This window comes from Solanum stenotomum, chromosome 2 (genome assembly GCF_019186545.1).
Source record: "Solanum stenotomum isolate F172 chromosome 2, ASM1918654v1, whole genome shotgun sequence".
Classification (NCBI taxonomy): domain Eukaryota; kingdom Viridiplantae; phylum Streptophyta; class Magnoliopsida; order Solanales; family Solanaceae; genus Solanum; species Solanum stenotomum.
In genome coordinates this window covers 49,761,770-49,822,897 of record NC_064283.1, presented here as the reverse complement: position 1 = coordinate 49,822,897, position 61,128 = coordinate 49,761,770, and the positions used below count along the sequence as shown (strand labels likewise).

Sequence of the window (61,128 nt, the reverse complement as noted above, 5' to 3'; positions counted from 1 at the left end):
GGAGATCAATTCCAAAGTCTATTTCCCTTTCGGGAGGAACTCCAGGAAGATCTTCTGGGAACACTTCTGGAAACTCACTGACTACAGGAACTGACTCAAGAGTCGGGGATTTGGAACTAGAATCCTTAACCCGAACTAGATGATAGAGATAACCCTTAGAGATCATCTTTCTGGCCTTAAGGTAAGAAATGAATCGGCCCATAGGCGCTAAGCTACTACCCTTCCATTCTAGAATTGGTTAGTCTGGAAACTGAAAACGAACAATCCTAGTTCTACAATCAACTGAGGCATAACATGAATGTAACCAATCCATGCCTAGAATGACATCGAAGTCTACCATTTCTAACTCTACAAGATCTGCTGAGGTGACTTTCTGAGAGACTGTGATAGGGTAATTTCTGTATACCCATCTAGCTATAACTGGGTCACCGACTGGAGTAGAGACTGAGAAAGGTTCTGAGAGAATTTCTGGGCTAACACTGAATTGGACTGCTATGTAAGGAGTTACAAAAGACAAAGTAGCCCCTGGATCTAACAATGCATAAACATCAAGATCAAAGACTCGTAACGTACCTGTGACTACATCAAGAGAATCTTCCTGATCTTGACGAGCCTGAAGAGCATAAAGCCTATTTTGGCGCTGTCCGCCACCAGTACCAGAAGAGTTACCCTGCTGAGTCGGGCGACCTGTTGGTGCTGCTGAAGTTGTAGACTGAGCTCTACTATTATTTCCTCCTTGACCTTGTCTCGAAGGACAATCCTTCAATCTATGACCAAACTGACCACACCCAAAGCATCCTTCCTTACCTGCAAGGCACTCGCCCGGATGGTTCTTACTACACTTCGGGCAAGTTGGGTAGGTTTTGGTGCCTGAAACACTACCTTGAGACTTAGAGCCTGACGCCCTACCTTTCTGATCATTACGAAACCTGGGGGATGGAACACTAGCTGATGAAGGGGCTGAAGTCGAAGACTTCTGTTGAAAATGCGAGCGATTTCCACCACCCGAGTTCTGGTGGGAATACTCGTAGTTACCTGTTCTTGCTTTCTTAGTCTCCTTAGCCTGTTCCCTAAGCTTATCACCCTCAACCTGTTGAGCATGAGTCATAAGCCTAGAGATGTTCTGTCTCCCAACAACATAGCATTTCGGCACTCTGTTTTCACTAAGTCTGACACTCCATACAGAAACTTATTCATCTGTGCCCTGGAATCAGCAACCATGTGAGGAGCATACCTGGAGAGTTGGTTAAACTTGAGCCCATACTCTTGGACAGTCATGTTACCCTGCCTCAAGTTCATAAATTCCTGGGCCCTTGCTTCCCTCAACTCTATGGGGAAAAACCTGTCTAGAAAGGTTTCGCTGAAACATTCCCAAGTAATAGGAGCGGCATCTATACCCCTGTTCTCCTTCCACTGAGTATACCAGATATGAGCTACATCCTTAAGTTGGTAAGATGCTAACTCAACCCGATCATTCCCAGTGACCTGCATCACCTCAAAGATCTTCTTGATCTCATCTAAGAAATTCTGGGGATCTTCACCAGTCTGCGATCCTAAGAACTCTGGAGGATTCATCCTAACAAAGTCACGAACCCTAGCTGCTGCTGATCCACCATTTGCATTCACAGGAGCTTGAACTCGCTGATTGTTCTGGTTAGCGACACTCTTAGACAACATCTGAATGGCATTCCTGAATTCAGCATTCGACACTTCTTGATCTGGAACTGGAGGAGCTGTGTTTGCATTCCTAGCATTCGCATTCCTGACATAAGCTCTATGAGGAGGCATGATAACTGAAACGTAAAATGTCGAGTTAGAATGGAATTAGATCATACCTTACGCATGATAAGAGTAACAAGAAAATGAAAATTTCCTAAACACTTTGTAGCCTCCCTCTCATTAGATGTGGTGCGCACTACACACCCATGAGAAGGACTCTACCTAGTGCGGCTTTTCAGACATCCTAAGACACTTAAACCTAAGGCTCTGATACCAAGTTTGTCACGCCCCGAGCTACCCCCGAGACGCGGACACGGGACCTAGGACCACAAGTGATCCCAAGCTAACCCTGCTGGCATGATCATGAGCATACTAAAGATAATAAACTGATGCGGAAGCTAAATCATAAAATAAATCTGAAAAGATGGGGAATACCATTATACTATAACTGAATATATCAAATCTGAGAGTTTAATACAAAAGAAATATCAAACTCAAGATACTAAGCTGAATCTAACTATGTCTGAAATAAGCCTCTAAACTGACTAGAAATGCTGGGACAGGCCCCAGCTAAGTCTAGCAAAACTGAAACTAAAGACTAAAATACTGAAAAAGAAACTCATGACTATTGTCCCCGAAGAATGAGGACTCACCAACTGATTCTGCTGAACTAATGATCGGGAATCAATCTAAGCGTGATCTGGATACTGAGAACCTGAACCTACATCACGAGAAGATGTAGCGCACGTATGCGTCAGTACTTGAAAGGTACTGAGCATGCAGGATAGAGTCAAGCTGAAAGAACATATAACTGAACAAAGCAATAAAGCAATGAAATAATCTAACCATGATATAGATACTGAATACTGAGCTAACTGAATGCAATGACCAATTTATAACATGCTGACTGAATACTGAATGAACTGTAAATGTGGTCAATGCAATAGAGTCTGATTGAACTGTGGGAGCTACTAATAACCGACATTAAACCACATGAGCTAAATGTGGAGTCCGATGTATACGCCCCATCGAGAGGACCCAATATACCCTGCCAGAGGTATAGAGGCATGCTGGCGTGATCACTAAACTGATGTTGCCCACAGAGGGGACTTACACCTACGTGGCTCGTAGTTCTGGGACTATATGGGTACGCTGAAACCCTAGTCCAACTCGGTATTATGCTACTCCCAATGAATTAAGTAGTTAACTGGTTATGACTGAATTTCTGTAAATACTGGATAGCTCGAACTGAACATGCAAACTGAGAATGCAACAATTAATCTGATAATGATGCATTCATAAACTGAGGCATGTATAACTGAATACTGAAATATCTGACCTAGCATGTGTAATTCAAGAACTAAAGAAATACATAGCTAGGGTTCTGAAATTCATGCGATAAACTGAGCAATAACATGATAATCTGATTTGGAACATTTAAATAACTAACTAATGATGATCTGTTCAAATTCTAGAAACCCTAGGTCTGTTCATAATCATGGAATCAAGAATCTGACTGAATTCTAGGGACCTAATGGGCGAAAGGAACCCACTAGTGAAATCCCACATACCTGGTGACGAATTCCACGGAGAAATCTTTCGATTTCGGGGCAAGAACTGAAGAAACCTCGCTGCATTCTTGAACTAGGGTTCTTGACCTTTTTCTCCTCTCTTGCTTCTAATTTTCTAAGTTTTGATTAATGAATTGACTTGGATAAGTTCTAGTTATGTTTCTAGGCTTAAACAGATTAAAACCTCATGAATTAACTGCTGTCGGAGTGACCTATGGATTGGACCTACGGGCCGTAGGTCAATCTATGGTCCGTAGATTGCGTCCGTAAGTCAGGCCTGCTCGACAGGCCTTCACTAAAACGAGCATATCTTTTTACTTGGAGGTTCGAATTTAGCAAACTTGGTGGCATTGGAAAGATAATTCAATTATCTATCTAACCATAGGTCATGGGACACATAATTAATTTTGTACTAAAAGTTATGACCATCTGAAGTTTACCCATCAGAATTTTTAGCTAACTGACTGCTAACCTTCGATTTACGGTCAGACCTACGGACCGTGGATCTAATGATGGTCCGTGCTGGTCAACCGTAGTTCGGGACTGAAGTTGGGCTTTTGGGGCATCGATCCACGGACACGAACTACGGTCCGTGACCTGACCTACGGACCGTAAGTCTGGCCGTGGGTCAACACTTAGCCAAATTTTCTGACTGAGTTCTGGGGAAGTTTTCTGTCACGAACCATGGACCTGCAGGACGGACCGTGAGTCCATCTACGGTCCGTTGATGGTGTCCGTGAGTGCCACCTGTAACACCAGAAATCTGAAATCCCTATTTTCGGCTACGGGGTGTTACACACAACCATAAACAAGACCTTACTAACTTGACTTCATGGACACCCTAAGACACTTGAACTGTGTGCTCTGATACCAAAGTTTGTCACGACCCGAGCCTACACACTGGACGTGGCCGGCACTCGAGAACCATTTTTGGTCCCCAAGCGAGACCTCATCCTGGCTGACTACAAGAGGAAAACTGATTCAAGCATACAAAGTTTAAAACTGAATAAAATTCATGAACTCAACTTTTGCAAATCTTTAACTCAAATGAACAACTCCGTATAAAATCATATATTCAACTCGCCATAAAATAGGCAACTTAAGTCTTTAAAACATTTAACAAAATAAATGAACAGACTTTTGAAACTCTATTGTCTATCTATGAAGCCTCTAAATGAAAAAGATGGAAGTCGGGATAAGACCCACGACCTCCTAACAACTTATATAATTGAAAGTAAAAGTGGAACCCTCCGAAAGAAAGGAGGCTCACCATAGCTAACTCAAACTCCATGAAAATACCTAGATCTGCATCATGAAAAGATGCAGGCCAAATAGCTCACTACGTGGAATGTACCAGCATGTAAGGAGAATTCTAAAGCATAACATAAGCTTGAACTTGATAAAAAGGAAACATACTTACCTCTTTTCAAACTTACTCAACTCAAGGAATACTCAAGGATATTCAAAACTACTCAAACTTACTCAACTCATAAGTACTCAAGGATAAAGCAATAGTAAACGATGCAATATATATGGAAATCTGTAAAACTGTAGATAGCAACTCAATGTATTGAAAATACAATAATACTCAGTGTGTATATAAAAATACAATATAACTCTGTGGGAGTTTCTCTAACTGGCAACCATCACTATGAGCTATGTGATGATACAGCATCTCCCCCACGCTGCCAGAACTGTCCTATACTTTGCCAAGGTATAAGAACTCTTAACTAAGTGGATCCACTAGTCTATGCTAAAAAACACTAAGGAATCATCTAAAAAGTATGACCCTTTCTACCCACGTCGTCTACATGGTTTATGGAGACGTGAGTTATCTGAACTCAAACTCGTCCCCATATCGGTGCTCGATACTACTCCCAAAATACTCCGCTTATATGTTTAAAAACATAACTCTTTTCTGTGGTTTGAGATTATTACTCAAAATATTTCTCTAAAAAGAGATGTTACTCAAACTGCTCAAAACTCTTTTGGAAATCTTAGTTTCCTCCTCTTCTAAGTGTGAAAACATTTACTCTTGAGAATACTTAGTTCCCATATATCATTTTAAGAAATGAACTTTACTCTTACTCTTCACTTAACTCAAAGCGTAAGTCTTAAAACAAAATTAAAACGTTTGTAAAAGACTTCTCAAAATATGGTTAATGTCGAATTATGGACGTGGACAACTGATGAGTCCACAATTTGGACTCATTTATGGCTATATTTTGATAGAATTAGTGTCCTCAAATGCATATTTTGTCTCAATATCTGATGAAAATCCTTAAGTTTCAGGTATTTGTAGTTTGAGGCAAAGCATGGACACTACTTGGTAAGAAGGAACAAGGCGACTGAAAAGAACTAAGAAATGAAGGCCTGAAGATCGCTGAGCCCAGTTGGAGAATCGCTGATATGCCTGGAGATCGCCTTTTGTTCTAATGTGCTGAGCCATGAAGGAAAAGTTCAAGTTGGCTATGAACTGAAATAGTTGGCGCGTCACCGAGCAGTTAAGTGAAGCAGTACCATATTGCCCAATGACTCAAAACGCAAAGAGGTTGAAGGCTAAAATAGGTAGGCGACGAAATCGACCAAACGGCGGATCGCCGAGTGTATCGGCGATCCCGACTAACTTCGCAGAAGGGTCATCTCCATCACAAATTTTCAAACACTATATATATTTGTTTAAATTTCTAGCTTAGTATCATATCACTATTATTATTCAAAATTTTTACAGTTTTAGAGAGTTTAAGTTTTAGAGGGGTTTGGAGCCTTTGTTCTAAGACCTTGAAGATTCAAAGGGTTTCAACTCCAAGAAATTTGACGTGGGTCTTGAAGATTCTTCACTCTTGACATGTTTTAAGACTTAATCTTTTATACCCAATTGATGGAAACTGATATTGGTATAAATTTTTATCTCTTTTACATGTCTAGCTAGAACTCCAATTCTTGGGGTGTGATTTTGTGAATATGGGTTAGATTATCTGTTGGGTCTTGCTTGTTGATGGTTTATTTCTTGTTTAGATGTGATTTTGTTTAGTAGTTGTGTATGAACTTAATGCAATTGTAGTTGCAAATACGATTTCATCTTAGTGTTTTTGGCTTGTTCGAGAGAAAGGTCATAAAACTAAAACTACAAAATTGATAGCCGGTGGTATTAGGTCGATATGGGTTTAGCTCGAGAGAATGAATCCTAGTCCTTCTCCCACACATTCAGATCGAGAGAGTTAATGGGCTAAGGCGGAGGTTGTGCTTAATGTGGCAACTCGGTGTTCGAGAGAAACCGAGTTGATTCGGGGTAGGTTTCTCGAGAGAGAATTTACCCCAACCATAGTCTAGCCTAGTCACAAACACTCAACAATTTACTATCAAAAGCATGTACTCGATAATTTAGTATATCCCGTATTCCTATCACATCCCAAGAATCCCGTCTCTCTATGTCATTTTCATATATTTTTTATGTTTTTAGTTATTAATTAATACAACCCCCCCCATTGATAATTGACGCTTGCGTCACCCCTTTAGATTTAGTATGTTTATATTCGATAACGTTTATAGTTATGACTAATTAGAACTTAATTTTATTTTTTTATTAATTCTCAAGACCACTCCCTTGGGACTCTACCCTAACCCTTGGTTGGGTTACTTTACTATTGTATGATCGTAGACACTTGAATTGGAAGTTGTGTCTTGATTACGGAAACATCAAAATGGCACCGCTGCCGGGGAGTGGTGTTATTTGAGAATTTTTAGTTTAGTAAAAATTTTATTGTTCTAAGTCATAGTTTACTTACTTAATCTTTGGTTTTCTTTTGTTTGTTTGTGAAAATATTTCAGGAAGTATGAGTGTGAATGGCAGTAATTGCAGCCAGGTGGGCCACCAAGACAATATCGGAAATCTCAACGATGTCCAAGAGCCCAACATTAATGACCCCCATCTCATGGGAGGTATTGGGGCCATCCGTTTACCTCCAGCTGAAGGAAATGCAGTGTTCCATATAACGAGTACTATGTTGCAACTAAAGGGACTTTTCAGTGGATTGGCTCATGAGGATCCTCACGAGCATCTTTGAAACTTCGTGGATATGTGCGGACCATTCTCTTTCAAAAACATCTCTCAGGAGTCAGTCTAGTTAAGGTTATTCCCTTTCTCATTGATCGAAGAAGCGTGCAAGTGGCTGGCAGAGTTGCCACGCGAATCTATCACTTCGTGGGAGGAGTTGGTCACTGCATTTAATGTGCGATCTTTCTCTCCCTCGAAGATGATGACTCTTCGGGATAGTATGCAAAGCTTTAAGTGTTTGGATGGCGAGCCAATTCATAAGACTTGGTTGCGATTCAAAAAGTTGGTGCTCCAATGTCAGACTTATGGTCTGCCTGACAATGTTTTACTGCAGTACTTTTACCGAAGCCTGGACTCGGTAAACAAAGGTGTCGCTGATTAACTTTCACCTGGAGGCCTGATGCAGCAACCGTATGCAGTAGCAGCCCAACTTTTAGATGGCATGACGACCATAAATAAAGCATGGTACACCCGTAAAGATTAAGTCTACCCTCTCACATTCAACCTCTCTAAGGACTAGATGGAGAAAGATCATGAGAGACACCAAAATATGGCCAAGATCATGACACAATGACATTTTATCCAAAAATGTCATGAGGGCCGATGCCCATGGTGTCAATGTCGTTGGGGTTGGGTGTGTAAATCCTGAGGAAACGAAGTTTGAAGCCTTGTATAATGAGAAGGTAAACTTTCTAGCAAACCAAGGCGGTGATTATCGTTAAAACTACCCAAGGTTGGGTTAGAGAGGATGGTTAGAAAGATCACGACAGAGAATGGAGGGACCAAAATCATAACTGGAAGGATGGGGAGAAGGACAAATATGTGTCTCCCCATGAGCGCCAAAAGCTAAAGGATTCAGAAGGTGGTAGGTCTGAGGATATGCTCTTTCGTATCCTCAACAAAGTTGAATGGTCAAAAAAATTTTTGAAAGAAATGAAAGAAGATGTGTCCACCCTTAGCCAGACTCTTTACCTCTCATTCAGTGTCGATTAAAGTAGTTTGAGACCTAAATGGGTCATATATCATCTCATCTCAATCCGAGACAGTAGGGGGGGTTTGCGTAGTGACACTATGGCTAACCCCAAGAATGAGGTTTTAAGGTGGACTTGCGTCGTGCTGCGACGTTAACTAAGGTACTGTTTAGGAGGCAACCCAAAACCCTTTATCGCTTTTTATTTGTGTGTTGGTAAAATAATAGTGTGTTGTTTGTACAGGTTGAAGTGTGGAAAGTGTTCAAAAAAGTGTAGGGTGGCTAGAAACAAGTCCAATCAGCGAGTCGCCGAAGTGGTCGGCAAACCCGACCTAATCTGCCGTTTGACTCAAGACATCTTCAAATTAGAGTCTGTAAAACTTGGTGAGCCTAGGAAAATTATTAGTGAATCGCCGACCATGTCGGCGATCCCGACGAAGACTATTGTTTGGATTCCCACAGCAACTTGAGGCCCTATAAAATTTGGCAAGGCAATTGACAACCCAGCGTGTCGCCAAGTGGCTCGGCGAGCACTACTAATGTCGTAGAGTGGGTGAGAACTGGATGGTTTTGCAGGACATGTTTAAAAGTTGAAAACTCATTCACTTTCCCTCACTTTTTATCTGCCCAAACTCACACCTGCACTTTAGTTTCTATATTTCTTGCATTGTTAGAATATTATTAGTGTTGATTTGTGCTTGGAGCTGGATTACAATGCTGCCTAGCATTTCAATTTTCTCGTAGTCAACACCAAAGGTTGGTTTTCTATGCCCCCAGTTCATCTTAGCAAAAATTGTGCTTATTTGCAATTGATCTTATTGAGTTGTTATGTGCTGGGCCTCTCCGATAAGCTTAGATTGTTTACATGCATGATTTGATCTGATAATCTTGCTCGAGTAGTTGTAACTGTTAAATTCCCATAATTGTATGCCTTAAACTGGATTGAAATTCAAAGGGTTGTGTTTGGTTACTATGGGTCCTACCTTAATTGTACTAGTGCATACTTTGATTTTGTTTTTGCGGGTTACGGGGTTAAATTCGAGAGGTTGGATTGAAAATAGACACGTTGAGCCGTTTGGCGAGCTGGGTCAAGCTCACCGAACCACTCGGCATTTCGTTTAATGTCCCCATTTCGCCCTTAAATTTTATGCTCTATGTATTGATGGGTTCTGTAACTTTCGACGAGAAGTTGAAGGTCGCCAAAGACCTTCGGCAGCTCGCTGAAAGTCTCTTTTTATCCTTGTCAACTCCCCTGGATCTCTGTGCACTGTAGCTTTCAGCGGACTAACCCTAGATCGCTGAATGATATCGGCGATTCACCGAAAGAGTCGGTGATGCTTACCAACAACTGATCTCCGATGCTTTTGTCAAATGTTTCTCTAACTTCTCTTCGAGATTTTGCAGATATGACTAAATCTAAAGCTGCTGAAAGAATAACGTCAGCTCAAGAGAAGTCCAAACGTATTGCAATAAATGAGGATGCAGTTACGTGGAAAGGAAAATCTTCCAAACTACCAACAACTACTGGGAAAGGCAAGGGCAAGAGACCCACTTCTGCTAGAAAAACCATTACCCTGGGCCCTAATATTCCTTCATGGGCCAGGGGATTTTGTAGAGCGGTGTATGTCTTTCTGGCAGACTCACACTCAACAGCCCTTGGTAAATTTGGTACTGTTGTTCCCACTGAGGTGACTTCGGGCACTGATGCCCAGGCTCAAGGTGAGGCATCGGGCACTGATGCCCAGACAGACGGAGCAACTGCGTATACATGATCCCATTTTTACCTCCCTTTCTGTCTTTCTTTAAATTACATTCGGGATATGTTGTTATTTGCATTTGAGGAAAAATTAATTTTTATTTGTGGTGGGATGAGGCCCACTTTTGTGTGTGCTATTCGTGAATCGTGTTTTGTTTATGTATTTGGGTTTTTGTGCTTAAATTGTGTAGGTTTGAGCTTGTGACTCCTTTTGCTTTAAATTGCAAATGATTTTGACCCTTCCAAAAAAATTTCGCCACCTCTTGTATGTCTTGAATATGGTTGTTCTCTTACAAATTTGAGTATCAGTTTTGATCAATATCGATGACTCCAATAGTGCTCATAATTGAACAAACATGAATGTGCGGCTACGATGAGACCAAGTGAAGTTACATAGACAATATGTGAACTCTTTGTATCTCGTTGTGACTAGCCAATTATTAAATCGAGTCTCTTGTAATGGTTGTTGCACACTAGCGAAATTGTGAAGTCTTGTTTGACTTTAGTGTCGATGCCTTGTGTGATAAGCTATTATGAACCATGCATGATAACACCAAGAGTTTACCCTATTGGTTCGGTCGACTAAGTAAGGCTATCTCTTGATATGATCTTACGCAACTTCGAAGAGTGTGAGACAATTTGACATATATCTCTTTTATGGCCTACATTGTGAGTGTGTGAACCTCTTTTGAACACCCCTTGAGTCTTACCTTTCTTTGGATGAAACTTGATGAAAACAAGACCTCTCTTAATCCACTACCTATAATCCTCTTGATTTGTGGTTGATTGAATAGCCAACTTAGGCTGGGGGTGTGGTGAAAAGATAAGGGCAAGTCAAGAAGTGCTAGAAAGTTCTCTTACCCATGGTGTTGAGAAAAATGGAATCCCTCCATACAAAAAAAAAAGAGAAGAAAAGAATGAAAAAGAAAAAAAAAGTTATGCAATAAAGTTATAAAAATGCAAAAAGGAATGGGGTTCCAAACAATCCATGAAGAGTGAATAATGGGATGACTTATGAGTACTAAAGAAAATGATGAAGGAAGAGGAAAGGAAGTGTCGTGAGTACCACATTTCATGAGGCCAAAAGTCACTGAGCCTAAATGACCATACCTTTGCACTCAGCCCCATTACAAGCCTTGAAAAGACCTTTTTGATCTTGAGTGAGCTGAAACAATTGTTGATTGGAAAATACGGGCAAACTTATAGGTGAAAGCATGCATTGTGTTTTTCTTTGTGAGAGTGAGCATTGCATTTGATTTCGAAACTTTAAATGATTAAACCATTGTGTGAATATGGAATCATTCTTTGTATGAGGGCATTTGAACACTTTGGTTGAGCTTGAACTTGCATTTGAAGCAAGTATTGTGAGCTTGAGATTCTTTGATTATGGTGAGTCACAACTTGAATCTTTGAGTGCACAATTGATCTTTGCATGAGTAAAGTGAGTCTTGTTGTGTGTATCCATGATTGATTCTTGTGTAGCACTGTTTGAGACATCCTTTTTGAACAGCCGAACTCGAGTTTGCTTAAGGACAAACAAAAGTTTAAGTTAGGGGTGTTGATGAGTCCATAATTTGGACTCATTTAGGGTTATATTTTGATAGAATTAGTGTCCTCAAATGCATATTTTGTCTCAATATCTGATGAAAATCCTTAAGTTTCAATTATTTGGAGTTTGAGGCAAAGTATGGACACTATTGGCAAGAAGGAACAAGGCGGCTAAAAAGAACGAAGAAATGAAGGCCTGAAGATCACTGAGCCTAGTTGGTGAGTCACCAATCTGCCTGGAGATCGCCTTTTTTCCAATGTGTTGAGCCCCGAAGGAAAAGTTCAAGTTGGCAATGAAATAGAATAGTCGGTACATCACCGAGCAGTTCCGTGAAGCAGTACCATATTGCCCAACAACTCAAAATGCGAAGAGGTTGAAGGCTAAAACAGGAAGGCGATGAAATCGACCAAACGGTGGATCGCCGAGTGTATCGGCGATCCCGACTAACTTCGCCGAAGGGTCCTCTGCAGCACAAATTTTCAAACACTATAAACACTTGTTTAAATTTCTAGCTTAGTATCATATCACTATTATTATTCGAACTTTTTACAGTTTTTAGAGAGTTCAAGTTTTAGAGGGTTTTGGAAACTTTGTTCTAAGACCTTGAGTATTCAAAGGGTTTCAACTCCAAGAAATTGGATGTGGGTTTCAAAGATTCTTCACTATTGAAGTGGTTTAAGACTTAATCCTTCATATCCAGTTGATGGAAACTAATATTGGTATAAATTTTTATCTCTTTTACGTGTCTAGCTAGAACCCCAATTCTTGGGGTGTGATTTTGTGAATATGGGTTAGATTATTTGTTGGGTCTTGCTTGTTGATGGTTTATTTATTGTTTAGAGGTGATTTCGTTTAGTAGTTGTGTATGAACTTAATGGAATTGTAGTTGCAAATACGATTTCATCTTAGTGTTTTTGGCTTGCTCGAGAGAGAGGTCGTAAAACTAAGACTACTAAATTGATAGCCGGTGGAATTGGGTCGACATGGATTCAGCTAGAGAGAGTGAATCCTAGTCCGTCTCCCACACATTCAGCTCGACAGAGTGAATGGGCTAAGGTGGAGGATGTGCTTCATGCGGCAACTCGGTGTTCGAGAGAAAACGAGTTGATTCAAGGTAAGTTGCTCGAGAGAGAATTTACCCCCACTATAGTCTAACCTAGTCACAAATACTCAACAATTTACTATCAAAAGCATGTACCCGATAATTAGTCTATCCCATATTTCTATCACATCCCAAGAATCCCGTCTCTTTATCTCGTTTTTCGTATATTTTTGTTGTTTTTAGTTGTTAATTAATACAAACCCTCCCCCATTGATAATTGACGCTTGCGTCACCCCTGTAGATTTACTATGTTTATATTCGATAATGTTAATAGCTATGACTAATTAGAACGTAATTTTATTTTTCTATTAATTCTCAAAACCACTCCCTTGGGACTCGACCTCAACCCTTCATTGGGTTACTTTACTATTGTATGATCGTAGACACTTGAATTGGAAGTTATGTCTTGATTACGCAAACATCAACGATGCAGTGCTAGGTTTTCAATAACCATAGATAGAACTCAATACTTGGGACTCAAGAACTTCAATGATACTACTCATTTCAAGAATGCTCAACTTAGAGGGTTCATGAGGAATTATGAGCATGAACTACTCAATTCAAGGACTCAAAGATACTTCTCATCTCAAGACTGTTCGACTTAGAGGGTTCATGCGGAATTATGGGCATGATAAACTCAACTCAAGGGCCTCTTGGGTAGCATGTAATAGTCTCATGATCAGAAATATAATCTCAAGTGGGATTAGAAACTCAATACTCAAGACTTAGAATTTGAAGATACTACTCCTCTCAAAGGTACTCAACTGATGGAGTTCATGCGGAAGTTATGGGCATGAACGACTCGACTCAAGAGTCAAAATATCAATATGGAACTCATGTATACAACTCTTCTCATTCTCATACTCAATTACTCAAAACTTAACACAAATCGATGATGGATGTCAAAGGACTCACAATTGAACTCAAGGGGTTCCTTGAACTCTACTATAACTCTCTCCTAAATGTGAATTATGAATTCAAGAGTTATGGTTCATGATATGAAAGATCCTTTAATGATAAAGTAGGCTCATGAATACATTCCTCTTACTCTCATACTCACTTGTTCGAGTCTTGAAACAAGTTACTAGAAGTTGTAGAAGACTCCTAAAAAAGGACTCAGAGGGACTTTCTCAAAATGTTCAAATGAACTCTCAAGACTTAACTCTTAACTCGACCTTGAAATTGAATTGTGGATTGAAGGTTTATGATTCATGTTATGAATGATTTCTAGGTGTTTAGAAGTCATTTAGAGTAGTTAGAATCAATGGGAAGTGTTAGTACACTTTAGAAGGACTTAAACGGGCTAAACGATGAAAAACGGGTTGGGGCGGATGGACCTGACGCACTGTTGGCGCGCTGCGTCAGCCCCATAGTTCAGAGAGACATTTCTTGTGCACTGCTGACGTGCTGCCCCAGCCTCTCTGGCGCTACGGCGGCGCGTCGCACCAGCATCGCCCCGGCAAAACTGACGAACTTTTCCTCTTGTTTTTTGATCCTGAATCGCTTTTAATCGATTTATTTTCTCAAGTTTTCCTTAGATTAAATTGCCCAACTTAAGTACACACTAATCCACTCAAAACAATCAATTTAATCTCAAGAAATCATCAAAACCTCCACAACAAGATTTAGAATGAACTTCAAAAACACCTATCAAGAACTTAAATCCTTCAACTTTTGAGAATGAAATTTCGCTGAAAATAACATGTTTGGTGTGTGGGTGAACAAAACCAACACTATGGAAGCTGACATACCTCTTAGGGATTGGACCCATGGCAAAAATCTGCAATAAAACACAAAACTCTCGACGAACGCTTTAATTCTCTCCTCTTTTCTCCTCTTTTCTCTTATTTTCTCTTCTTGAACTCTCAACTAAAACCCTAGGGGTAAATTAGGATTATAAAACTGAACCTAATAGGATTAGACCCTTAAAATCTTACTAAAAACGAACTAAATCTGATTGGGTAAGGAAAAGACCAAAATACCCCTCTAAAATTCGGTTTTGACTTTTCTTATCTAGACAGCCCAACTTCGAATGGACATATCTCCCTCATACGAACTCGAAACTGAGAAAACTCGGTGGCGTTAAAAAGATAATTCAAAGATATTTCCTATGGTATCTGGTAGCACACCTGAATCATCCTGATCTAGGAATTATGGTCGTTTGAAGTCGACCCAAAACTCATACTTAGCTTAACTTTGTCAAACTTTCCAAATTTGATTATTTCCAAAAACGGCTTCTTTCCAATTCTAAGTCTTTCTAGTTCTTTCAAAAAATGAGGTGTTACAATAGCGGAAGACTTAAATAACATGAAACAATTTCAAAAGATAAACTCATGCAAAAAACTTAGAATGTCTTAAAAGAAACATTCAACTAGCCAAAATGACAACTCAAGTCTCAGCATCAATACTGAAAATTGGAAAAGACTCAAGAACTAACAATAACTAACTGTCTATGAAGCCTCTAACAACTGAGATGGACATTAGGACAAGACCCACGACTTCCTAATGAACTAAGTGATAAAACAATAAAAAAGGATCCTCCAGAAGCAAGGAGGCTCACCAACAACTCTAAAACTCAACTGGATCGACAATGCAATGGATGTTGATCCTAGTTACCTCAATCTGCATCATAAAAAGATGCAGGTCAACTGTCATCAGTACATTGAATGTACGAGCATGCAAGGGGAATACTAAAACAAGACATAAGCTTGAAAGGAACTAAAGGAACATACCTGGTCTCAACTCAACTCATTTCAATATAAAGCAATAATATAAATGCAATATAAAGAAAACCTTTTAAAACATGGAACAACTCTGTGTATTTAGAAATACAATGGAAACCAGTTTGTATGCAAGGATATATTTTAAACTTTGTTTGTATGTGAAAATACAAGTAATCTCTGTGTAAATAAGAATACAAAATATAAATGTGGGAGTTTCTCTAACCGATAATCATCACTTAAGAGTTATGTGATGATACAACATTTTGCCTCATGCTGCTAGGGCCTTCCTATACCTTGCCGGGGGTAGAGAACCTAACTACTAAGTGGATCCACAAGTCTATGCTAAAAATCACTAAGGAATCATCTAAAAAGTATGACCCTTTTCTACCCACGCTAGCTACATGGTTTGTGGAGGCTGTGAGTTCTCTGAACTCTCCCCCATATTGGTGTTCAATACTACTCCCAAAATATAACTAGCTCATATGTTTAAAAACATAATTTTCCCTGTGATTTGAGATAATTTCTCAAAATCTAGCCCAAAGGCTCTCTTGGAAATCGGTGTTTCCTCTCTTGATTAAATGTGAAAACATTTACTCTTTACTGAAAATTAGCTCAAAGGCTCTTTTGGAAATCGGTGTTTCCTTTCTTGATTAAATGTGAAAACATTTACTCTTTAAGAATACATGGTCCCCATATACTCTTTTGAAGAAATAAACTTCACTTTTTACTCTTTACTCAACTCAAAACTCAAGTCTTAAAACAAGTTTAAAGCATTTGCAAAAGATGTTTGAAAGGACTCTAAAAACTCTCTAGACTTGGCTCTTAACTTTCCTTGAATTTGAAATTTATGGATTCAAGGTTGTGATTTGTGATAAGAAAAATCTTGTGATGTTCAGGAGTGTTTTTAGATAGCTAAACATGAGAAACGAGCAAGAAATCACTATTTGGAAGCAAGTCCGCTACGCAGAGATGTATTTTAATATTTGGTCGCAAAATAAATTTTGATGCAGAAGGGTCTACGACCTCTCCGTGACGCGGAGAGAAAATTCCAATCCTGAGGAATAGGTTTGCGACGCGGACCTAGTACCCAGATTTGCCCGACTTTTTCCTTCTTCATTTTCTAACCCCAATTCGCCTAAGTTCAATTCTTTTTCTCAATTCCTCTTTAGATTCAGATACCCAGTACATGTACACAAGAATCTATTCATAAATGACCCTAAAATCGACACAATTTCCTCAAGAACTCAACAATCCCAACTTAATTCAAGAACAAAAAGCCAATATTCAAGAACATAATTCAAAATCATCAACTTTCAACTTTCTAGAACGACTTTCGTTGAACCAAACATAATTGGCGTGTGGGTGAACAAACCCAATGCTATGAAAGTCTCACATACCTCTTTAGGGATCAACCCTTGGTGAAACGACTTCAATTTCGCAAGAAATCTCCAAGAACGCCTTGACTTTTCTCCTCGTTTCTCCTCTCTTCTCTCAAGGCCCTAGCATAATTCTTAATTGCGTAAACTGAAATAACTCAGTTTAGACCCAAAATAAATTCCTAAAAACGAAATAATTTAATTGGGTAATGAAAAGACAAAAATACCCCTCTAAAATCCGGTTGACTTTCCTTATCCAGACAGCCCGACTTCAAACGAGCATATCTCCTACATACGAACTCGAAAACTAGTAAACTCGGTGGCGTTGGAAAGATAATTCAAAGACCTTTCATTTTATATGTTGTAGCCCACCTAACACATTATGTACTAGGAGTTATGGTCGTTTGAAGTTGACCCAAAACACATACTTAACATAACTTACCAAATTTCAGATTTTCATTCTTTCAAAAAATTGTTCTTTCTAATTTTTAGCTCTTTCAAATAACGGGGTGTTACAAGAAATGCCTTTTTTCTTACTAAAGCATAAGAGAACCTTTCAAATTTCTTTTTCCATCTTCATTTCCCATTAATTCTTAGTACATACCCAACAACTTTTTGGCCTTGTCATCTGTTTATGCCATCTATATATATTGTTCGAAAAGAAGGGGAGTAATATCAATAAGGAAACCATAGATTTCTAACCTAGAAATTCAATCATAATAACAAACTCAACTTTCCAACACAGATATAACAACTCTCCTTTCTTTATAAAGAATGTTGATCAACTATACAATTTTTTTTATTAAACTAATAAGGGGCTACACGTGAGATTATCTTCGTCCAATGCTTCCTACATATACCCCAAAAGAAATCCTAAAGAGGGATCAAGCCCATACATACTTCTCTATATACATACAAATCAGATTTTATTATGTATATATCTATTGTCAGTACCCAATATCCTTCCACAAGTTTCATTCTCTACTTCCTTCACATCTGGAAATTGCCTCACGAATATATGATTGTCGATCTTGAATGTTATCTTCTAGATTGTTTCGTGTATAAGGGGCTTTTGATCTGGCAATTACCTCGAGAATTTATGATTGCCGATCTTGAATATTATCTTCTGGATTAGTTTGTGTAGAATAGACATTGAATCACTTTTCTTCTTCCTTTTGTTGGCCACTTTGGATGAATTCTGTAGAAAAGTATGGTTCAACAACATGTCTGCAGTCCAACGCATGATGAGATTTTTCACAAGACATTTTTCAAGAAAATCTTGAACCTCATTTGACAACTTCGAATTCTGAAACTTTGGTTCCTCAAACTTGATTTTGTTCAACATATCATCAACATCTGCATCTTCCCACAACGATGTCCCCGAAATCAACTCATAGACAGGTTTACCCTCATCTTCTCCAACATTGGTGGCAGGTTTACCCACCGACCACCATATATATATATATATATATATATATGGGGGTGGGGTGTAGCAATCAGTTTGATGATTAACCCAGGTGTGCAAAGTTGATCCAAACACAACCAACATAAACAAAAAAGCTAACAACATGAAGAAATATAGCTAATGAAAAAGAAAAAAAAAGACCTAAACTTAAAACCACAATATTCATTGACCAAGTTATTTAAGCAGAGATTTGATTTGCAAAAAATATTTCACTCAATTAACCTCACAGAGCTTGAAATTTGCAGATTAAACTCACAAAGCTTGAAATTTGAAGATTAACCTCTATTTTTAAGTAGAATGGCAAGCAAATCTTCTGGATTTGTAGTACTCTACTTCGAAAAAATTCGCTTGGAGAGAAGCATGAGGTTCGCTTGGGAGCTTTGAGATAAGCTTGGAGTCAGCCGTGAAACTTCTTCCACCGATTGGAGCTTTGAGATGGAAATCCAATTGTTTTCACCTTAGCTTTGGAGATGAAAACAACAGTGAAACTTCTTCCACTGCATGTGAGTTTTGGAGAGAAGCTTCTAGCTTAGTGGGTTAGACTGAAACAAAATGAATTTTTAATTGGTCTTATGATTACTTTCCAATTTCTAAAGTTTTATATAAGTTTTTAATTGGTTTTATAATCCAAATAATTATAAGTAAGTGTAATAGAATCCAACCATCTAAAAGATAATTGGTCTAATCATTCTTAAATCTCCAATTATTTCCCAAGGTAATAAAATGCCTAGCTAAATCCCCAAAAATAATTTTTGAGACAACCTGAAATTTTCATACAAATTAAAAAAGGAATTTTAAATTTTCCTATTGGTCCACGTACCTAGATATTTACCTAGAGATATTGTTCTTACGGATATGTTTCCCTAGGTAATATCGCAGGAACTCATTTTGTGCAAAATGACACTAATTTTAACTGCAAAATTTGTTGGCAATATATGTTTCGCAGATAATATATATATTTTAATATTGAAGAATTTAAGATTTTTGCAAGAAAATCCGCAAGTATTACTTGCGACATTGTACCCCAGGTAATATCCCCATGTAATTTGCACTTTTTTAGTGGTGGCAGCCAAGAGCCCATATATCAACTTGTGGGCTACTCAATGTTAATCACGGATTCAGGTGCCATATACCATTTTGTTTCCCTGATAACTCCTTGTTTTTTGGTTCATGCCCTGTTCCAATGTCACGGAAAGCCCAAAATCAGCTATCTTGGAAGTTTTGTCCATGCCCACAAGGAGAATATTGCCAAGCTTGATGTCGCAGTGAATAATTCCATTGTTGTGAATGCAACTGAGCCCTAAAAGAACATTCCTCATGTGTTTCTTAACTTCAACTTCCCGCAGTGAATTGCAATTCCGAAGACGATCGGCAAGGCTTCCTCTGGAAGCATACTCGAGCAATAAGTTGTAAAGATTGACGTTATCTTCAAAAGAGACATTAGCTCCGAAACAGTGAATAATGTAAGGAAAATGTTTGAACATTCGGAGGATTTCGACGATTGAGAATCACTGTAGTTGCAAGATTTGACAACGATGAGAGATGGAAGAGTAACACCATGAAATAGTGCGTTGGAGGTAAAAGCAAACGAAACAATACCGAATCCACTTTGTCCAAGAGTTGTGCCTCTCTTCCACAATAATTCCGCCATTGGAAATTAAGAATTGAATGTGCAGTATGTTTGTAGTATATTATAACAATACATTAGAGAGTAGTTTATAGATGATATATGTTATCCTATTCCCCTTCCTATACCAAAATGAAAATCCTCAGAAAAAACGATTACATCTATATTTCCCTTACCAAATTAAAACCAAATTTCTATTTTAATTTGGTTTAAAGGTTTGTTTCCTATTTTTTCCTTCTACACTATTCTTCTCCTGTGTTTCCCTATTCCTTTAGGATTAATTTAATTCAATTTCGTTTTTATTTTCCTAAATAAAATTTAAATTTATTTTTTATTAAAAAAATCCATTTATGGGTATTTTTTATTCTTCTCACACATGAATTATTTTTTCACTTCTTTGATTCAACAAATAATTTGAATTTCGATTATCTCCCCTAAAAATTAATTTGTTTATCATTATTTGAGGTTCTTATTCTTATTTCATTTTAGTGTGAAAATATAAGAAACAAAAAGAAAGAATTGTAAATGGAAAAAAAATTAAGACTAATTTTTTGAGTTTATATTGTAAATCAAATTTGATACTACCTCTCACAACTCTCTAATTGTAGTTACTCCTAGTAACAAATTTATTATCCATTTTCAGTCAACTTAATGAACCCAAACTTCTTAATTCCTTCATAAACAAGGCAGAGTCATTGTGAATAGTTTTTAATCTCTAAGAAACTTAACCAGACATGCAATAATGTTTAAAATAAACTATGATGAAATAAAATATGCCAATTTTTTCAGGCAATTGAAGAGAGAAGAAATTCAAAAAAAAAAAAAAGACTATTAAAATTCTTATAAAAACAAAGCAATTAGCAGATACATAAGTGAAAGGAATGACAGATTCTTCAATGGCTTTCTTCGAATCGCCACCATTTCATCATCAAATGTGACTCTACCTGGATCCATTGAATTTTCCATTCTTGCTGGTTCCGTTCCAAACTCCAATGGAAAAATCTCTGTACATTTTATATGTGTGTGAAAAAGCATATCAAAATTCTTCAATTTAGTAGAGTGGCCAAAGTGATCGGCTTAATTATCCAGAACGTCACTCAACTAGTAGAAATTCTCTTATCGGATAGGCCAGGGACACCCAAGCGCTATCTGACTATTGAGATATAGAATGGTCAAGTTGTTAGGTTGTTAACTTTCTGTTATTAGGTTGTTAACTTTTTGTTAGGTTGTTAACTTTCTGTTATTCATTCTGTTAAAGGCATGTGATTCCTGTGTGAGTTAGAGATAGAATAATTGATGAGAAATTCCTTTATATAGGTTCAATTCTATTCTGTAAAATATCAGTTGATTGAAATGAAAACTTGTCATTGGTAACAATGTGAATTTGTTCTAGAAAGCTCTCAATTCAATTCGAGTAGTTGGATTACAAAAGTTTTCACTGACCAATGTAATGAAAGTGCTATTGCAACCTTCTGCTTCATCAGCTCTTTTTACCTCACTGGAAGATAGAAATTATGCTGAAATCTTAATGCTGGCAAACTTCTAATTTACTTGAAACACATTACATCGGTTAGAAAATCATGTTTTATAACACAAATTTCAAATTGATTCGAGGTGGGAAAAGCCTGTTTCTAGACAGATCATAGAAAGATAATTTTGAAATATAAATGACATAATGCAAACTTTGAAATTGAAAGAGTAGCAGATGGATAATCATACAATAGAATCTACAACAGAGTTTGAAATTGGACTAGCACACTTGACATATTAACATTTGCACGTGAGATCATGTTCGTCACAAGCTGCCTACATACCCCAAAACTAATTCTAAAGAGGGATCAAGCCCACACGTACTTTTTTATAAATCAATTTTTATTTATGGATCTATCTATTGTCACAGTTACACACCAATTCATGCCCTATTCAAAAGTCATTGGAGAGCCCAAAATCAGCAATCTTGGCAGTTACGTCGAATATTGTCAGGTTTGATGTCGCAGTTAATAATTCCATTGTTGTGAATGCAACTGATCCCTAAAAGAACATTCTTTGTGTGTTTTTCAACTTCAAACGCTGGCAGTGAATTAAAGTTCCGAAGATGATTGGCAAGGCTTCCTCCGGATGCATACTCCAACAATAATTTGCAAAGGTCAATTTCATCTTCGAAGGAGAGATTACCTCCAAAACAGCTAATAACGCAAGGAGAGTGTTTGAACATACCGAGAAATTCCTCCTCCTCTTTCAACGATTGAGAAGCACTATAGTCCCAAAAAGCAAAGGTGACATAAATTTGGACATTGATTCATCATTACTACATTCGTACTTCAAATCGATCGCATAAAATTGGACATATAAATTTAAAGAAAACCTAGATAAATCGATCAGCTAGCAAGACCTATATGTTTAAATGAATGTAGATTTGGTTTAGACACAGAAAAAAATTTCATTTAGAGGGGACTGTATGAACTTTTGTAACAAGTGATAAAGCTTATAATAACAGTTTCTTTGTCAAAATTAGCAATTGAACACTAAAGTTGGACAAATAGAATTTACATAAACTATAAGAAACATCAAACAGAAGACAATGAAGCAGGCACAAAACTCCTGATAGTGTTTTAAAAACTGAAACTAGCTAGTTAGTTTTGTCCAATTCTTCAGAGCAGCATATCTTGTAAATGCGCATTAGACTACCAAGATTGTTGGTCCAACAATAATGTACTCTTACTTGCCCTAATTGCATCCGATATATCCTTCAAAGGCTCATGATCTGACAAGGCTTGTAAGGTCTGCAACAAAGCTGGATTCTTCTTGTTTCACAAAGTGTCTCAGATTCTTCTTGTGGTGTCTGGTTTAACTCAAACAATGTATCACCCATATCTAACATTTCAGGCACGTTATTTTCTGGCATAACAAATTCTTGAACTTTGGAAAGAGGCAACACAGTTTGCCCCCAACAGACCATTCTCTTCACCAGCAGCCTCTTGAGTGATCTGCACCGGATGTTGACTAGATTCTACTATTGCTCGTTCAGAAATATCAAAAGGATGGATCAGCAGTTCATTGTTCAGATTCATCAATGCATCGACACCTATATATTCAGCCAAAGTATCATATATTTCAGGCATAGTTATATTTGACTTCACATTTGCAAAGTCAGAAATCATAAGTTGTTGAATATGAGAAAAAGTATTTAGCTCCAACTGACCATTCTCTTCTCCGGGGGCCTCTTGAATTTGCACCTGATTGTTCCTGATAGCAGAGTTCCCACAACCAGATAGTAGTCCAACAAAGCTTGCAATACGGTCCTCATTAACACCAAAAGGACAATCTTGCTGCAGGTGTGCTGGTTCCTTAGGCAGATTATTTTCTGGCATTGTGTTCTCAAATTCCAAAACACCACTCCCTACACCAGCAGCCTCTTGAATTTGCACCTCAACATCATCAACTTCCATCGCTGGATTTTCAACGACATTGATAGGATGATTGATCATTCCATAGTCCTCATTCCACATACGCGTTATTTCAGGATCATCGTTTTCTAATAGCTCGTTGATTTTATCTTCACCTGACGAAGCCTCTTGAATTTGCACTATTGGTTCAACAATATTGATAGGAGTGACCGCCTTATATTCCTGATCCATCCGCGGCACAATAGAATTTACCCCTGAAATCACCTCTGTATCCACCTTTTGTTCATCAGAAAAATCCATAACAGTTGTACTCACATTACTACTTCGAGAACAATTAGCAGAATTTTTTTCGGCCTTCGTTTTTATAGCACAAATACAATAATCTCTAAAATTAGAGTTTTTGAACTTTCTAAGAATAGCTTCACAAAAAGCATATTCCTTCATGAGCCACTTGCCATCATCAGGACAACATATCTTAGTATCATAATAGAGACTCTTCTTGCGTCCCATATTCAAAGGCTTGCTCTGTTTACTCCGAACCCATTTCCCCTTATCTTGTTGTTTCCAAGTCCCTAGATTTTTACCCACAACTCTGCAAAATCTATCGTTAGTTTTATTTTTCTTATGCCTCAGCGAAATAAAGTATCGAAAAATATTAGTATCCCCATCGTCTTCTCCTCCGCAATGATGCCCATAGCCATAAGTTACCCATGGTTCTTGTTTGTAAACATCACACTCCATCATTGGAGCCAAAAATTCTTCTTTGGAAAGAGTTGACTTTTTAAGCTCTTTGCCTATGAGCTTTTCCCATATTTGAACCACTTCTCTTTGAGAAAGTATGTTTTTAGGAGGCCTAAGGTAAAGTGTTTTATTGAGTGTCCTTGGATCATCTATGGCCTTGATGGTATATGTTGCGATATCATCTTCGTCAACATAAATTGCTGAAAAATTAAACAAAAACATGTAGTTACTAATACACATTATCAGATTTTTAATATTACACATATACTTTGGCCTGAAAACTAGAAAATTGTAAGAGAGAATTGAGTTTTAAGTTATATATATACAATTGGTACATATAAGAAATATTTACATCATCAGATTACATTTTTGTAGCAGGTAGCTTATCTTATTTTCAATAATACCCGTCCGACATTTTAAGAAGAGTTACATGTAGATTGAGGTGGATCCATGATATATTTAGTGAGTTCAACTTTTAAGATTCTTAGTAATATTATATATGTAAGTAAAAGTTATGGGTTCCAATGAACTTGTGGCCAAAAGGCTACATCAACGGTCCAACCTTGTTGTGGATATTCTTCAGATGACCTGATAATGTAAGAAATCATTTACATTATAATGATATATATAACTTAAATTCGAGAGAATTACCTTTCTGGTTTCCATCTCCAAGCAAGACAACAGAGTTTGTTGAAGGAAGGATATGACCGATTTGACAAAGGCCACCAAGAAAGTAACCAGCAAAGCAATTAGCAGAGACATAAGTGAAAGGAATGCCAGCTTCTTCAATTGCTTTCCTCACCACCATTTTATCATCAAATGTAACTATACCTGGCTCCATTGCATTTTCCATTCTTGCTGGATCCGTTCCAAACTCAGATGGAAAAAATCTCTGTACATTTTATAAGTTTATGTGATATTGCATACCAAAAATTCTTCGATTTAATAGAACAACCAGAGTGATCAACTTAATTATCCAAAACGTCACTCAACTAGTAACTAAAAACTATGTAAAAAACTCACTTTGCTTCGTTTTGTAATAGAATGGTCACTTCTCCCAACTTTAGGAAAATCAAAAGTTATCCAAATAATTGATTCAAGCAAGTAAAAGGGCAGCCCGGTGCACTAAAGCTCTCGCTATGCGAAGGGTCCAGGGAAGGGCCCGACCAGTGGCAGAGCCAGAATTTTCATCAAGGAGTTCGAAAAAAGGCCAATCTAATGGAAGACTTACAATCATAAGACATTTTATCTGTAAATGTATTTTAAAATTGTTTTACTCTTTTTAGATAGGAGATTCAACTGCCCGGCCACAAGGACCTATTGTATTTGTACGCAGTCTTACCTTGCATTTTTGTCGGAGGTTGTTTCCGAGTCATAATATAAAAACCAAAATTGCATAAAAAGTGTAAGACTACGTTGTTGGAATTTGGTAGAATCTTTTTACTTTTTTCTTTTTAGTCTAAAAATATTCTATAGTATTTTATTTCCTTTTAAGTCTAGGGCTTACATTAATTGCAAAATATTTAGTTTAGTATCTAGAAGTAAAATAATGAGTATATTTTATTCTCCTTAATTACTTATAAATAGTGATGTACTCTACTATTTGAATCAATGCAAGAATCAATACAAAGAGTTATCATTCATTCTCTCTTTAATTTTTCTTTCTAGTTTCTTCCATTCCATAACCATTTTTTTTAACTAAAAACATAATATTATTATATGAAAAACTAATATAAAAGAAAATACTAAAATTGTTGAGAGAATAAATCTCCCCATAAACTAAAATCTCTAAATGATTACATTGTGGATTCTATTGTGTTCTGCTATGAGAATAGGGATCTTCAATTTATAGATCTCCAAACTTTTCCTCTAAGGAAAGAATAAATCAAATATGGAAGAAAATTAAATTTCCTTTTAGAAAAAGTTCAAGCATTTATGGTAATACTTTTGACTTTTCTTTAAAGGAAAAATTAAACTTCACATAAGGAAAGAAAATCAGGGCAAAACCCTAACATATGTACCTTGATATTTCCAGCTTCTTTGATGGTACTCCACAAGCTTGAGTTGAAGCAAGATATGATGGCTACGAATATGGACACCGGTGATGGCACATATTGTTAGAATATGCACAACGGAAGCTATATTAAGGATCACAAATCTTACATATAGACTAAACAATATAACATAACCGAGTTTAGAAGAATACTAACCTGTTGAATCTTTCACAAAAGTCGTCCAGATGCCAAGGATCCAGAGCTACGATCTTCTCCTATTCCCTGATTGACTATTACTACCAAGATACTTGTGTGGGCAAGTATTATTTGTTTTTCAAAAGGATAATCTCTTTCAAGCCATATCCAGCCTATTTATCTAGTTTTCCAACTCAAGAATGAATAGGAAAAACGTCCAAATAAATCTCAAGCTTAATTAGCAATCAAGAGGATCATGAGAATAAATTGATATAAAAACGTTTTCATCCATTAAAGGCCAAACGTTTTTGTAATAAGAACAAAAACGTTTTCATCCATTAAAGGCCAAACGTTTTTGTAATAAGAACAAAAACGTTTTCATCCATTTAAGGCCAAACGTTTTTGTCACTAACTCAATCTTTAATTCTCAAATAATTCATCCTTTAAAGAAGATCAACAATAAAATTAATTTGTCCTTCTTTTCAAACTTGGTCAATTAATCAGGCATAGTAGGGACCGTAGATATATTTAATAGAGGCTTCCAACTACGATAATAATTCTCAAATGAACGAATTAACCATATCGCAATAAATTACAAAGTATTCCACTAAAATTCTGTAATTGCACTCCTCGATTTAATTTCGAAATCTACCACTACATCTTATTTAACCCCCCGTGTTAGAATTACCGACACCAATCAATTAAATCAAAATTATCTGAAAATTTAATTCATTGACTAAATTAATCCTTTATTATATTTACTTAACTTATTTCACGTGACGGATCTAAAATCCACCTGCAGGGTTTTCACGTGAAAACTTATAAGTAACCATAAAGGGGTGTCTTCAACTCGGGTCCGAGACACGGTTCTATCAACTAATTATTATTTCACTAATGTAATTTGTCATTATCTAATCTATTAGGAATTTATTGACTCATCAAAAAGTCTCACCTTTTAATAGATTAAAACAATAAAATAAATTACATAGATCATAATAATTATATCAAGATTGAGAGTATAAGTACATGTAGTGGACTAGAGAATTTATTTATAAATATTCAGAACATAAACAAATGTCTCTAATTGGTCCGTTCAATACATACAAAATGTACTAGCACAAGAAGTTGAATTTAACCATTCTCATAATTAAGATCAAATTATATTTAATCTTGTGCTACGATCATCAAGATGTTCGTCCTACTTCATCTTTGATCGTGAACATAAATTTATAACTTATATGCACCAACAATTTTAATCTTCCGTGTATGAGTTAAAATACTCCATACACAAAATTGTCTACTATATAAGCAATGGACACACATATATACATAATGATCTATTTAAACAAAAATTTATTATATTAAATAAATAACATAAAAAATCTTTACAAGGGATTAAATAAAAAAATACTATAACACAATTACATGGTTAATAGTATATCCCAACACATATTACAACGTCCACGAGTTTAAGTGCATCCACGAGGCTTCGATGATCGTTGAAAGAAGCAGTTACAAGGTGAGCTCCCTGCATCTTAAAAAAAAATAAGCATTTCAACTTTTTCAATATCAACTCCTATTTCTGGACGTTTTAAAATGTATGTGTCATGTCCATTTGCCAAACTAGATTTCACCTATCTCTTTCCAAGGTATCATGTTCCTCCCACTATCAACACATTGCTTTTTTGCATCTCTCAATATATTTCTTCTTTTTCTCCTGGGATCAATGGATATATAGTTAGTTAATATATGATGGATACTCCATATGTTGTCTATTTATAGAATCAATCATGTTTCTTGGAAATTAGGCGAGTTTCTTATTTATTTACTGTATGATAATAAAATCTAAAAAATATATTTATGTAATCAAGCAAAATATTATGGGGTGAGAATGGGTTGGGGGTTCGGGGAGGGATGGTCTAGGTTGGGACATTGGATGAGACTCAAAAGTGGTTACTTGAACACCCTTTTTCGAAAAATTATATTGTATATATAGAAAATAATATTGTGTATACAAATGAAAACATCTTTTTAGAGATATATATTAAATTTTTAAATACCTGTAGCAAAATTCCTATATGCCATGGGTGGGATCAAGAGACAATGAGCCTGGAATGTCACTTATGGAACTCGTATTTTCTATTTTCATTAGGGAAGTCGTTTCCTCATTTTAAGGAAATCTGTTTTCTTAGAGAAAATATTTTCGAAAACATTTTGGACCAATCAAACAGAGAAAAATTAGAAACCATTTTTGAGAAAATATTTTCTTCCGTATCAAACACACCCTTAATTTGTTTTTCTTTTCTTTTCTGTTGTCGGTTTTTTCTTGAAGTATAGGTTTTCTTTTGTTATTCCCCAAAACCAATAGTACTTGACGTGTAAAATATTGTTTAAATTGGTGACAAAACAGAGATATGGAAAAGCACAACAAATGAGTCATATTAACAAGGAAACCATAGATTTCTAACCTAGCAATTCAATCATAATAACAAACTCAACTTTTCAACACAGATATAACAACTTGTCTTTCTTAATAAAGAATGTTGATCAACTATACAACTTTTTTTTTATTAAACTAATAAGGGGCTGCACATGTGATCATCTTCGTCACTCATTGCCTACATACCCCAAAAGAAATCCTAAAGAGGGATCAAGCCCATACATACTTCTCTATATATATACAAATCAATTTTTATTATGTATCTATCTATTGTCAGTGCCCAGTACCCTTCCACAAGTTTCATTCGCTATTTCCTTCAAATCTGGGAATTGCCTCACAAATTTATGATTGCCGATCTTGAATGTTATCTTCTGGATTTGTTTGTGTACAAGGGGTTTCAGATCCAGCAATTGCCACGACAATTTATGATGGCCGATCTTGAATGCTATCTTCTGGATTGGTTTGTGTAGAAGGGACATTGAATCAATTTTCTTCTTCCTTGTCTTTGTTGTGTCGGCTACTTTGGATGAACTCTGCATAAAAGTGTGGTTCAACAGCACGTCTGCAGTCCAACACGTGTTGAGATTCCTCACAAGACATTTTTCCAGAAAATTTTGAGCATCATTTGACAACTTCGAGTTCTAAAACTTTGGTTCCTCCAACTCCATTTTGTCCAACACATCATCACCATCTGCGTCTTCCCACAGCAGTGTCCCTGTAATCAGCTCATTAGACAGTGCAGCCAAGAGCCCAAATATCAACTTGTGGTCTATACTCAGTGTTAATCACAGATTCAGGTGTCATATACCTTTATGTGGTTCATGCCCTGTTGCAAGGTCACAGAGAGCCCGAAATCAACAATCTTGGCAGTTTTGTCCCCCCCTACAAGGAGAATATTTCCAGGTTTGATATCACAGTGAATGATTCCTTTATTGTGTATACAATTGAGCCCTAAAAGAACATTCTTCGTGTGTTTCTTAACTTCAAACACCGACAGTGCATTGCAGTTTTGAAGACGATCAGCAAGGCTTCCTCCTGAAGCATACTCGAGCAATAAGTTGTAATGATTGACGTTATCTTCAAAAGAGACATTAGCTCATGAACAATGTAAGGTGAATGTTTGAACATTCGGAGGATTTTGACTTCTTCATTCAACTATTCAGAATCACTGTAGTTGCAAGATTTGACAGCGATGAGAGATGGAAGAGTAACACCATGAAATAGTGCGTTAGAGGTAGAAGCTAACAAGACAATACCGAATCCACCTTGACCAAGAGTTGTGCCTCTCTTCCACAATAATTCCACCATTGGAAATTAAGAATTGAATGTGCAGTATGTTTGTAGTATATTATAACAATACATTAGAGAGTAATTTATAGATGATATATGTTATCATATTCCCTTTCCTATACCAAAATGAAAATCCTCAATAAAAAACGATTACATCTATATTTCCCTTACCAAATTTAACCAAATTTCTATTTTAATTTGGTTTAAAGGTTTGTTTCCTATTTTTTCCTTCTACTCTATTCTTCTCCCGTGTTTTCTTATTCCTTTAGGGATTAATTTAATTCAATTTCGTTTTTATTTTCCTATATAAAATTTTAATTTATTTTTTATTAAAACAAATCTGTGTATAGGTATGTTAGATCCGTCTAGTGAAGTTCATGTTTTTTTAGTTCACGGGTATTTTTTATTCTTCTCACACGTGAATTATTTTTCACTTCTTTGATTCAAGGAATAATTTGAAATTTGAATTTTGAATATCTCTCCTAAAAATATATTTGCTTATCATTATTCTTATTTCATCTTAGTGTGAAAATATAAGACACAAAGAGAAAGAATTGTAAATGGAAAAAAAAATTAAGACTATTTTTTGAGATTATATTGTAAATCAAATTTGATACTACCGCTCACAACTCTCTAATTGTAGTTGTCATGCCCCGAGTCTGCACCCTGGACGGGACTGGTACTCGAGAACCATTGATGGCCCCAAGTGAACCCTTGGCCTGGCTTACTACTCAGCGGAATACTTTAACTCAACAAAGATAAATTCATGTAATAAACTGGAATGTTATAAAGGAAACATTCAACTGGCCAATAAGGCAATTTCAAGTCTCAACATAATAGAATGAAAATGGAAAGACTACTGAACTATAACTAGTTATCTATGAAGCCTCTAAAACTATGAGGGATGTTGGGACAAGACCCCAATCACCCTAACGACTGAAAATACCAAAGCAATGTAAAAAAGGGATCCTCTGGAAAGCAAAGAGGCTCACCAAATGACTCTGAATGCTCAACGAGGTGCTGGATGTTGATCCTGGTTACCTGTATCTGCATCGTAAAATGATGAAGGCAAAATGACATCAGTACATTGAATATACGAGCATGCGAGGGGAATACTAAATAAGACATAAGCCTGAAATGGAACTGAAGAAACTTACCTTGTCTCAACTCAATTCAACTCATTTCAATATAAATCAATAATAAGGATGCAAAATAAAGAAAAACTTAAAAACATGTAAAAACAACTTAGTGTATTAAAAAACACACAATAACTCAGTTTGTATAAGAAAATACAAATAACTCTGTGTATATAAGAACACAAAATATCTTTGTGGGAGTTTCACTAACCAAAAACCGTCTCTATGAGCTTAAGTGATGGTACAATGTTTTGCCTCACACTGCCAGGGCCGTCCTATACCTTGCCAGGGGTATAGAACCTAAATCATTAAATAGATCCACTAGTCTATGCTAAAAGCATTAAGGAATCATCTAAAAAGTATGACCCTTTTCTACCCATGTTGGCGACACGGTTTATGGAGACTTTGAATTTTTTGAACTCAAATTTGTCCCCAAATTGGTGCTCAATACTACTCTCAAATATTATGTTTAAAACATAACTCTTTCTGTGGTTTGAGATTATTACTCAAAAACTAGCTCAAAAGCTCTCTTGGAAATTGGTGTTTCCTCTCTTGGAAATCAGTGTTTCCTCTCTTGTTTAAATGTGAAAACATTTTAACTCTTGGGAATACTTAGTTCCCATATAATCTTTTGAAGTATTGAACATCACTTTTACTCTTACTCAACTCAATGCTCAAGTCTTTAAAACAAGTTTTAAAACGTTTGCAAAAGACTTTTGAAAAAAAACACTCTAAGAACTCTCTAGACTTGGCTCTTAATTCTACCTTAAATTTGAATTATGAATTCAAGATTATGATTTGTGATAGGAAAGATATCATGATGATTAAGAGTGTTTTTAGATAGTTAAACACGAGAAACGATCAAGAAATCACTGTCTGGAAGCAAGTCCGCGACACGGAGATGTATTTTATTATTTGGTCGCGAAATACATTTTGAGACAGAGAAGTCCGTGACGCGGAGAAAATTTATGTGAAAGGGGGGGGGGCCGGTCCATGACGCGGACTGGGTTGCCAGTTTCACCCGACATTTTTCTTCTTCGTTTTATAACCCCAATTCGCTTAAATTTGATTCTTTTTCTCAATTTCTCTTTAGATTCAGTTACCCAGTACATGTACACAAGAATCTACTCCTAAAGGACTCTAAAATCGACATGATTCCATCAAGAACTCAACAATCCCATCAAATCTCAAGAACGAAAGCCAATTTCAAGAACACAATTCAAGATCATCAAACTTTCAACTTTCTATAACAAATTTCGTTGTACTAAACATGATTGGCGCGTGGGTGAACAAACCCAATGCTATGAAAGTCTCACATACCTCTTGGGATCGAATCCTTGGCAAATTCCGCAACCAAAATCACAAGAACTTGATGAATCTTGACCTTTTCTCCTCCTTTCTCCTCTTGAGTTCTTTCTCTAAAAACCCTTGCGTGAAATTTGAGTGCGTAAACTGAACCAATTCAGTTTAGACCCCAAATAAATTACTAAAAATGGATTTAATTAATTGGGTAATGAAAAGACCAAAATACCCTTCTAAAATCTGGTTGACTTTCCTTATCCAGACAGCCCGACTTCAAACAGATATATCTTCCTCATACGAACTCGAAAATTAGCAAACTCGGTGGCATTGGAAAGATAATTGAAAGACCTTTCATTTGATATCTTGTAGCCCACCAAACCCATCTTGTACAGGAGTTATGGTCGTTTGAAGTGGATCCAAAACTCATACTTAACATACTTGCCAAATTTCAGATTTTTTTACTCTTTCCAAAAATGGTTCTTTCTAATTCTAGCTCTTTCAACTAGCGGGGTGTTACAATATCTCCCCCTAGGGAAAATTCACCCTCGAATGAGATTACTCTTAGTAGGCTAAGGGTGTAACACCTAACATCCAACTCAAACACCCAACAAGCAAAATCTAAACACAACAAGTCAGCTTAAAGTAAATGCAAAGAAAAGGATTAGTACCTTAATTTGGAATTTCTCCGGACTCGAAGAGATGTGGGTACCTCTTATTCATGTCCTCCTCAGCTTCCCAAGTATCTTCCTCAACAAACTGATTTCTCCACAGAACTTTGACTGATGTTACTTCCTTGGTTCTCAACTTACGAACTTGACGATATAGAATATGAACAGGAATCTCCTCATAAGATAAGCTATCCTTGATACCGATATTTTCAGTAGGAATAATAAGTTAAGTATCGCCTATACACTTCTTCAACATGGAAATATGAAATACCGGATGGACCGGTACCAACTCTTGGGATAGCTCTAACTCATAAGCTACGTTGCAAATCTTCTTGGATATCCTGTAAGGGCTAATATACCAGAGACTAAGCTTCCCCTTCTTACCAAATCTTATAACTCCCTTCATGGGTGAAACCTTTAAATACACCCAATCATCTACATCAAACTCTAGTCTCTTCTTTTAACATCTGTATATGATTTTGACGACTGTGCGCTATTTTCAATATCTCTTGAATAACCTTCACTTTTTCCATAGCTTGGTGCACTAATTCTGGTCCTATCAATCCAGCTTCACCAACTTCAAACCATCCAATAGGAGATCTACATCGCCTCCCATAAAGAGCCTCATAAGGAGCCATTTGGATGCTAGAGTGGTAACTATTGTTATAAGCAAACTCAATGAGAGGTAGGTGATCATCCCAATTACCCTTGAAATCAATCACACAAGACCTCAACATATATTCTAAAGTTTGAATAGTGCGCTATGCTGGACCATCAATCTGAGGATGAAAAGTAGTACTCAAGTTCACCTTTAAACCCAAACCTTTCTGGAATGACTTCCAGAATTGTGTAGTAAATTGTGCACCTCTATCTGATATAATCGACACTGGAAATCCATGAAGTCTAACTACCTCTTGAAGATATAACTTAGCATAATCCTCTGCTGAATGGGTAGTCTTTAACGACAAAAAGTGGGTTGATTTAGTCATTCAATCTACAATCACCCAAATTGAATCATGTTATCTGCGGGACCGTGGTAAGCCTGTGATGAAATCCATATTAATCATCTCCCACTTCCATTCTGTAAGATCTATATTCTGAGCCATACCACCGGGCCTCTAGTGCTCTATTTTAACTTGTTGGCAATTTGGACACTTAGCAACAAACTCTGCAATGATGCCCTTCTTCATACTACTCCATCCAATAAACCTCTCTCAAATCACAATACATGTTTGTGGAACTCGGATGGATAGAATATTTGGAGCTATGAGTTTACTCCATGATCCTCTCTTGAAGTTCATCCACCCTTGGCACACACAACCTACCTTAATACCTCAATACACCATCTCCCCCTTGTTCAAAAGCCATCACTTTTTGCTTATGAACATTTGCCTTCAATTCAAGCAAAATAGTATCTTGGTTTTGCTTTTCTTTAACTTCGGACACGAATGATGATTCAGTCCCATTCATCACTACCACCCCTCCTTCACTGGAATCCATTAAACGATCTCCTAATCGTGCAAGTCTATGCACATCTTTTGCCAACTCTTTCTTGTATTCCTCAAAATGGGCAGTACTACCCATAGACAACTTGCTCAAGGCATTAACAATAATATTAGCCTTACCTGGGTGATAGAGAATACTTATATCATATGATCGGTGAACACATCTACATAAACACCATAAAGGTAATGGCGCCATATTTTCAAAGCAAATACTACAACAACTAACTCTAGATCATGGATTGAGTAATTCTTCTCATGAACCCTAAGCTGTCCGGAAGAATAAGCTATAACTTTACCATTCTACATCAATACACAACCCAATCCAACTCTGGACGCATCACAATATATCACAAAACCTTGTGCACCACCTGGTAAGGTCAATATTGGGGCAGTAGTCAACCTTTTTTTCAATTCCTGAAATTTTTTCTCACAAGCTTTTGACCATTAAAACTTAATTGTTTTCTGAGTCAACTTAGTCAAAGGAGATGAAATAGATGAGAACCCCTCGACTAGCCTTCTATAATATCCGGCCCCAACCCCAAGAAACTCCTAATATCAGTTGGAGATGTGGGTTTAGGCCAATTTTGCAATGCCTCTATTTTTTGAGTATCAACCAAAATTTCATCACCGGAAATAATGTGACCTAAGAATGCCACAGACTCAAGCCAAAACTCACACTTAGAGAATTTGGCATATAACTCTTTATCCTTTAGAGTTTGGAGAACTACTCTGAGATGACTAGCATGATCTTTCTCTTCTTTGAATAAATTAGGATGTCATCAATGAATACGATAACAAAAATATATAAATAAGGCTTGAATACTCTGTTCATAAGGTCCATGAATGTTGCAGGAGCATTGGTCAAACCAATGAACATAACTACGAACTCATGTGACCATAGCGGGTCCTGAAAGTTGTCTTAGGAATATCACTTTCTCGTACTCTCAACTGATGATAGCTAGATCTAAGGTCTATATTAGAAAAACAAGTGACACCGTGAAGTTGATCGAAAATATCATCAATTCAGAAGAGAATACTTATTCTTGATAGTAACCTTGTTCAACTGATGGTAATCTATGCACATTCTAAGAGAACCATCTTTCTTCCTCACGAATAAGACCGGAGCTCCCCAAGGTGAGACACTTGGTGGAATAAATATTTGTTCTAGGAGATCTTTCAACTCCTCTTTTAACTCTTTCAACTTTGTTGGTGCCATTTTATATGGCGGAATGGAGATAGGACAAGTATCGGGAATAATATCAATACTGAAGTCTAGTTCTCTCTCAGGAGGGACTCCGGGAAGATCATTTGGAAAGACCTCTGGAAACTCATTAACAACTGAAACTGACTGAATAAGTGATGTTTCGACACTAAAGTCATTAACTCAGACTAAGTGATAGACACAACCCTTGGAAACTAACTTTCTCACCTTAAGGTATGAAATAAAACGACCCTTAGGCACTACTCAACTACTCCTCCACTCAAAAACTGGCTTATTAGGAAACTGAAACTTGACTACTCGAGTTCTACAATCGATTGAGGCATAACAGGCATGAAGCCAGTCCATACCTAGAATGACATCAAAATCTACCATATCAAACTCAACTAAGTTAGCCATGGTGCTCTTGACAGAAATGCTCAAGAAGTTGCTCAGGAAGAACATCAAAATTCATTGCAACATATGGAGTCACAAAAGATAGACTTGCTCCTAGATCTAGAAAAGCGTAAACATCAAAAGGAAAGACTTTAATCATACCAGTGACAACATCTGGAGAGTTTTCTTCCTCTTGGCGACTAGTGATAGCATAAAGACGGTTTCCTCCTCCGCATGCCCCTGAAGTAGCTCCTCTAGATGCAGCTCTTTCTGGTGGAGCAACTGAAGAAGATTGGGCTATATTACCCCATTAACATTTCCTTGTCTGCTCTTAGGACGCTCTTTCATAAGGTGACCGTTCTGACCACACTTAAAGAAACCAATGCAGCCATCACGACACACCCCTGAGTGGGTCCTACCACACCTAGCGCATGCAGGAATCCCATTACCTTCTTGTGCAACACTACCTTGAGACTGTGCAGGTCTAGCTCTGAAATGTTGTGATTTCTGACTATTGTACTCACCTTTGTTCCTTGGTGCAGGTGCACTAGCAGATGATGGAGCAGGTCCCTTTTTCTTTTGTTGGAAAGATGACCAGTTGGCATTACTCTTCTGTTGCCCGGACTCATTCCATGTCTTAGCTTTCTTGTTTCTAAACTCCTCTCTATCCCTCAGCTTATTCTCCTCAACCTGTTGCACCTGGATCACCAGCCTTGCTAAGTTCATATCCCATATCAGCATAGTTGTCTTGCCTTCCTTGCTTAACAGACGAGACAACCCAGCAACGAATAAACTCATCCTGCTCCTCATGTCAGCAACCATCTCCAGAGCATAGCGGGAAAGTTGGGTGAACTTCAGACTGTACTCATGAACACTCATAGATTTCTGCTTAAGAGTAAGGAATTCTCGTACCTTTGCTTCTCTCAGTTCACAGGGAAAGAAACGCCCTAAGAAGGCCTCCTCAAACATAGCCCAGCTCTCAAGTGGTGCACTCTCAGCCCTGTTCTTTTTTCCATTGATCAAACTAAATTCTAGCGACACCCTTCAATTGGTATGCAGCTAGTTTCACTCTCTCAGCATCAGTAACATGCATAATTTCAAAAACCTTCTTAAGCTCTTCAACAATGTTTTTCGTATCATCATGATGCTTGAACCAGTGAGGCTTGGAGGATTCATCTTTAAGAACTCGCGGATCCTTGAAGTATCAGCCACTTCCTAACGATTCTCTCTTGGTTGCCCAACTTGGTTGGTCACAACTTGGCTCAACATTCGGATAGCCTCATGGAACTCAGCATTGGTGACCTATCCTTGGGGTTGCAGTTCAGGTAAATTAGTTACCCATTGTTCCTCAACATTCCTCCTAGCCGGACGACCTATGATAACTCTTCGTGGAGGCATGATCTGAAAGACACGCGCAAGCACGTGTTAGGTAGAGACTTTTATAGAGATACACTCTATCACACGAGATGAGTATGAAATAAGTGATATAGTTCCTAAATGTTGCACCGTCCTAATTATAGATGTGGAGCGCTTCACATAGATAACCATGACTCTACAGACACAATTTCATAGACTCCCTAGGACTCTAGAATTTACACCATTGCTTCAACAATATTGATAGAAGTGACCGCCTTATATTCTTGATCCATATGCAGTACAACATAATTTACCCCTGAAATCACCTTTGTATCCACCTTTTGTTCATCAAAAAAATCCATAACAGTTGTACTGACATAACTACTTCGAGAACAATTAGCAGAATTTTTTTCGGCCATCATTTTTATAGCACAAATACAATAATCTCTAATATTAAAGTTTTTGAACTTTCTAAGAATAGCTTCACAAAAAACATATTCCTTCATGAGCCACTTGCCATCATCAGGACAACACATCTTAGTATCATAATAGAGACTCTTCTTGCATCCCATATTCAAGGGCTTGCTCTGTTTACTCCTAACCCATTTCCTCTTATCTTGTTGTTTCCAAGTCCCTAGATTTTTACCCACAACCAGGCTTCATGTTGAACCTTCAGGGCTGCCAATTTTTGTTTTTTTATTTTCAAAATCAGACACCCTTCTATTCAAAATACTTTGAGTTCTCAGAATATCAACTTCTCCCTTTTTTAAACATCATCTTTTCCACTTAACCCTTTTGCTTGGTGGACCTGGTCCCTCTTCACACTTAAAAACATCTTCATCAAAAAATTCTCCAGTAAGAACAAAGGATTTAACCATTTGAAGTGTTTTTGAGAGAGGAGAAAAAAGGGTTTTAGAAATTTCAGATTTTGGAAAGGGATTTGAAAAGAAATATGGAGTATAAAGGAAGTGAAAGGGTGTATTATGTGAAAGAAAGTGTCATTTTGGTATTCAAAAGATGGGACAACGGTCAGATACCGGAATGATAGACATGTGGAAATTGTAGCGGTTCTCATGCATAATTCAAAATGCAATGTTAAGAGTGCTAACCTTCAAGAACGGACCGGGTCCTTCTCTGTAGTGTGAATTTGATTGCCTTGATCTGTCCTGACCTCCCTTTACCTTCAGGGTTGTTCCATGTGTGTATACCTACAAAAGGTATGAGACTGAACTTGCTAAAACATATATAACTGAAAAACAAGGATACCTGCTCCCTTTGCATAGTTATGAGAGGGTTCATTGCTTCAGGAAGGATCCATTAAATCAAGTTTCAGCATTCCCAACTTCAGTTTGATTATCTCGGTCAGGTCTTGTAAGAGCTTCAAGCTGCTACTTGATCCACAAGAGTTGGGCACATCAAGCTACACTTGCTACATTCTCTGACTCAGTTGTTGAAAGAGCAACTGATTCTTGCCTTTTAGTTCCCCATGAGTGAGAGATCAGCCTATAGCATAAGCCGCTCCTAAGGTACTCTTTCCATCAACTTGATACCCAGCATAATCAGCATCACCATGTACTCTAAATAAAAAAGTCTCCCAATGGACGGAATAGAACCGGCTCCTCTGTCTTCTTCAAATGTCTCAAGATTTTCTTAGCAGCCTTTAAATTTGATTCTTTTGTGCAAGAATGAAATCTCTGAACCAGGTTCATCAGCATCCAACTTCAAGTTAGTGCCCCTAGAAGTATGAATTGTCTAGTCATCCATAATATGAAACCTTTTCAACAACTTCTATGAGCTGGTACCAGGTCCCTGTCTTTGCAAAACTTCATGATGACATTGCGCTTTTTTAACATTGTCCTGACTTCAAGTACTTTAAGCCTTTTGAGCAGCTTCTTGATGAGCTTTTTTAGACAAACAAGGGTACCTTTAGAAGTTTGCTTGATTGACAGCACCAAGAAGAAATTTAATTCTTCCATTATGCTCACTTCAAAACTTACTATTCATGAGTGCAACAAACTCTTCACACAACACCTCAAAGGTTTCTTCAACGATGACATCATCAATATGTACTTGAATAATCAACAACTCCCTACCTTGTGATTTTAAAAAGAGGATTTTGTCAATTTTACCTCTTTTGAAACCATTGTTGAGAGGAACTTGGACAACCTGTCAGCTGGTCAGGAAACCGAGTGTCATATTTTGCTTCTTTCAAACTGATCTTGATCAACTTCTTCATTCTCAACTCCAAAATTCACATTATCAGTTTGAACTGCATCATCTTTGTTCAGCAACATCTACCGGACCGGGTCCCTCATTAGCTTCTTCATCTGCATCATCTTCCTTGTGATTGATGGATTCATGAAGAGGATATGCTTTAGCAAGCTCATTGGTTAGACCATCTCTCTGAATATGAAGCAGCTCGTCCATCTCAGAATCTTCTTTATTTTGCAACTTCTCAATTCTTCCACACTCGTCAAAAATCACATGAGCACCTTTTTCAATGCACACATTTTTATACACCAGATGAACCTTGCTATATGAAGAATAGCCCACAAAAATACTCTTTCATCATAATTGGGATCAAACTTCCTAATTTCATCCTTTTGGTCACAAAACGTGTAGTATTCACCACCTCAACCCAAAGGTTCTTTGAAAGATTAAACCCCTGCTTATTCTACCTGGAGGATGGTTTGATCTGCTTCTTTTAAACACAAGCATCACAAACTTTGTCATCTGCAAATTTCATTTGGGCAGACCGTGGATCAGGTCCCTTGACACAAGTTTTCTTAGAGGGAAAAGGCTCAAGTGACCAAGTCTCATGTATCATAGATCAGTATTCTTACCTTGAGCATCAAGGGAAGTGGGAATGTTACAAAATGCAGTGTTTAGATCAACAGTACATGTTCTTGCATATTCTTCTTGTCAGCATCATCATCCGAGAGATAAAGCTGTGACCACACATTTATCTAATAGGAACTTGACTTCATTTACTTTATCACAAATGTGTGAAACTTTAGAAGACTGCACTTCAACCTATTGACATAGTACACAGCTTCAAAAGAATGTTCCATAGAATTTCAAATACCGCCTACACAAAAACTGTACTATTTCTTGCAATTGCCAAAAGAGACACCTCCACATTAAAGTGCCTTGAGAGAGAGGAAGTTTTCAGTTTTCCCAGTCACGTGCTTTGAGCATCCGCTATTCATGAACAACCACTAGCTGTTACTACTTCCTCTCACTTGCATAGCAAATCACTTGTTAGCCTTGGGAACTCATTTGAGACAGAGTTCCCAGTAAGCAGATAACAAAGTGATAAGAAAATATTTTGTCCAGTGAGACAGACTGGTTTTCTTCAACTTAGGACCATAAGCAGGAACGGGTCCCTTCTTCAGTCTATTCCTCTATTTGGAATAGTTTGACGGACTTCCTTCATATCTTTTCAAACAGATACTCTCTCTTAAGATATACATCTCGGCCACAATGCACACACAGCAGATTATCAACATTGGAAACAGATTTGCTGTGAGGATTGTATGCGGAATCTATCTTTTCACAGCCTAGCCCTCTTCTACTGTTGTTTGCCTTGACCAATTAGATTTATAAGTATCTTAGAGGAATTGGTCCATTTGAGGGATTTTTCAAGTTCCTCTTTTACATGGACCAGGTCCCTCTCCAACTCAAGATTTCTTTCTAAAGACAATTCCATTTTCATTTCAGCAGTGTGCAACTTATTTTAAAGCTCCAGCTGCAAGCTACTTGCCTCGTTCTTTCCTTTAAAAAATGTATTAGTTACCCCTTTTATCTTTTCCTTGAGTTCAAGATTTTCGGCTTCTAGAACAACCATTTGATTTTCAATATCAGATATTTGGGAAACTAAAGCAATTTTTCCATCTTGAGAGATGTCTAGACTATTATTCACGAGATCATTCTCAGTTGTTAGATCACTTATCAAATCAAGTAGTACAACAACTAGATTTATCAATATATATATATATATATTGACATACACATGCATATATACAAAAGTTATTGAATTTCCTTTGTTTTATATATATTGAATTTCTGGCTCTGTCACTGATTAGTAGGATTTGTTCTATCTCCAAATAGATACACAATTTGAGGGACCTCATTAAGGTTGTATAGATTCATGTAACTTGTGATCATTCATTCTCATGTGTTTTTATTTTGAGGGTTCATTCTCAATTGTTATTTGTGGTAGAAAAAGTATTGAAGTTTTGCTTAAAGTATGATAGGGTTCCTTTTCATTAGCATCATCCGCATCTGACTTTGCCATAATAGCATCATTAGAGTGCTCAGAATCATCTGAATCACTTGAGGAATTTTCCTATGTAGCCATATCCTTCTTCACTACCTGGAAAAAGGCTTCTCTTTTTCTTGGCTTGTCACGGACTTGGTCCCCCTCTTTGTCTTTACTTTATCCAGACTTAACATATTCTTCGTGGTCAACTTTGTGCATAGAGCAGTCTCTAATGGAGTGACCTGGTTGATCATACTTGTAACCCACATTACTAGAGCTTGTAGCACAGTTGTGATTTTCTTTCTTCATGTAACTTTCACGTTCTATCAAGATTTTTTGAAATCCTTGAGTGAGATAGCCCATATTCTCATTTATTTCCGGGGTTTCATTTTGTGACACTTTGGAAGCAAGTGATTCATTGGCAACAGTCAGATCTGTCCTGTTGTCTTCACCCTTAAGAAAGAGACCCTCCCTTTTTCCAAGCCTCTCATGAATTTGAAGATTCTCAAATAGTGCATACAACGTCACTACTCGAGGTTCCCTTGTCTCATTGCCAACCACAAAGTCATTTGTCCAAGATCTGGGAAGAATTTCCAGTATCTTAGAGACTTGCTTACACACAGGGACTAGCTCGTTAAGAAACATAAGCTCATATATAATGGTGGAGAATCTGGTACGCATTTCATGAATGAATTCACCTTCTTTTATGGTGAAACTTTCAAACTGAGTAGTAAAGAGATCTAGCATAGATTTCCTTATTTCCTCAATGCCCTCATAGGTTGTTTTCAACAGATCCCAAATTTTCTTGGCCGATTCACAAGATGAGATCAGATCGTATTCATTCACTCCAATGCCACAAATCAGTAGCTTCTTGGCTTTGTGATTTTTCTGGACTAATCTTCTGGCCTTGCAGGGGACTGACTTCTTTGCAGGTTCAATGGTGTTGTTATTCCTCGCATGAACCTCTCTCTTGGTGTTAACCAGATAGAGAGCCAAAGCTCTAATACCAATTATTGGAATATATGCATCCACAGTGTTCACAAGACCAGTACCTGACAGAATAAAAGTGCAGAAAATAAATAGTACAACATAAAAATAGGCACAAAAGTTTTACGTGGAAACCTCCTTGCTCAAGGGAGTAAAACTACGACCTGTCACACAGGATTTTCAAACTGTTTTTACTAATATTCTCAAGCAAAAGTAAAACATACTTTACAGCCACACGCTGAGATTAACCTCCTAATCTCAACACTAAGTAATACAACCTATTACTTAACGAGCCAAAACAATGCATCCATTGCCCACTATACTAACCCTCACTAATTAATATAGACTTTAACCGTAAGACACAAAGTTAACTCTAACAATGTTCTTACAAAGACTCAAACGAAGATTTGAAATGTTTCTAACAAGAGTGAAATGAATCCTACAAGTTTAGCTCAATACAAACATTCAAGAACAACAGAAGGTATGAAAATCACTTCTTAAGTTGATCAGATCCTTGATATATGTGTTCTTGTGCTTGAGTTCTTCCTTGAATATAGCTTTGTATTTTTAAGCTTGTGAGTTTTTGTTTGCAAAATCTTAATTTTGTGTTTTGGAGAAGAGACTATATAAAATAAACACAAACTCCTTCAGACGACCCTATTGGCTGAAAGCCTGTTGTTTAGAAAAGTTGTGCACCTACAACATTAGAGATGGCAGTTTTTCTGACAGTTGTCTTATCACATTTTCATATACGCAATCTTGCAAGGACCAGGTCCCTTGCAATGTTCTTTGTGAGTTCTTGAAAGGCTTGTTGGCTCTCTTCATCTTTTGAATGAATGAATTTAATATGTTATTTGTCATGTTGAAAATATCAACCATAAAGAGTTATTAACCGTTGGACAAGCAACCTCGTCCATTCTGAATGGTTCAGTACGTTGGTGCCTTACCAACCAATGACAGGATAGCTTTACAGTTGTACCCCATTATACATCTAATGGAGAGAACTCTGCCAGGGAATGGGTCCCTGCATTTGTGAGCCACTGAAACAGACAATCTCGTCCGCTCTTCCTATTGGTGCAGTATTGTAACGCCCCATACGAAACTAGTAAGACCTAACTAAGGCTTGACTAAATCTAGTAGGTTGAACTAGAGCCTCACATGTTAGTTTTATAGTTGGAAACTTGTTTAAATGATGAAAAATGGCTATTGAAGCTAGTTTGGTGATTTTAGAGATCAAACGTCAAGAAACGACCATGACGTCCGGAAACTAGTAGACTAAGAAAGGGCTAAGTTTGAGGGTTAGAGCCAAGGAAGAGGACTAGGGCAGTCCACTCTNNTTAAATGATGAAAAATGGCTATTGAAGCTAGTTTGGTGATTTTAGAGATCAAACGTCAAGAAACGACCATGACGTCCGGAAACTAGTAGACTAAGAAAGGGCTAAGTTTGAGGGTTAGAGCCAAGGAAGAGGACTAGGGCAGTCCACTCTTCCATGGACATTGCCTCAACTTCCATGACCACCACCACAGCTCAGGTGAGGACCACGGCTCGTGGTGTGGCTCGTGGTAGGCTAGGCAGTGGCTAAACAAAGGCTGCCCAAAAACAACCCCTCCACACGAGCCACTTCACGGCTCGTGGTGATGACCACGGCTTGTGGAAAGGCTCGTGGTGGTGCCTTAGATTTTTAGGGCTTAAGGGGAAGGTTTCCTAGATACTGTATCATGACCATGAGAGACACCATGGCTTGTGGTAGGCATCACGGCTCGTGGACCCTTACGTGAAGGGCTCTCCATTAGACATCGTATAGGGTCAACTTCAAATGGTCATATCTCTTAGTTCAAAACGAATTATGTATGCCATAACCTATAGAATTAAAGGTCTCTGAGTCCTCTTTCCAACGCCACCAAGTTTTCCCAATTCTGATCTCGGAGTAAAAAGTTATGCCCGAAATAGTGAAGCACTGTCAGGCTGAAAATCTTCACGACCCGTTTCACGGTCCGTGGTGATGATCACGGTCCGTGAAGGCTTCAGTGATGCCATTTCGGCAGTTTCCAGCAAGTAACTTATTGGGTCTTTTCCCAATTGTTTTAACTCAAGGATATCTCATTTTTCCCAAGCCTAGGACCCCTATTTAAGTCATTTTAACCCCAAAACTCACCCAATTAAATCAATTATTCCAACACCCAAATAAAAGCCCAACTCCTTTTCCCTCCCAAAAATCTTCTCTCTCAAAAACCTCCATTGAAGAACATAGAAGAAGATCAGCTAGGGCAAGGAGATGGAAGCTTTTCATCACGAAATTTGTGGGATTCTAAGGCTAAGGTATGGGAGTCCTTTATTCTTGGTTAGCTATCACCAAGAAGCCCTTTCAACTAAGTTTTCAATGATCCCCAATTTCTAGGTTTTCAATCAAATTTGTGGGTCTCTTTCTAAAATCGATTCCACTGATCTATAATGGTTATTTATGATTATATATGAATGTTTGTGGATGAATTCATGTAATACTTATGGTTTTTGAACAATTCCCCACAAGACCCATGGTTTCCCTTTTTCTTTCTCAATTCTAAACCCTAGCTTGTGTTGAATGATGATTAAAGGATGAGAATCTAGTATGTTATTATGAAATTCATTGTTGTATTGTGAGGTTATCCTATATGATGTATGAATATCAAGAAAATAGGGTTGAATCTTGAAGAAAGCCTTGATGGCTATGAATGAAGGTTTTCAATTGGTAAGTAGCCTTCTATTGAATTGTTGATCCACTTGTGGGGGAGATGTTACTTATTATATATCCTTTGAATGAATTGTTTGATCCACTTATGGTGGAGGTGCTTACTTGTTAGTATGAATTGTAGTGTTGAGACAAGGTCCCTCTTCCCTACAACCCTAGATATGACTAAGTATGATACATTATGAATATGAATGATATGTTATGAACATGGTATGGTCTATATGTTGAATTGTATGAGGTGCTATTGTGGAAGGACCCTACCCACATAATCCCCTATATGGATATATGATTCTATACATGCCATGAATGACCTACTTGAATGATGAATGTATCCTTGTCTATTGTATGAATGTTAGATGGGTGATTTACATGGTCTATGATCCTTAAATGAAATATATGTGAATTGTGCATGAGTTGGGAAACTATGTATATGTTATGACCCCCTTGACAAGGGAGGTGTCTATGATGTTAATGTTGTTGTTGTGCCATTGTGAGGACAATCATGCACGCACACACTCCACGCATAAATATGAATATGATATATCTATGGTGTCAATTGAAAGTCTAATTCTCATATGCACCTTTACATACTATTATGCATGAAATGTACATGACCATGAAGATATGACTCTGTATGCTAAGATGTGAGTATGAATATTATGTTATGATTATGGTAGTGTTGATATGTTGAATAAAAGGTAATTCTCATAAACACTATATGAATATGAAATGAATGAAGCTATTGCTAATGTAATGAATGTGAGTCTCTTGAAAGGTTTCCTCAATTGTACTCTAAACTAGTCTATGCTATGCATGGTATGATAATGTGAAAGGTCATTCTCACATGAAGAAGGTTCTTGATGAAAGGTTTTCTCATCTATGAACTCTTGAGCTTTTATGACTATATGAGGGGTATTCCCTAAAGGTATTCTATATGACCATAAATGGTAATGTAAAGACTAATGACTACTTTAAAAGGCGAATTACTTAGATTGTAATGATTCTATACATAATGTGTTGTTGTGGTGTTAATGACCTAGTTTCCTCATCCTTAACCCTCTACACTTGAATTAGCTATGAAGTATGTATGTATGTTATGGTATGATTGTTATATGATTGAAAGGTAGTTCTCATGATTATAATGTAATGTAAAGTGAAAGGTTTACTCACTTGCTAAGTGTTTCTACGGTGAAAGGATTATTACTCACTTATGAACACATATGAGCTATTATGGTAAGATGTCTACATAAGAGTCTAGTAAAGGCTAATGTGAACTTATGTGATGACTAAAGATGATTACAAAAGGGAATTAGATGCTTAGCACCGAAAGGGCATGTAAATGAGATGGGAGTCTCACGTTTAGTAAGTCCGGCTCCCTACATGGGTTTCCTCACGTTTAGCAAGTCTGGATTACCCACGGTATGTGTTGTCTCATGAGATGGAAACCCCCACGTTTAGTAAGTTAGGGTTTCTAGAAGCAATCTCCTTGACCCTTAACTATGTACCCACATAAGACTCTAGCTTAGTGGATCCACCTAGATAGCTATGTACGAATGGTTACACTTTAGGCAAGTGTTAACCCTCTCTTTTCAGTGTGGGAGTAGAACACTGGATTCCATGTAGCTCTCATGGTCTATGTCGGTTATTGCAATATTTCCCTAATGTAAAAAGTAAAAGTAAAAGTAAATGAAGGTGTGAACTCTTACTAGGGTTTTCTTAAGGGTTTCTACATGGTGTAAGGGACGGTATGGGACTTCTCTTGCACATTGCACTTGTGGGATCCTAAGGGATGGTTGTAGTAGTGTTTCTCTTATGATTATGATGATTATGACTTATGTATGTTGAAGCTAGGTTATGTATGATCATTATGAAGATGGTTTACCTATGGTATGGACTATTTGAATAAGACTAATGTATGATAAGTATGAGCATGGTGATTCAAAGGTAATACTTAGTGTAGGTAGGACTATGGACCCTACCTATGCATTGCACAAGTAGAACCTAGGGTTACTTATGTTGTTATTATATTATGATGTAATGATCTTAATGATTGAATATGCATGAGTAGTATGTCTTGTAATGAGTAATATTATATTAAGATTATGGTTAGAGATTATGCTTATGGTGATGTTATTATCCTTTGTGCTTTGATGAACTATATGTGTATTGCTTGTGACTTGTGATTCTCCAACTCTTTCAAGATGATGTTCAAAATGTGCATAAAGCATGGTTTCAACTAGATGTCATTTTTAAGCATGTTTTAATGGTTTTTATGCATGGCTTCCATACTTAGTACGAGTGTTGTACTAACCCATATTTCTTCTACATTTTTACAAAGTGTAGGGTTTGGTGATGTGATGTCTTATGCTTGGAAGTTAGGTTTATAAGGAGCTTGGGAATGAAGACTTGGGGAGTCCTCATAGTTTCGAGGATGAACCTACCTCGTACACTTATGTCATTATGTCTTTATGTTTTATGTCTTTAGACTTGTGTAAGGGTCGTGCCCCTAGTAATTATTATGTAAGGGCCGTGTCCCTAAGTTGTTATGAAAGAGTTGTTATTCTAAATGTTATAGATGGTTTGAGACGTAGTGTGATAAACTCTCTCTTATTTTGTATAGACTTCGATTGTAAAGAAAAGTTTTAAATTTTCCGCTATTTTCATATGCTTTAATGTTCATGATATGCTAAAGGCTTGTATAAGACCTCTTCGAGGTCGAATACGCCGTGTTACGACTAGGGGCTACTCTCAGGTCGTTACAAGTATACTACACTTTTCACCTACCACCTAACATGACAGCTTTACAGTTGTACCCCATTATGAATTTGGACGAGAGCACTCAGGGACCAGGTCCCTGCATTTGTGAGGTTCATCAAAACACCCAGAATATAACATGTTCTCAAATTCCGAAACACCACTCCCGTAACCAACAGCCTCTTGAATTTGCACCTCAACATCATCAACTTCCATCGCTGGATTTTCAATGACATTGATAGGATGATTGATCATTCCATAGTCATCATTCCAGATACACATTATTTCAGGATCATCGTTTTCTAATAGCTCTTTGATTATCTCTTCACCTGACAAAGCCTCTTGAATTTGCGCCATTGGTTCAACAATATTGATAGGAGTGACCTCCTTATATTCTTGATCCATCTATGGCACAACAGAATTTACCCCTGAAATCACCTTTGTATCCACCTTCTGTTCACCATAAAAATCCATAACAGTTGTACTCACATTACTACTTCGAGAACAATTAGCCGAATTTTTTTCGTCCTTCGTTTTATAGCAAAAATACAATAATCTCTAAAATTAGAGTTTTTGAACTTTCTAAGAATAGCTTCACAAAAAACATATTCCTTCATGAGCCACTTGCCATCATCAGGACAGCATATCTTGGTATCATAATAGAGACTCTTCTTGTGTCCCATATTCAAAGGCTTGCTCTATTTACTCCTAACCCATTTCCCCTTATCTTGATGTTTCCAAGTCCCTAGATTTTTACCCACAACTCTGCAAAATCTATCGTTAGTTTTCTTTTTCTTATGCCTCAGCGAAATAAAGTATCGAAAAATATTAGTATCCCGATCGTCTTGTCCTCCGCAATGACGCCCATAGCCATAAGTTACCCATGGTTCTTGTTTGTAAACATCACACTCCGTAATAAAACCATTGTCACACAAATCTTTTTCAGCGATAAACCTAAGAAGGAATGTGAATAACTCTGAATCTCTTGGATGAAATCGATACCCTTCTTCTTCAAACTCCATCACTCTTGAATGAATTAAACTAATTTTACTAATTTTATGAGTTGTGACTATTTAGAAACAAAAAGTATAAAGTTGAACACAATGGGGACGATTTAGGAATCCCATAGTTATAACTTGCTTCAATCCCCTTGCCTTGATGGGAAACCCAATTGGTAATAACTTGGGAAAACTATATTTAGTAACTTACCAGTTTTTTTCAACAATAAAATAATGTTTAGAAACTTACCGTCTTTTTTTTGTTTTTTTTTCAACTTACAATTTTTAACATTAAAACAATATTTTTAAACTTACGATTTTAGTTTAATTTTTAAAAGAAACATTTTTTCTAATAATTTACGACTTTTATTTTATATTTAGAAACAATTTTTTTAATCTCTTTTTCTCTGTGTTAAGTTCTAACACTTACATCCCGTATGCAATTGTGTTTTTACTCCAATTCGTTTATCTAGTAAGAAAGTTTACAATGATTAGAGAAGTATTAATGTGTTGTAAAAACTAGTACATTAAATTGTGTTGCACCAACTCTTCAAAAATATTATCACATCGATCCTCAAAAAAGTTTTTTTTCGCAAATTTACCACTAGATAGTGTCTAGTGACCTTTTATCAAACATAAAAAAGTATCAATAGGGATAAGTGCAAGCAAGGGGGGCTAGGCCTTACCTTACTAATCCTAATGAAGAACCTAACGTCTACTACCTAACAAGCATGGAGAAAATAAGAGGTAGAGAGAACTAAGTATATTTTTTATCACCACAGAGTTTGTAATACACTCCATGATGATATTACAAATGAGGATGCTTAAATAATGTAAAAATATGTCAATCAAGAAGAAAGTTGAGTTATCAGCCTCAAACTTTCAATACAAACGCATGAATTAAAAAAGATTGTTTCCCATCAAAAGTAACTTGAAGTATTTTTCTCTTGTATTCTTCTTCAAACGTATCCAACAATACTTGATAATTCTTACTTTCTTTATGGATTTATTGTATCTTGTTGAACCTATTGATATTGCCAAATGGTTCTGCTTTTCCTATCGCATCGGTATGTGCCTTGGAACAAACTCCTCAGTCATTTTGCCGTCCCAACTATGTTTCCTTCCATGTGTCTTCTTTTTGCTTTTGTTGCTTCCACTTCTTTGTTGCCTAGGTGATATATCTCCTTTCCTAACCAGTCTATCAAAGCATATGTCCAGCATATCTTCCTCATCTTCATCAAGAGAATCCTCGCCCAAATCAATTGTATTTGACACTAAGGCCCTTGACTCATTCTTCTTTGCAATCACACATTTAGGCACAAATACGGGAGCTTCTAGACTTAATTTGCTATTCAAAGTAGGTGGTAAGACCTGCTTTTCTTGGATCAAATCGTTGTCATTCTCTGTTAACTTTACTTGCTTTTCAGTAGTCTTTGATAAAGCATCAAAGTTATTCGAACATAATAGGTCTCTTGAGGCATTACTAATATCTTGCCTCTTCTCACTGTCATGAAAATTTCCAGTCGCACCCTTTTCACTACATGGAGAATTATTTTGACTAGTCGGGGAAAGGCTCAGATTAGTAGTTGAATTTTTGTGTGCAACCAGTGTCCAATTTTTAGTTGCATTCTTGGTTTCAACTTGCAAAACATGCTGCCCAGAATTTTCAGCATCTTCAACATCAGATGTATCCATTAGTTTGTGTCCTGAGTTCATTACTTTTTTGGCCTGAACCAACTCGCGGCACATCAACCCCAACTCTTGGCATTCCCCCTTTGTTTTCGGTAGTTGTTTGAACACCAATATTACTTGTACCAACATCCATTGCGTGTGCACGATTTTTCCCAGAAGTGACAGCAACCAACTGTCGATCTAAAGAACTAGCTTTACTTTGATCGACATCTACAACCTTTCTTTTTTTATTTAGTATTTTTCTCGCATCACCTTGATACTTTTCACTATCGATACTACCTTTTGAAGCAACTTCAATGGTATCATCAATTTGTTTGTCATTTTGATTTCTTTTCAAGATCAAACGACAACTATCTTCATCATGAGCTTGATGCTTACAATAATTTCAATACAAAGGTAGATTATCATATACAATCACCTGAAAAACTTTGATCAACTTACCAGATTTTCTATCCACAAACTGCAATTTTATACGATTTGGAAGTTTTTTCCATTAGATCAAGTATAACCTTGACCCTAGCTGTGCTAGGTCTTGACTTGATTTGAGTAGCTTTATCTATAGTTATTGGTTTCCCAACAGTCGATGCTATAGACAACAGAGACTTCTTTGCAAACAAATTTGGAGATAAGTTCGGTAAAGAAATCTAAACCACAGCTAACGTCGTTTCCTCCTTAGGATTATATCCAATGGATCATGGAAAAATCCTACATTGGTGCTCCTCTCCATTGTAGAGAAGATAATTAACTGAGCGAGATAAAGTTGGTACATAATCTATATATTTATCAAATCTCAATAAAATTTGTCTTGGAGCAAGTAAGCCAATAAAACAATTGCCCTTGGTACCAAGATGTTTCGGTAAAATTGACCTTAATACCTTCAAATCTGGTGCACCATGGGATAATTTAAACACCACTGCCTGATGCAATCCCTCTTAAATCATAAAGTCTTGCCTTTCCTCGATTGAAAACGTGATAGTAGGTTCTCCATGAATTATTTTGATTGATTTTGCAATTTTTTTTGAGTTAATTAGGCCAGATTGTTTAGAATTTATAGTATTGGAATTGAAAAGGGTGGCATATGTGGTGGTTTATGGTGGTGGGACGGACTGGACAACCTCGAAAAGAGGCCGTCCAGTGGCCGTAGCTGCCATGAGAGCTGCGCAGCTGCTGGCTAGGAAGGAAACCCTAGGTCAGCCATTTTTTTAGATGAGTTCGATATATATCCTCCAAAAAGTTAAGGCACTACTTCTGAATATTATAATTGAGTACTTTGGACGTTTTCTAATTGTGGCACATTTCTGATAAAATAAGCAAATGTTCAAGGAATGGTAGCAGATGCAACTTATATATACAATTATTAGAGAATAATCAAATAAGTTTATTACAAAGCCGAAGTTGAGAATTACAAGGACACATATACATATTTTGTGCTTATATATCAAAGTTATAAATAATGCTTTATGTATTATTCCACGGTAGTGTACTTGACCTCTGGATAGAGCGTTGATGCTTCTTCTCCTTCTTCTCCTATTTCAAAATTCGCGAGGCATCCTTCATAGCATGCAAGATAATAGTGACACAAGACAACTTGTTCTGCATACTCAAGCTTTGTTTTTTTATGTTTCCCCACAATAAAAACTCCGATTTAGTTTTGATAGTTCATTAAATTGACTCTCGATAAATGAGAAATGGCATCAAATTAATTGGGGAAAAGGGAGTACAAAATACAAAATATGATTATTTTTATTTTATTTTTTTAGATAAAATGGTTCTTACCCTTCAAGTGAGCCAAAAATTCTTCTTTGGAAAGAGTTGATTTTTTAAGCTCTTTGCCTATGAGCTTTTACCATATTTGAACCACTTCTCTTTGAGAAAGTATGTTTTTAGGAGGCCTAAGGTAAAGTGTTTTATTGAGTGTCCTTGGATCATTTATGGCCTTGATGGTATATGTTGCGATATCATCTTCGTCGACATAAATTGCTGAAAAATTAAACAATAACATGTAGTTACTAATACACATTATCATATTTTTAAGGCTTAAGTCATCTATGGCCCCTTAAAGTTGTCTGCATAATTCATTTAAACACCTCAACTAAAACTTGTACCTATTGGACACCTTGACTGAATTTGAACCATGTTGACACTTTGTGCAGATGTGGCACAAAAAGTGTAATTCACACCTTGCTAGGCGCGGGAATCATTTAATCAACACATTTTTAATTTCTTCTTTTTTGTTTCTCATTATTTTATTTTTAAAAAAATAACAATCTTCCTTTCTTCTCTCTTTCAAAATTGCAGACCTGCTGCCACCAATTATCCATAACAAAAGCTACCACTTAACATTTTTTTAAATAAATTTACTCTTCTAAGATTATGCTTAAATTTGATAAGAATTCCAATGTTGTAGGCAAAAAGAATCCAAATATGAGCTTATTCCTCACATTTCAAGCCCTAATTTGTTAGTTTCATCATATTTTTACCCCTGCTAATATCAATTTCCAACTGGAGGAGATGAACCCTAGTTTTGTACACAAGGATACCTCTTCATCTTTTTTTTTAATCTCTTCTCATTGTATTAATTTTTCAGATGTAGAATTACGTAGTTCGCCCTTTTTGCCAGAATAAATGGAGACCACCATCCACATTTTCTTTTCCAAAAAAAATGGAGACCATCATCCACATCTGTTTTGCCGGAATAAATGGAGTTCACTATTCACATTTTCTTTGTCGAAAAAAATGAAGACCATAATCTAATTTATTTGTCGGAAAAATGGAGATTACCGTCCACATATTTTTTTGCCGAAAAATGTGGAGATCACACACACTGTCCCCGATGCACACCCCTTCTTTCTCCAAAACGAAGCAGAAATAGATAAATTTGAAATCAAAATAAAAAGAGGATGAACAGATTTTTTAAAAAAAATAAAGAAAAGAAAAGATAAAACACTATCAGTTTGAGATAGGAACAAAAAAGAAAACATATTGAAAAAAAAACTTAACTTCATTTAGTATATGTTAAAATCTCCATTTAGAAAATAGCAATGGTGGATAAGGAGTGACTTTACTAAAAGAGAAGAAAATGAGAGGTTCGGCATGGTGTCGGCTGCAGGGTTGGGGGCCGTAGGGGTGAGCGTGGTAAAATTGATTTTTCATCTTTTTTTTAGTTGAAATTCTTTCTTTTTAGATTTAGATTTTTTTTTATGTTCAAAATTCATTTATATAATTATTGTAAATTTAAATGTCACATATCTTCATTTGATTTGCTATTTTGCCACATCAGCGGCATGTGTATTACACACACTTCCTCTTTTGATCGGGTCTAAATGTTTGATAGGTATTTATTTTTTAAGGTTGGAGTGTCTAATATAAAACGGGGCTTGTTGGGGTGTTTAAGTGAATTTTGCGGATAACTTTAAGGGGTCGTGGATGACTTAAGCCTATTTTTAATATTACACATATACTTTGGCCTGAAAACTAGAAAATTGTAAGAGAGAATTGAGTTTTAGGTAATATATATACAATTGGTACATATAAGAAATAGTTACATCATCATATTACATTTTTGTAGCAGGTAGCTTATCTTATTTTGAATATTACCTGTCCGACATTTTAAGAAGACGTACATGTAGATTGAGGTGGATCCAGAATTTATATTTAGTGAGTTCAACTTTTAAGATTCTTAGTAATATTATATATGTAAGTAAAAGTTATGGGTTCAAATGAACTTGTGGCCGAAAGGCTACATCAACGGTCCAACCTTGTTGTGGATATTCTTCAGATGACCTGATAATGTAAGAAATCATTTACACTATAATGATATATATAACTTAAATTCGGGAGAATTACCTTTCTGGTTGCCATCTCCAAGCAAGACAACAGAGTCTGTTGAAGGAAGGATATGACCGATTTGACAAAGACCACCAAGAAAGTAACCAGCAAAGCAATTAGCAGAGACATAAGTGAAAGGAATGCCAACTTCTTCGATTGCATTCCTCACCACCATTTTATCATCAAATGTAACTCTACCTGGCTCCATTGCATTTTCTATTCTTGCTAGATCCGTTCCAAACTCAAACGGAAAAAATCTCTCTACATTTTATAAGTTTATGTGATATTGCATACCAAAAATTCTTCGATTTAATAGAGTCACCAGAGTGATCAACTTAATTATCCAAAACATCACTCAACTAGTAACTACAAACTATGTAAAAAAGTCACTCTGCTTCGTTTTGTAATAGAATGGTCACTTGTCCCAACTTTAGGAAAATCAAAAGTTATCCAAATAATTGCTTCAAGCAAGTAAAAGGGCAGCCCGGTGAACTAAAGCTCTCACTATGCGCAGTGTCCAAGGAAGGGCCCGACCAGTGGCGGAGCCAGAATTTTCATCAACGGGTTCGAAGAAAGGCCAATTTTACGGAAGACTTACAATCATAAGACATTTTATCTTTAAATGTATTTTAAAATTGTTTTACTCTTTTTAGATAGGAGATTCAGCTGCCCGACCACAAGGACCTATTGTATTTGTACGCAGTCTTACCTTGCATTTCTATCGGAGGTTGTTTCCGAGTCATAATATAAAAAATAGAATTGCATACAAAGTGTAAGACTAGTTGTTGGAATTTGGTAGAATCTTTTTACTTTTTTCTTTTTAGTCTAAAAATATTCTATAGTGTTTTATTTCCTTACAAGTCTAAGATTTACATTAATTACAAAATATTTAGTTTTCTTTTAGTTTAGTATCTAGAAGGAAAATAATATATTTTATTCTCCTTAATTACTTATAAATAGTTATGTACTCTTCTATTTGAATCAATGCAAGAATCAATACAAAGAGTTATCATTCGTTCTCTCTTTAATTTTTCCTTCTAGTTTCTTCCATTCCATGACAGGTTTTTTTTTTAAACTAAAAACATAATATTATCATATGAAAAACAAATATAAAAGAAAATTCTAAAACTGTTAAGAGAATAAATCTCCCCATAAACTAAAATCTCTAAACTATTACATTGTGGATTATATATTGTGTTCTGCTATGAGAATAGGGATCTTCAATCTATAGATCTCCAAACTTTTCCTCTCGGGAAAATAAAGCAAATATGGAAGAAAATTATATTTTCCTTTCAGAAAAAGTTCAAGCATTTATGGCAATACTTTAACTTTTCTTTAAGAAAAAAATAAACTTTAAATAAGGAAAGAAAATCAGGGCAAAACCCTTACATACGTACCTTGATATTTCAACTTCTTTGATGGCATCCACAAGCTTGAATTGAAGCAAGATATGATGGCTATGAATATGGACACCGGAGATGGCACATATTACAACGTCTACGAGTTTAACTGCATCCATGAGGCTTTGATGATAGTTGAAATAAGCAGTTACAAGGTGAGCTCCTTGCATCTTAAAAAAAATAAGCATTTCAACTTTTTCAATATCAACTCCTATTTCTGGACGTTGTAAAATGTATGTGTCATGTCCATTTGCTAAACTAGATTTCACCATTCTCTTTCCAAGGTATCCTGTTCCTCCCACTATCAACACTTTGCTTTTTTCCATCTCTCAATATATTTATTCTTTTTCTCCTGGGATCAATGGATATATAGTTAGTTGATATATGAGGGATACTCCATATGTTGTCTATTTATAGAATCAATCTTGTTTCTTGGAAAATAAGAGAGTTTCTTATTTATTTTCGGGTACTACTGTATGATAATAATATCTAAAAAATATATTTATGTAATCAACCAAAATATTATGGGGTGAGAATGGTTTGGGGTTCAGGGAGGGATGGTCTAGGTTGGGACATTGGATGAGACTCAAAAGTGGTTATTTGAACACCCTTTGTCGAAAACTTATATTGTTATCACGCCCCGAGCCTATACCTTAGACGTGGTCGGCACTCGAGAACCATTGATGGCCCCAAGCGAACCCTTGGCCTGGCTTACTTACTCAGAGGAAGACTTTGCTCAAGATAAATACTCCTAAGACAAGTAAACTGAACTGCTCAAAATATAACTTAGAATGTATTGTAATAACATTCACTGTCAAAGTGGCAACCCAAGTCTCAACTTAATTGAAAAGGAAAAGTAAAGACTCATGAACTAACATCACTAAGTTTGTCTATGAAGCCTCTAAACAACTGAGATGGACGTCGGGACAAGACGCGCGACATCCTAATGAAATAAAATACTGAAAGCAATAAAAATGACCCTCCGAAAAGCTAGGAGGCTCACCAACTAACTCTGAGTGCTCAACTGGATCAATAAGGCACTGGATGCTGATCCTGATTACCTGCGTCTGCATCATAATAAGATGCAGGCCAACAGGCATCAATACATTGAATGTACGAGTATGCGAGTTGGAATGCTAAACATAACTAAAGCTTGAAAAGAATCTAAAAGAAACACTTACCTTGGCTTTACTCAACTCTTGGATAACTTAACTCAATATAAAGCAATAAAACACATACAATATACAGAAAGCCTTTAAAACAGTAGAAAACAACTTGGTTCGTTAAAGAAAATGCAATAACAAACTCAACTTTGCTCATATAATAAAGTAATATAGTTTATGTGGGAGTTTCTCTAACGACAACCACCACTATGAGCCTAAGTGGTGATACAGCGTCTTGCCCACTCTGCCAGAATTGTCCTAGACTTTGCCGTCATATAGAACACTTAACTAAGTGGATCCACTAGTCTATGCTAAAATCATCTTAAGGAGTCATCTAAAAAGTATGATCTTTTACTACCCATGATGGCTACATGGTTTATGGAGACGTGAGTTTTCTGAACTCAAGCTCGTCTCCATATCGGTGCTCAAAACTACTCCCAAAATATACTTAAGCTCATATGTTTGTAAAAACAAAACTCTTTCTTTGGTTTGAGATAATTACTCAAAAACTTAGCTTAAAAGCTCTCTTGGAAATCTCAGTTTCCTTTCTTGCTCAAATGTAAAAATATTTTAACTCTTGGGAATACTTAGTTCTCATATAATCTTTGAAGAATGAACTTTACTCTTACTCTTTACTAAAAACTAGCTCAAAGGCTCTTTTGGAAATCTCAGTTTCCTTTCTTATTTAAATGTGAAAACATTTACTCTTTGGGAATACATAGTCCCGATATACTCTTCTGAAGAAATGAACTTCAAACTTTACTTTTTACTCAAACTCAAAACTCAAGTCTTAAAACAAAGTTAAAACATTTGTAAAAGACTTTTGCAAGACTCTATGAACTTCTCTTGACTTGACTCTTAACTTCTCTTGACTTAACTCTTAACTTTACTTAACTTGACTCTTAACTTTCCTTGAATTGAATTATGGATTCAAGGATTATGATTTGTGATAGGAAAGATCCCATTATGTTTAGGAATGATTTTAGATAGCTAATCATGAGAAAAGATTAAAAAAAATCACTGTCTAAGGATGGGTCCGCGATACGGAGGTGTATTTGAATTTTGGTCACAAAAATACTTTTTGAGGCAGAGAGGTCTGTTTCCTCGCCGCAACGCGAAGAGAAAAATTACACTTCTGAGGAACAAGTCCACGACGCAAACCTGATACCCAATTTCTGCCCGACTTGTTCCTTTTTCATTTTCTAACCCCAATTCGCCTAAACTCGATTCTTTTTCTCAAATTCCCTTTAGATTCAGATAACCAGTATGTATACACAAGAATCTAACTCAAACAACTCAAGGAAACAACATTTTAACCCCAAGGAACTCCTCAATCTCAACCTAACTCAATAACGAAAGACAATTTCAAGAACACCATTCAATATTCATCAACTTTCAACTTTCTAGAATAAACTTCGCTGAAATAAACATGCTAGGCGCGTGGGTGAACGAACCCAAAGCTATGAAAGACTCACATACCTCTTAGGTATCAACCCTTGTCGAAATCCACAAGCTAAACCTACAAGAACGACGAACTTTGCTCTTTCTCATCTTTTCTCCTCTTGCGTTCTTTCTCCAAAAACCCTAGCGTAAATTTCCAATTGCCTAAACTGAAACAATTCAGTTTAGAACCCTATTTAATTGCTAAAATCGAATTAACTTAATTAGGTGGTGAAAAGACCCTAATGCCCTTCTAAAATCCGGATTGGACTTTCCTTATTCGAACAACCAAACTTTCAATGGGAATAACTCACTCATACGAACTCGAAATCGCGCAAACTCGGCGGCGTTGGAAAGATTATTCCAAGATATTTTCTACGATATCTGGAAACACACCTAAAACATCCTGATAGGAGTTATGGTTGTTTGAAGTTGCCCAAAACTCAAACTTAACTTAACCAATTTTCCAGATTTTTATTATTTCCAAAAATCACGCTTTCTAATTCTAGATCTTTTTAGTTCTTTCAATTTGCGAAATGTTACAATATCTCCCCCTTGGGAACATTCGTCCTCGAATGAGATTACTCTTAGTAGGCTAAGGGTGTAACACCTAACATCCATCTCAAACACCCAACAAACAATGCAAATACAACATGCCAACTTATAAATAAATACCAAGAAAAGGATTAGTACCTTAATTTGGAACTTCTCCAGATTCGAAGAGATGTGGATATTTCTTCTTCGTGTCTTCCTCAGCTTCCCATGTAGCTTCCTCAACAAACTGATTCCTCCAACGAACTTTGACTGATGCTACCTCTTTTGTTCTCAACTTGCGAACTTGGCGATCTAGAATATGAACAGGACTCCTCATAAGACAAGCTATCCTTGATCCCAATATCTTCAATTGGTATGATCAATGAAGGATCACCCATACACTTTTCCAACATGCAGATGTGGAACACCAGATGGACTGCCGCTAATTCGTGTGGTAGCTCTAACTCATAAGCTACATTGCCAATCCTCTTGGATATTCTGTAAGGGCCAATAAACCGGGGACTAAGCTTCCTGTTCTTACCAAAACTCCAAACACCCTTCATAGGTGAAACTTTCAAGTAAACTCAATCATCTACTCCAAACTCTAACTCCCTCCTCCTACCATCACTGTAGTTTTCTGACGACTCTGTGTTGTTCTCAATCTCTCTTGAATAACTTTCACTTTATCCATAGCTTGATGAACTAAGTGTGGTCCTATCAACCCTGTTTCACCAACTTCAAACCATCAAATAGGAGATATGCATCTTCTCCCATAAATAGCATGATAAGGAGCCATGTGGATACTAGAATGGTAACTATTGTTGTAAGTAACTCAATAAGAGGTAGGTGATCATCCCAATTACCCTTGAAATCAATCACACAATCCACCTTGATACCTCAAAACACTATCTCCCCCTTGTTCAAAAGTCATCACTTTTTGCTTATGAACACTTACCTTTAATTCATTAAATAAAGGATCTTGGTCTTGCTTATCTTTTACTACTGACACTAATGATGATTCAAACCTATTCATCACCACTACTCCTCCTTCTATGGAATCCATTAGTCGAACTTCTGGCCTTTCAAGTCTACGCACTTCTTTTGCTAACTCTTTCTTACCTTCCTTAAAATGGGCGGTACTACCCATAGACAACCTGCTCAAGGCATCAACAACAACATTAGCCTTACCTAGGTGATAAAGAATACTCATGTCATAATCCTTGAGTAATTCTAAGCACCTCATTTGATTAAGCTCTTTCTGAATAAATACATATTAAAGACATTTGTGATCAGTGAATACATCAACATGAACACCATATAAATAATGACATCATATCTTCGAGGCAAATACTACAGTAGCCAACTCTAAGTCATGGGTTGGTAATTCTTCTCATGAACTTTCAACTATCTGTAGACATAAGCTATAACTTTGTCATTCTGCATTAACACACAATCTATACCAACTCTAGACGCATCACAATAAACAACAATATAATGCCTTGTGTATCTTCTGGTAGGGTCAATACTTGGGCAGTAGTCAACCTCTTTTTCAATTTCAGAAACCTTTTCTCACAAGCTTCAGACTATTGAAACTTCACTGTTTTCTGAGTCAACTTGGTCAAAGGGAATGAAATAGACGAGAACCCCTCTACGAACCTTCTATAATATCCAGGCAGACCCAAGAAACTCCTAATATCAGTTGGAGATGTGGGTCTAGGCCAATTCTGCATTGCCTCTATCTTTTGGGTATCAACTCTAACTCCATCACCGGAAACTATGTGGCCCAACAACACCAATGA

General features: G+C 36.8%; 5 pseudogenes; all 5 read right to left on the bottom strand.

Annotated features, from left to right (window-relative positions):
- Positions 1-19,344: 19,344 nt before the first annotated feature.
- Positions 19,345-19,939, bottom strand: LOC125856050 (mitogen-activated protein kinase kinase kinase 20-like; annotated as a pseudogene).
- Positions 19,940-22,566: 2,627 nt separating this feature from the next.
- LOC125857094 (uncharacterized) lies at positions 22,567-49,296 on the bottom strand (annotated as a pseudogene).
- On the bottom strand, positions 23,980-27,943 carry LOC125854574 (bifunctional pinoresinol-lariciresinol reductase 2-like; annotated as a pseudogene).
- LOC125857102 (mitogen-activated protein kinase kinase kinase 20-like) lies at positions 28,956-30,000 on the bottom strand (annotated as a pseudogene).
- Positions 49,297-52,408: 3,112 nt separating the features above from the next.
- LOC125857104 (bifunctional pinoresinol-lariciresinol reductase 2-like) lies at positions 52,409-56,551 on the bottom strand (annotated as a pseudogene).
- Between the last annotated feature and the right edge of the window lie 4,577 nt (positions 56,552-61,128).